The sequence below is a fragment of the Dipodomys ordii genome, unplaced genomic scaffold (genome assembly GCF_000151885.1).
Source record: "Dipodomys ordii isolate 6190 unplaced genomic scaffold, Dord_2.0 Scaffold50, whole genome shotgun sequence".
NCBI lineage: Eukaryota > Metazoa > Chordata > Mammalia > Rodentia > Heteromyidae > Dipodomys > Dipodomys ordii.
The window spans coordinates 8,463,482-8,535,570 of NW_012267266.1; the positions used below are offsets into that span (position 1 = coordinate 8,463,482).

General features: G+C 36.0%; 1 protein-coding gene across 2 annotated transcripts; it reads left to right on the forward strand.

The window, feature by feature from the left end:
- The first annotated feature begins 10,931 nt into the window (after positions 1-10,931).
- On the forward strand, positions 10,932-51,837 carry Pja2 (praja ring finger 2, E3 ubiquitin protein ligase). 2 transcript variants are annotated; one of them, XM_013020367.1, is made up of 9 exons: positions 10,932-11,047; positions 12,517-12,717; positions 14,025-15,075; positions 23,954-24,139; positions 31,368-31,553; positions 37,271-37,382; positions 47,324-47,438; positions 47,639-47,760; positions 49,196-51,837. In XM_013020367.1, exons 1-9 carry the CDS (start codon positions 11,017-11,019, stop codon positions 49,319-49,321), a joined length of 2,130 nt encoding a protein of 709 aa, XP_012875821.1. In that variant the 5' UTR covers positions 10,932-11,016; the 3' UTR covers positions 49,322-51,837. The 2 variants fall into 2 exon arrangements, with proteins under 2 accessions (XP_012875821.1, XP_012875822.1); XM_013020368.1 differs by lacking the exon at positions 23,954-24,139.
- The last annotated feature ends 20,252 nt before the right edge of the window (positions 51,838-72,089 follow it).

The following is a 72,089-nucleotide window of genomic DNA, read 5'->3' on the forward strand; positions in this document are numbered from 1 at the left end:
ACATTTGGTTATTTTACTCTTTTAAATTTTTGCTCTTTCAGTGGGCCCACAGTAGTAGCTCCCTGATTTTAAGTAGCATCTACCTGTTGACTATTGATGCTGTGAATTTGCTTATGTCTTCATGAAGTTTCTTTTTGGATTTTTCACTCAGTAAAAAAAAAAAAAAGGTCTTAAGGTTTTAAGCATTTTGCATTTATATTCTATCTATCAATCTATCTATCTATCTGTTAGTACTGGGGATTGGACTCAGGACATACCCTTGTTATGTAGGTAATCTATTCCAAAGAGCCATTCTACAAGTTTTTTGTATTGTGTGTGTGTGTGTGTGTGATAGTGTCTAGCTTTTTTGTGTAGGCCAGCCTGGATTATGGTCCTGCTGTTGTGTACTTGTGACCTGCCCATTGCAGAGTTACACAGATCTCCTAATTTCTACAAATTTTGTAGTTTGGCTTTCATCTTAGCCATTTTGAGTTTGTTTTGTATATGGTATATAGTAAAAATCCAGGGTGTTTTGTTCTAGCTCCATTTGTTGGGAATACTTTCCTTTACCCATTGAATTAGCTTTGTTGAAAATTAGTTGACCATATGTGTGCATCTATTTCTGGTCTATCCTTTCATTTTTACACCTGTCATTTTGCCAGTTCTATATTGTCATTATTTCTTTCTTTATAGTAAATCTTGAGATCAAGAGATGAATGCTTGAACTACCTTCTTTTGAAAAATTATTTTGGGTGTTTATTTTTCTTTAATTTTTAGAGGTATCTTAATTTTTGTCTACTAAATATCACTTTTTTATTTGCTTTATAATGTAGTTTCAGTGTACAGGTACAATTCATAACTGAATATTTTTATAATTTTGATGCTATAATTTATTTCAGTTTTCACTTGTTCACCGCTAGTCTGTACACACACACACACATATTCTTTTTGATATTGGTCTTTTGTAATCTTACTAAATTCAATTATTAATGCTAGTTCCTTTTTTTGACAGGTTCTTTGCAATTTTCCTAGTCACATCTGTGAATTGTTTTATTTTTTTCTTTTCAAATTTGCATATTATCCTTTAATTTCCTACTGCATTGGAAAGACCTCCAATCTGAGATGCTATAGGATTTGTTAAAGTCAATATCCTTGTCTTAAATCTTGATTTTAAGAAGAAAACTGGGTTTTTCATTATTAAAAGTTATTCAAAAATTGAACTTGAAATCTATTCCCCAGTGATAGTGCATTTGGTATGAGTTGGGTCTTTAGAGGACTCTACCTTCCTTCAGTGGGTTAGTGTCCTTTATATTTACTTTTTGCCTGTACTAGGGCTTGAACTCAAAGTCCTCCTGTTTTCATTTAGTCTTTTTTCTCATGCTTGACCCTCTTACCAGTTGAGATAAGCTTCCAGCTTTTTGCTGGTTATTTGAAGATAACAGTCTTTCAGACTCGTCTGCTGAGGCTAATGCAGAACCCTGATCCTCAGATTTCAGCCTTCTGAGTAGCTAGGATAATAGATGTGAGCCAACTGAAGATGGCTAGGATTGATGCCCCTTAAAAACAAAGAAACAGTCCCCAGAAAACTCCCTTTCTTTGTGTGAAAACACAGTGAAAAGATTACTGTTTAAACAAGAAAACAACCTCTTAGCCTATAACTGTGAGAAATAAATACCTGCTATATAAATCACTCTGTCCAATAGACTTCATTACAACATTCTTAATGAGAAAAGGGAAGTGGCCATTTATCTTTTAAGGAGATTACATTTAGGATTGTTGTATACTCTTGATAATAAATGCATTAGATGACTAGGAAGTTTTAGTCCTGGGTAGATGTTGAATTTGGTCACTGTTCTAGCTTATTTAGTTAGATGACCATTTAATTTATTTTCAGCCGGCTGTTAATACGAGAAATTGCATTAATTTTCAAATGTGAGTCACCTTGCATTCTTGTTAAAGCTTATTTGGTAATAGTTCCCATTTTCCTAAGTTGGTAAATTACATTTACTAATGTTTTTGTGAGGAAAGCAGGCGGGCTTGACTGGTATGCATATATATATATATATATATATATATATATGCATGTGTCTTCTCATGTGTCTTTATTGGGTTGAAGTTTATTATTTATCAACTTGCACTTTCTATTTTTTTTTATAATATAGACTCTGCATATGAAAGAAAATGTGACTTTGTCTTTCTGAGCCTGTATTTCACTTAACATTAGATCTGACTGTAGTGTCTTAAGCCATTTATAATTAATATAATTATCAGTGTGACCGGAATTAAAATCCACCTTAGTAATTGTTTTATCTGCTGTGTGTGTGTGGGGGGGGTTGGTTTTGTTTAAGATGGAGTTTCCTTATCTCTCCCAGTTGGCCTTAATATTCTGAGCTCAGGTGATCCTCTTGCTTCAGTTTCTGAGTAACTGGGATTGTAGGCTTGTTTCCACATCTGGGTTAAAACCTTTTGTTTTGGCATCAAACCTAGAACTTGAGATGGTAGGTAATTGCCACTGAACTATATCTCACCCTTCTGTTCTCAGCCCTTTACTTGGTTTATCTTTAGTAGTTGATAATAATTTCTACTTATATTATCTATCTTTTCTTTAAAAAGTTTAATTGATGTTTCTGACTCATACATAGAATCTTAATCACAGACTATATTCAACTAATACCATTCCACTTTTTTATATAGAGTCAGTTCTCCAACAGTGTATTTTCAATTTCTCCTCACTACTCTTTGTGTTACTACTGCTCCACATTTTATTTTTTATATATGGTATAAATCCATAATACCTTGGAGTAGTTGCCTATTGGTATCCATGGAGATTTCTCCCAAGACTGCTTGTGAATATGAACATATATTGGAAGTTCATATATCTGAAAAGGTAGAATATTCACCTACAATCTATCCACATCTTCCTTTATGCTTTAAATGGTTTCTAAGTTAATTAAAGTATAAATTCCATATAAATAATTATCTTGTATTATTTATTTTGATAATATTTTCAATCCAAGGTTGAGTACATGGATAAAGACCCAGTGATGAAGGAATATGGATTTTTAGACCTACACTCTCCAATGTGGTAGTTACGAGTCGGTGTAGCTGTTTGAATTTTAATATATTTACTTAAAATTTATTTTTTCTGTTGCATTATCCACTTTGCAATTGTTTGTCCTTTGACTTGAAGCGCCCCCTTTCACATTTCCTGCAGCTCAGATCTGCTGATGAGAAAATTTCTCAGATTGCCCATGAAATACTTTGAGTCATTGCCCATGAAATACTTTGAGTTGTTCTTTTGAAAGATATTTGCTGCATGTAGCATTTTTCATAATTTTTTTCCCTCATATAAAAGATAATGCCAGTTTTTAGTGTCTGTCTTGTTTTGCTCCAAACCTTGAACACAATGTAGCACAATGATTGCTTCCCCTTTTCATGTAATGTTAGCTTTTTTTTTTTTTCTTCTGCAGGGGAGAAGGATTTAGTTAGAATTTCACTCCTTTCCTTCATTGATAGTTACTCTATTGACATCATTGAAAGATGGCCTTTTGCCTCTCAGCCTTTTTTCTCAGTCTGTGTGAGCTTTTAATAGAGAACTAAGGAAAAGACGTGTGAATAAGCCCCAACTTTCTACATTTCTGCAACTCTCAGATTTCTGTTCTTGTTTCTAGTTTATACTTTAGCAATTCCTGGGGCTTGAACTCAGGGCCCTATGTGCTGTCTGAGAGTTATGAGCTCAAGGCTATCATTCTTGCAGTTGAGCCACAGTTCCACTTCTTTTTTTGGTGGTATATTAGAGAGAAGCGCCGTCTCACTGACATTCCTGCTTGGGTTGGCTTCAATTTGCCATCCTCAGATCACAGCCTCCTGAGTAGTAGAATTACAGGAATGTACTACCAGCACCTGGCCAGCTGATATTTCTTAGCCATTTGTGTGCTTTGATAACTTTTACTCTTATTTTTCACAAGTGAACCAGTCTTTCTGTTGTTGAAGAGACAGGCCAGTTTTTCTTGTTTCAGACTAGATAGTTTGATGGCTTTAAGAAATGGGATTTTAATCATCCAGAATTTCTTATTGGGAATACTTTTCTACATTCTATACACTAGTTGAACTCTTACTGAGTTTTTTTTTTCTGTATGTGTGTTTGAACGCGCGTGTGTAGATATACATATATATACATATATATATATATATACATACATACATATACTTTTTAGTAGTACTAAGGTTTGAACTCAAGACTAGACCTTGTGCTTGCAAGGTATTCTGCTACTAAACACACACACACACACACACACCTTTTTTGCTTTAGTTACTTTTCACATTTGTGGTCCAGAGCTGGCTTCAGACTGTGACACTCCTAACTATAGCTGGAATTTCAAGCATGCACCACCATACCTAACTTGCTTGTTGAAGCAGGGAAGGGTCTCTCACTCTTTTTGTCTAGACTAGCTTCAAACTGCCATCATCCCAGTTTCTGCTAAAAAGTTGCTGATATCCCATCTCAACAAATAAAAGGTAGTCATGGTGATTCACAGATATGTGGGAAGCATAAATAGAATATCAGCACAGGCATCATGGCATAAATGTTAGACCCTTTTTAAAAAAATGACTAAAGCAAAAATTGCCAAAGTTTCAAGTTCTGAATTTAAACCCCATTACCACACACAGGAAGGAGGGAAGGGAAGAGAAGGGAAGGAAGGAAGGAAGAGAAGGGAAGGAAGGAAGAGAAGGGAAGGAAGGAAGGAAAAGAAAGGCAAGGAAATAGAGAAAGGGAGGGAGAGGGAAAGGAAGGAAGAAAGATCATAGCATCCAAAGTTAACATAACTGAGAGGAAAGGTCTGCATTCATAGTTAGGGATTTTAAAAGTAAACATCTAAAGGACTGAAACAAAGAAAGATATTTGCAAAGGAATAGAAAGTTTGAATGACAGAGTTTAAGCAACTTCAATTATATGACTTTTACATGACATCCTATCTAACAACTGAAAACCACATTTGAAAGTGTACTGGCAAATATTCTGATCTGGAAGTGGAACTGTAGCTCAAGTGGTAGAGTGATAGCCTTGAACAAAAAAGCTCAGGGATAGCACCCAGGCCCTGAGTTCAAGCCCCAGGACCAACAAACACCCAAAACACTAAAGCAATAAAACAAAAATTCAAAGCCATAAAAATATCTCATTTTATGAGGGTTCACAGGATTTGAATTATATAGCTTACATTTTATAACCATTATGAAGTTAAACTCTAGCTTAGTGAGAAAAATAATTAGAAAGGCTCCAAAAAACTTGTAGATTGGATAAAAAGACTTACTATGGAAATTAGAAGACATTTTCTGAAAAATGAAAATATTAAATGGTAGAATTTATGGAGTGCAATTAAAATGATGCAGAGAAGTGATTTTAAAGTGTTTTGAATAAATTAGTAATAGTTGGGGAGGAGCAGAGGAAAGGCTCAAGTGGTAGAGCATTTGACCAGCAAATATAAGATCTTACCCTATTATTAAAAAAAAAAAAAAGATCTGGAAGTTAGTAGTGTCAAGTTCTTGAATGAACAACAAATTAACTCCCCCAAAATGGAGAAAGAACTAAACAGTGGTAGTATAAAAAATAGAAGGTAGTGGAATAAGATTTTTCATAGTTTATTGAGATTTCTATAAAATGAAGGTTAAGGAAAAATGAAGTAAACAAATGACTAAAAATAAAAATAAATGAGCAATCATTACAGATCCTACTGGTACTAATAAGAAAATTCAATAATTTTACTCTGACAACTTAAATGAAAACCTTTCTAAAATGAAAACCCCCAAGCTCAAAATAGTGTCACTGAAAAATCTTATGCTAATTTAAGATTTAATGGCAAATTCACACACAGATTCTCTCAGAGAATTAAAAAAAAATCGTCAGTATTTCTCAAGAAACCTGGCCAGGCTCCAGTGGCTCACGCCTATAATCCTAGCTACTCAGGAGACTTTGATTTGAGTATTGCTGTTCCAAGCCATTCAGAGCAGGAAACTCCTTGAGTCTCAAGTTAAGCACAAAAAGCTGGAAATAGAGCTGTGGTTCAAAGTGGAAGAGCATTAGCCTTGAGCAAAAAGAGCTCAGAGATACTGCCCAGGCTCTGAGATCAAGCCCCATGACAGTTACATGGCATACATGTAAGAACCTATTGGAAAAATAGCAAAAACAATAATGGCAGAGGGCTCAAAACAGAGCAAACTGCCTGTCAAGATTGAAGCCTTAAGTTGAAACCTCAGTGCCTTTAAAAGGAAAATATATGAGAGTACCTCCTTTATGATCTTGGGATAGACAAGACACAAAATATGTATACTACATAAAGTTCAGAATTTGTCTTTGAAAACATTAAAAGGACAAGGCTCTCCATGGTTGAATGTTCACAAAAAAATCTTATTGATGATTTGCATTGAAAAAAATACAAGTAACTTTTATAAGTCACAGTGAAAAGATAACCCCATTTTTATTTTATTTTATTTTTTTGTACTGGTCCTGGGGCTTAAACTCTGGGCCTGGGCACTGTCCCTGATTTTGTTGCTCAAGGCTAGTATTCTACTGCTTGAACCATAGCTCTGCTTCCAGATTTTTGGTAGTTAATTGGAGATAAGAGTCTCATAGAGGGGTGGGGGAGTGGGGAGTGGTAAGCAGGAGAAAATGAAAGTCCCACTGACTTTCTGCCTAGGTTGGCTTCAAACCAGAAGCCTCAGATCTCAGCCTTGTGAATAGCTAGGATTACAAGTGTGAGCCACCAGTATTTAGCTTCTTTTTGTTTGTTTGTTTGTTTGTTTGAATGTACAGAAAGATGTGAGTTCTTCATGAATGAAGTCATCTAGGAAATGTAATAATAAGCTGTGCTTATTATTTCAGAATGTCTGAGATTAGAAAGTGACAGTATCATGTTTACTATAGATATAAGAAAACCAACCTATTTCTGTTATGTTGATGGTGGGAAAAACTAATATCTGTTAAATGTTCAAAAGTTGGCACTTCAAATGAGTAGTTCAGCTTTGTATATACCTATGAAAGGTGAAAATAAACTTACGTTTATAGCAACATGAATTAATCCCAGAAATGTATTAAGTGATAGTAGACAGACCCAAATGAGTTTATACTGAATGATTCCACTTATAGGAAGTTTAGGACAGAAGGAATTAATCTGAACTGATGGAAGGCAGAAAGTGACTTCAGTAGCTAGGAGTTAATGACCTAGAAGGTGCTTGAGAGAGCCTTCTACAATGATGTACCACCCAGATAAACATATAACACATAAAATCATTATGTAAGTCTTCAGATTATTGGAGGGAAGAAAAGTAAAGGGTTTTCTTACAAAACTTTTCAAATATCAAGTACAAGGAAGTGCAGATAGAGTTATCTTCTTGCTTCAGCATTTTGCCTCATTCTATGTTTCCATTCACATCTCACACATGCTTTCTTTTGTAATTTGCACACATTATAGGGTTTAAGTTTATTTTATGCATCATTTTTATGACATTATAAAATGAAATTTTATGTTTTGGTAACTGAAATGTCTTATTTCCTATAGATCCCTGGTTTTTCTTTTCACTGACATAAAAATAAATCTCTTGGTACTTTATTCTGAACTGATTTGATCTGGGCATCTCCATAGAGGGTAGAATGAGGATGGCCCAAGCCTTTTTACTTGCATCACATTTGAGTCAGAGGTTTTCCTAATGAGGAGTAAGTTTGAGGAATACTTTTTATTTTTTTTTAATGGATTGGTAGGTTTCTTTCATTGTAATTTGTCTTTTGTTCCCTTTTATTTCTAGGAAATGAAAATCTTTACTGTTCTAATGTGTTGGGTATGTGCCATTCACCTCATTTATCGTGTTTCTCTATATATAATATCTGAATTTTTTGACAGCTTGATGATTTACACACATTTAGCAAGTTAGTTTCTTTATTGTAACACGTTAGAAGTGACAGTTTTCAACTGTTGAAATGTAACATTTTTTATTTTCGATATTTCTAATGACATAGTATATGTTTGAGTTAGGATTTAACATAATTTTCCCTCATCAATTTAGAGTTTACTGTTCTTCTTTTACAGTGGTGTGCAAAAGAGTAATATTTAAACATACTTAGCTGTCTTCTATAATACCTTTTATCAGATTATCTTTATGTATACCAAGAATATCAAACTCATTTCAGAGAGAGAGAGAGAGAGAGAGAGTGTGTGTGTGTGTGTGTGTGTGTGTGGTGTGTGGTGGTTCTGGGCCTTAAACAATGTACTCTTGGCTGGTACCCTATCATTAGAGTTACATCTACCTATTTGTACTCCCATCTCCTGTTTCATCCTGGGGCTTGACCTCGGGGCCTTGACATTGTCTCTAAGCATTTTTTGCTCATGGCTTGTACAGCTCAACCACTTGATCCACAGCTCTACTTCTAGCCTTTTGTTGTATTAATTTGAGATAAGAGTCTCTTAGACTTTCCTACTGGATCTGTCTTTTAATTGATCCTCAGATCCTCAGCTTTCTGAGTAGTTAGGATTACAGGAATGAGCCCCTGGGTGTCCAGCCTATTTGTACATTTTAATTTAATTACTGCCATTTGAACATGTCTCATTACCATTTTTACAGTTGTTCATTTGTGGGGTTTGGTAGGTATGTATCTTAAATTTTTTCTAGTAACCTGTAGCTTCCAACTAATAGGAATTGATAGTAGTGTATCACTTGCTTTTTGAAATTAGGTTTTTGTTTTTAAGAAAATACTTGATAGTTTTAGTTTACAAAGAATAGGTCATCTTTTGGAAATGTCAAGAGATTGGGGCGATGTCTTGTTTGAAATTGCACATCATATCTCATCCCCTCCTGCTCTTGACTTAAAATGTTGATACTAAGTTTACATTAATTTATTCTTCTCAATTTCATTAAATTCTATGCTCATGAATTTTAATAAATATTAACTATCACATGAAATTAAGATAATGCAGTATTAAATTTGCATTGCTCATTGAGATTGGAACTATTATTAAGTAGTTGTACAAAAGGATTGCAGTTGGTTTTAGTGATGGGTTGAATTGTTTATAGTAGTAACTATATCACCTTAGCACTTATTTATTGTGTAGCCATTAGTTAGAAAACAAGATCTCTTGGACAGTTTTTCAGTTGTGTGTATGTATAAGTAACCATGTATGCTTGAGAGTACAAGATATAAGAACTCTGCAGATAGAATATGGAACATGTAAGGAATAATTACAAGAACTGTACCAAAAGATTGAAAACAATTTGCAAGAGTGAGAACGTGGTTGATTCCAACATATATGAAACAGCCATCTGGCAATATTTTTCTTTATTATAAGCCTTGTGTGCTGATAAGTATATATTATCAAAAATTCTGTGTACATAATTGATTTCTTTTTGTATTAAAAATTAATGCAAGCAGACAAGTTGATCTTAAGAAAAACTTTAGGAAACATTTTTAGAGAATATGTCTTAGGGAAAGCCTAAGACATATTCTAATGGAATTGAAAGAACAGAAAAGACAAAGACAAATTCTATTTGTTTCTTTTTAAAGACAGAGTAAGATATTTTTGGTTCTTAATGGGTAGTTTCACTGCTACAGATCCAATTGCTAGGTTAAAATTCTTTTGGGAGTTTGGTTGGTTTGTCTATCTTGTACTACCTAAAATTTTAAGTCATGGCTAAAGTAAGTGTTCTGATCAGGTAGCTATTTAATGAGTATTAAGTGATAGGAAATGTAGGTTATGAGCAGCAGTTCTGATATTAACAACAAATAATAACCTTTATATTTGGATATTGTTATCTACTAGTTTATTGTCCATGTTGGTAATAAAAATAGATCTTCTAAAGGGAAAAAAAGATTACTATGATAGTATTAAAAATGAAACTATTGTTCTGTCAGTTGGTAGAAAATCCAATAGAAAACACGTTTTTACATTGTATATGTATGTACCCCCAGAGTAACTAGATAACTTGTTATTCTGCAGTAAACTTAGTAGTTCTGTTTTATTATTTCAGATTCTGTGGGCCTGAAATTCATAAGCAGCCTGGCTGAGTGGTTTTTCTTTTTTCTTTTTTGTCAGTTGTGGGGCTTGAACTGTGGAGCTGGGGTGCTGTCCCTGAGCTCTTCAGCTCAAGGCTAGCACTCTACCACTTGAGCTATAGCGCCACTTCAGGCTGAGTGGTTTTTAACTCAAGGTTTCTCATGAAGTTACAGTGAAATTGTAGGCAGGGAACATAGTTATGGGAAAGATTGACTGAACTGACAGTAGAACTCAGTGACTTTTGGCACTTGATCACCACTTTGCATTGGACTATGAAGGTATGATCACATGATAAAGCATTTGGCTTCTTCCAGAGGCAATGAGCTGAGAGATAGCAAAGAGGAAAGTATAATGTTTTTTTATTCTAATCTTACATATCACACATTGTTAGAGTTATCACATAATCTCTAGGGCCAAATAACAAGAGAAGATTATACTGCTGAGCTTGCTTAAATATCAACTGGAGTTGTACTTAAGATGGCTACCTCCCTGCCCCCATTATATTGCCAAGCTTCAAAAAAGGAAAATTGTCTTATTTATTACTGACAGTTCCTGCCAAGAGCCAGCCACTTAAGAAACAATGCTTCATTTTTTTTTTCAGCTGCTGTTTTAATACATACTGTGTTAGCCAATATAATAGGCACAGTACATTGAGGTAAAAATAAAACAAGGCTTTTGTAAGTTTACTCAGAGATATACATCCCACATCTATGCTTTTCTTTTTTGTTCCTTTAAAAATAGTCTGTGTCAAACATTCTAGTTAAAGTGATAAAGTGATTCCTGCTAGGTTAGTATTTGGATCTAGAATTAATACTTTCCTGATCCTCTGTTTTAGATAGTATTGCATCATCTTTGCCATTTATGTTTTGTGCTTTTATTACTAATCCTGTTCAATATGTTGTATCTTTGTAGGAATCTTTTGCAGCTCATCCATTGTGTGAGTAAACCTCAAACCACAGCCACAATTCTACTGAAATAGGCACACAGAAATTACCATATGTCTCAGTACACTGAAAAAGAGCCATCAGGTAAGGAACATGTCATTTCTTCCAAATTAAGGATTACTTGTTTTTCTGTCTAGATAACTTGAGTACCATATATGGTACTCTAGCTTTTAGTATACAAGTAGGGAAATTTCTGATACTTTTTGATAGCCTTGGCTTCTGTTGCTGATTCCAATTTGGATATTATTTCTTTGGATTGGTTAATTTGGATATTATTTCTTTGGAATTATTTCTTTGGATTGCTTCTTAGATTATTGGACAAGTAACCTGGACATTTAATTTAATTTAGTTTAATTTTGTCAGTTATTAGAATACAGTCTCTACCTGAAGATTGCTGAGCAGATAAAATAATTTCACACTTGATATTGTATTATAAATACATTTCTTTCTTATTTGTGCTTGGAACTTATTATATTTCTTATTTTAATGTTAGGAAACAAATATGAAACTGTTCCACTTATTGACTATATATTATATATTGTGAGAAAAATGTTTGATTCCGGCATAGCATATGTAATACATATTTGACTGGACAAACTTAGATGCTACTGTTTATTCAACATTCAGTCATCAAAACTGAATATTTAAATTGTTAAAATGTTGGTAGCTTTTTTGAGGTAATATATAACATTCAATCATAGTTTTCAAAGATGGAATTGAATGTGTGTTACATTACCCTTAATCCTTTTCAGATAAATAGATTGATAGATAGATAGATCCCTCCTGGGACTTCCTCAGGGCCTGGGTACTGTCCTTGAGATTTTTTGCTCAAGGCTAGTGATCTTCCACTTTGAACCACAGAGCCACTTCCAGTTTGCTTGTGGTTAATTTACGATAAGAATGTCTTGGACTTTATTGCTGGGACTGGCTTCAAACTGCAATCCTCAGATCTTAGCCTCATAAGTAGCTGGGATTGTAGACATAGGTCTGTATTGCCTCACTATTAGATAATTTTATCTAACTTTAAGCATTGGACTGTATTTGTATTTGTGTATAAATACAGTTTGAAGTGATTACCTGTAGCCTTTGACAAGAATGTGTTCATCACATCATGTGCTAATAATAAACTCTTCTAATGTGGATTGAATAATTATATGGAAGATACTTGGTAATTTGGATGATCATTGTCTAGCTCATAAACAATTTTGACTCAATTTGTCATATGCAAAATCTTTTCTGGTAGATTTCAGTATAAAAATCTAAAATACCTCAAAGGAATCAAATTTGAAAGATATTTTGACACACTGAAGACCACCTACTCTTATTATATTTCTTATTTCATGTTTATCTAGTGTGAAGAATTCATTTCATTATGTTCAATTACAATCAAATGTCTTCTTATGAAATGTCTACTAAGAAAAATGTTTTACAGTAGTAGTAAAATGTACTTGATGTTGATATAATTTAGAACATAAGAGCTATTTGATTTGTTTAATAATAGTATATATGCTTTCCCCCCAGTAGTTGTTCACTCATTGATTCATTCATTTTAGTGATGGATCAAGAATCCAACAAGGGTGGTTGGCCCAAACCAGCAGGAGGATATCAGACAATTACAGGCAGGCGATATGGAAGAAGACATGCATATGTCAGTTTTAAACCATGTATGACCAGGCATGAAAGAAACTTAGGTCGGGCTTTTGATGACTACGAAGTATTGGAACTGGATGATGTTCCAAAGGAAAATTCCTCAGGTATATAACATGTAATTGTATTAATAAATAAGGGTTTTTTTGTGTCTGAATGTAAATACAGTTCATTTTATGTCAATAAATGCTATTTTAAATTTTTTTATGGAACTTAATAATGATAGTACTTATAATACTTATATTTACACAAAGAACACTTATATTTACACAAAAAATAAACTAGAATATAGCCAATCACAAAAATGTAACTATAGTTATGTGACATATGTTAGCTAGAAATCATTTTTCAGCCTCTACTCTCTAAAAACATTTTCAATCTACAGATTATATTTAAATAACTTTTTTCAATGTTTTAAGTAATTCAGCCTAGCTAGTTCATTTTTATAATCATTTTGTAAAATACCATGCCAAATAATAGTCATTTAAAATTTCTAAATTATTCAATGGTTTGAAATGTGTGTTTTGCAGTTATCCATATTCTATTGCTATACTTTTTGGACTAGACTCAGTTTCTCCTTTTGGTTCTAAGCAAACTTGATATATCTAGAAAATTTTTTCTAGCCAGTAATTCCAATAAAGCATTTTTGCAATTAAAGTTTAGTTATTTTATAACTTACAAATTCTTATGGAGCAAATCTGTGTCTTTTTAATTTTTAAGTTAATAGTAATGAAAGAAATTATGTATAATCTATAGATAGATTTGATTTTGTTCATGTCTCAAAATCTTTACTATGGCAAAAAGAGTATATTGACTTGTTCATTATTTTTCAATTATAGCAATATAACATTAAAAGTTAATTCATTTTAGATGTATAATAACAGTATGTTTTGAGGGTAGAAATCAAATACATATCTAGACTCTAAGATGTAATACTCTGAATTAACATTAAAACACAATTAGAGCCTCATTTCTCTTGGATCTGTGATGTGTTATTACATCAGCCATAAATACATTTGAAGTTTTTCCTTTTTTTTTTAGTCTATATTACTAAATGGAGGTTAATTTGGAGACTAACGGGGTACTGTGCAGAGTGTTTACCTATGACTCCACTTAAGCTTTTCATTCTGTATCATATTCACTTCTCTTTTATGTCTTGTGGAAGATTTTAAGAATTAGGATTTAGATGAAAAATTGTCTCCAAAAGAAAGAAGGGAGAGGAAACTGGGAGACAGATGAATTCATAGGGTAACCATTCTGTGGTACCAGTTCAATTAAAGATCATAGAAGCAGTTGCCAAATAAATTTACTTATATTTTCAAGTAGGTAATAATTGGTGTGATTTCTACTAAGTTCAGTAATTATATAATATTTGATCTAAATCCCTACAAAATGTTTTCCTTTGTCTCTGAAGGTTCCAGTTCATTGGATCAAGTTCATTCTTCCTTATCTGATGAACCTATATTTGAAAATAGTGAAACAGGAACTCCCACTTGTGGTACAGCGTTGAACCAAATTGTTGAGAGCAATTCATCCTTTGCTACAGAGCATCATAGTCAGGAAGGCAAGGATACCTTAGGAAGCAGTATAAATCTTCACAGTCACTCTGATACAGCATATATTCCAGGAGCTTGTAATGTCTCAACTGTCCAGAATGGAATTGCATTGGTTTATACTGACTCTTATGATCCAGATGGCAACCATGGAGAGGAAACTGACTGTCTTCAACTTTCTGCAGAAGTTGTGGAAAGTGGTGGATATCAGGAAGCATTAGGTAGTACAGTAATGGGGCTGGAAAATGGCGAGGCAGAAGTATTCACTGGTCTTTCACTGCCAGTTCCGGCTTTTAACTGTGAGATAAGAGAGGAATTTGAAGAGTTAGATTGCACACCTTCAATGAAAAGTTCTACTGATGATGCTGAGTTTATCCATCAGAGCAAGCAGGACTTTCAACAGTCCTCTTCTGAAGATGAATTTGTTAGAAAGACACAAGATAATATTGACCATGAGGAAAAACAGACAGAAAATTTTCCTGAAGATGCAGCCTGTGTTCCAGGGCATATTTGTAGTGAACAAAATGCAGGTGATAGGGACAGCAACTGTAGAAGTTCTCCTGAACAGGTAGTAAGGCCAAAAGTTAGGAAAGTGATAAGTTCAAGCCAAGTGGATCAGGAAGTAGGTTCAAACAGGCATGAGGCTAAACAAAGAAGTGTACAAAGATGGAGGGAAGCTTTGGAAGTTGAGGAATGCATCGGGGATGATTCTTTAATAAAGTGTGAAGAATTTGATGGAGAACATGAATGTATGTTTTTGGATCCACCTTACTCAAGAGTTACATCAAGGGAAACAGAACATAGCAATGTAACACCAGGAAGTGGAGCCACAGTAGGAACGCAAGAACGGGGTAACAACTTTTGGAATGGCTGTGGAGACTATTACCAACTCTATGACAAAGATGAAGATAGGTAAGGTCTCATGCAGTACTTTTTCAGATTATATATTGACTGAAGTTGTTTGTTTCTGTTGCTGAGACACTCAGTGATCTATCTGAAATTAGAAAATTTGATTTATCAAATGTTCTTAATGAGCAAACCCATACATATAAACTACTAGTTACAGTTTTTTACATAAACTTTCTTGGGGCTATTTTTATACTTAACAGGAATTAGAAATTCACGTAATACTTACTAGATATTATAACGGGTACAGATGCTAACTATTTTAATTTATGGATTTCAAGGGAAGTATATGTTTATTTTTTCATATGTACAATTGCTTGATTTATTTATTTTTAAATGTATTATTACCTTTAAGTAGTTGTCCAAAGAAGTTGCCATTCACCATCTTGACCCATGTCACCCCTATCAACATTCATATCTTCCCTCCCAACTCACCCCTTTTTCCCCTTTTATATTTAGGTTATGTATTGAAGTTTTGTGGCATTTTTTTTGCTATTTAGCAAAGCAGTTTCTGTATACAGTGCATCTTGATCTGTGTCATTCCTTCAACATCTTAATTTCCTCCTTCCATTTTATTCTCACTTCTGTGGTATACACAATGAATTCTTACCTTTATTCTCCCCTCTCTCTGCTTTATCCCAACCTCCCTGCTTATTTTGATATGGGCTTTGCCTTAAGTTTTAAAAACCTATGTAAAGTCTCAGTCTGGGTTAGAAAGGAAGTTCACAGAAACTATTGATTAGTAGCTGTAAATATCACCCATTTTTTTTATTGGATCTTCCTATGACTAAGTTTACTTTTAATTTTTGTTAGCATTTAAAAATTCTCCAACAGCTATATGGTAAGGACTTGTCATTTCCCTTGTTCATAGATGAGGAAATTGAGACAAGAGAGTTAACTAGCTTTTTTAAAGTGACTAAAGGTTGGAGCTGGAATGAGTATGTCAGCTCCAGAGGCTATGTTCTTCACCACAAGACTGCTGCTTTCAAGAAAATATATAATTTTTCTTAACATAAGCATTCTTTCTCAATCCATCAGTTGGACAACAAATCAATTGCCGGATTCTATTAATAATAAAGGGTCTTGAACTCAGGGACTGGGTAGTGTCCCTTTGTTCAAGACTAATGCTCTGCCAATTGAGCCACAGCTTCATATCTGGCTTTTTTGGTACTTATTTGGAGTTAAGAGTCTCATGGACTTTGCTGCCTGGCTGGATTCAAGCCACAATCTTGAGATCTCAGCCTTCTGAGTAGCTAAGATTATAGTTGTGAACCATAGGTATCTGGTTAAGTAATGTTTTGTTGTTGTTGTTGTTGTTTTGTACATTTTCGATTTTGAATACAAAGCATTTGTGGGTTTTATTTCATGTCATGACATAATAGACATTTCATTTTTTAAAAAATGAGTTAAACTTCCATAATACAGTGTGTGTAACTTATTGTTAAAAACAATTTACAATTTCTGCTGTTAACCTTGAAGCTTTTAAAAGGTAAGATAATTTTTGCCTAATCTTCTATGTTTTAAGCTGGGTCAAACATTTCTTTTTCCTGATTTTTTTTCAGTTTGGAGTTTACAGTCTTTCATCCTAAGTCTACAAGGTTCTAAAAATAAAAATTGGATGCAAAATCTGACCTGATATTAACCTTGATAGTGTATCTGGATCTGAACTAAATTGAGGCTTGTTCTTTGGATATTTATACATTTTTCTGAAGAACCATGAATATGATTAATAACTATTTACTGGCCTGAGTTATGCTGAAGGTTTTTAAGCACTATTTTAATCTTAGAGGAAAATATTTAAAATCTGAAACATTCAGAGGGAAGACTTTTAGACTGTATTATGAGCCTCTTCTATATCTAAGTTACTATAAAAACCAAAAAATTGTTAATAATTTATCTTTTTGAAGGTATAGTATTGCTGAACAGAAATTAAGTTGACTTACTTTCACCTTTGAGGACACACAAATCAATATAAAAAGCCTCTTTAGTTTTGCTTGCTTTTTGTAGTCAGGTCTGATAACTTATATTGAAGTTGATGAAATGTTTATATAATTCTTAGCCCTAAAAGAAAGGGTAGTAGTTTCCTTGACTCTTGGTTTTTAAATTAATAACATCTTTTATCCATCGTAGCAGTGTTACTTTTAATGGCCAGAGGGCATTTTCATAATTTTTTTTCTTTTTTCCTTAAGCGATACGAGTATTTTACATCCAGAATATACAGGCTGAAAAACATAGTAGAAACTTTTTTCAATAATATATTGATTATAGAGCTGTCAGTTGAGGTATTCCAAAATTATGGAACTAATTTTGAGGATTCATTGAAATGTTGGAAACAATGCTTTTTTTGTTCTTCTAAGAATTATAGAATAAAGCCTGAAGGATAATGACTGTACCTTGGACTCTACTTGTATTTACATGCTTAAAACTTCAGATACATTTCAGTACTCTAAGTATTTTAAGGAGTACTTCTATTTCTGTTTCTTTTCCTGTTCCTCAACTCTTAAGTCCCTGCACAGTACTTCCATATGCCAGGGTTCCAGCTAAAAGTGAAAATTTTATTGAATATTACTTTTAATTATTAAATTACTTTTCCCTTTGCTCATCTACTTGATGTTTTACTTTCATGATGTGCAGCTCCGATATTGAAGACAGAGTAAAAGGGCAGCAATGAATCTCCTTTTCTAATTTTCTTGAGAAAGAAATTAAGAACATGAGAAATTAAGTTCTTCATTTCTTAATTTGAAAAGTTAAGAAATTGAAGTTGAATTTTTTTTTGAATTTTGCTTTGTAAAACAGGTGATAAATTAAAGCTTTTTGGTCATGTTTATAGCAGTGACAAATAGCTCACTTAGTCAAGATTATAACTGAAATTCACTGTGACGTTTTTAAATGTAGGTAATTTGGCCACTTAAAAATATGAATCACCTATTATTTAAAAGTGGAAAAGGATTTTAATGAATGCAAAAATCACCTTCTTCCCTGAACAGTTCTAAATGATCATTTAATCACATCTGAAATGTTACACTCTGGGATAAGCATTGCAGCTGGTAGCATTGCTCTGAGCTGTTTGACAGGAACTGAGCACCACCTTACTAAATTAGAACTGCAAGGGGAATTTTAATAGGCAGCATATGATTACCAGACTTGGGATTAGACGAAAGAACTAAGGTTAGCACCTTGCTCTTTTGAAATATACCCGAGAAAATTGCTATTTGAGGACAAGATACTGAATTTTATAAAAACTTTTCAGAAATGCTAGCACATTTTAACCTTGGTCCTAAGTCTTCTGAAGAGAGACATGCCATCAACTGATCATTTCTTAAAGCACTTGAAATTTCTCTCAGAGAGTGTTCCTGTCACTGGGACTTAACTTTGCTTAAACATCAAAAGCTTTAATAAGGGAGTCAGGACAACTGCTTTTGTTGATATTGGAAAGTAAAGTGAATATTAGCCATTTAGTTAATTTCATTACATGTATTAAACAGGTGTTTATTGACACTTTCTTAAGTGCCAGACTTTTGTACCAGGGGCATTGTAAATATATATAAATGATCCTTGTTCCCATAGAATTCACCAGAATTACAAAGAAGGCAGTATATAGCTTGCATGTTGTGAGGCTGAATTCTCTTCATTTCTATTTTTAGCTAGCTAAGAGTCATAAAAAAGCCCTTTTCTGAAATGCAAATAAAACATCTATTAGCAGCCAAAACAAAGATTTTAAAAACATACTTAAATGTTTTCTCAAACATTTTAATCTTGGGTTCACATTTATAGCAGTTTAGGGGTAAAGTTTTTTTTTAAAAGTATTTGTTTGCTCTTTATATTGTCTCTAGTTACCATTGAGTTATATTCATAAACAGATAAGGATAACTTACTCAGATGTAATTTATTATGTAACTTTGTACATTCAGTTAGAGCAAAGAAACTTTTTTTCATATATAGACTTTAACCATGTAACTTATAGACCAAAACAAAAGGCAAACACAAAAACTTGTCAGTATAAATCTCAAGTAGAAATAAAATGGAAGTACAATCAACCAAAGCAGTTTCTCATTCTCATACCTCAAGGAAATGTTAGCTTTTTTTAATTACACACACACACATACACACACACACACACACACATACACACGCACGCACATGCGCGCGCCAGCAGAAATTATAGTCAAAATAGTAATGTTTCTTCTTCTTTGGAACCCAAAGATTTATAAACTTTCTTATATGGTGTCCATGTAGTATTTCAGGCATTGTGAACCAAAAGGCAAAATAAGGGTATTATCTTACATACTCATCAAAAGTGAAAAATAAAATCTTACTTTCTAAGTAATGAAAAGGCAGAAGATCTAATTTGGGTGACTGGCTATGGTGTAATTTGTTTGCTTTTGGTGTATAGAAACACTAAAGTTGATTGGATGACCCCAGAGGATGTAGAGTTGGTTTCCTTTGGCAAAGACACAATGCTTGATAATAAATGTACTCATTACCTTGCTCATGTAATTGTAACCCCTCTGTATGGTATTTTCACAGTTAAAAAAAAAACAAAAAAGACAAAAATAATGTCATGCAGGTAGAATATAAAGATGCAGAGTAGTGGATTCCAATCCAGGCAAACTAACTTGTTGTACCTTAGAATAAGGTGCATATGTGTAACTGCAACATTTTTTTGTTGTTGTTGGTCGTGGGGCTTGAACTCTGGGCCTGGGTGCTGTCCCTGAGCTCTTTAATTCAAGGCAAGCACTCTTGAGTCACAGTGCCACTTCCTGCAACAACATTTGTGAGGGTGAAAATCACAGGGCTGAGGCTAGAGGGGAAGAAAGGAGCTAGTAAACATTTAGTGGGAAAGAGAAGAGCTAGTAAACATTTTGGTATTACTGTAAATGTACCATTTAATATAAGTGGAAATGCTGGAGATATCCAGAATGCATTTTGCAAATAAGTTAAGGGAGTAAGATTAAATTTAGGAAGACCAATTAGTAATTGAGTATATAGGTTTTGGTTTGGGGAAAAGCACTTGAGCTAGGGATTTTTTTTTTCAGTAGAAATGGAGAAAAACATATTAGGATAAAGTCATTGTGCAAAGAATAGAAAGAAAGGATTTGAATATGGAGAAATAAGGAAGAGTCAAAGATACATAGTTTACAAAATTAGGATATGAAAATGCCTTTAGCATAGAAAATAAAAATGCATATACAGATAGATTTTATTTAATGAGAATGTATCTCTGGAAAGAAAAAGGGAAACTGAAAAATATTTAATGAATAATGACTTTCAAAGTATGGTGTTCAGTGCTGGGTGAGGAAATATACATTCAAAAGTTATCTCTTGAAAAGTAAGAGTTATGTATATAATGAACAATAGTAATATGAGTCCAAGATCTGCAAACTCTTATTTTTAAAGGTTTCTAAAGAGTTTATTTTAGATAACAAGATTAAAGTAGGTAGAAAAAGAGAGAGCTATTGTGATCCTCTGCTAGGATTATTCTAGACATATACTAATTATTACAAATGAGGGAAACCACGGAGCCTGGAGCCTGTGTTTCTTTTGGGTCTGGTTTACTTCACTTAATAAGATTTTTTTCCAAATCTTTCTATCTCCTTATGAATGGAGCAGTGTCATTCTTTCAGATGGAAGCTTAGAATGCCATTGTTTATATATACCACATTTTCTTGATCTCTTCATCTACCCAGAGGCATACCTTAGCTATGGTAAATAATGCTGTGGTGAGCATAGTTGTGCTAATAGCTTTAGTGTGGCCTTGTTTGTGATCATTTGGGTAAATGCCCAATAGTGGGATTGCTGGGTCATAGGGTAATTCTATGTTTAGTCTTTTGAGGAACCTCCATACTGCTTTCTAGAGTGGTTGAACCAGCAGTGTAGTAGCATTCCCTTTTAGTCACATCCCTTTCAGCATCTACTGTTGTTTGTTTCTTGATAATGGCCATTCATATGACCATATAGTCAAAATGAACACCAAGATATGGAAACAAGAGGGTTTTTGTTGTTGTTGTTTTTAATATACTGTATGACATTTTTTTTTCTTGTTTTTCCCTCCCTTTGGTTTGTCCCCTGTAGTCACTGTTTTTGATTCTGGTACCTTGTGTCTTGTATATACACTTACCTGATTTGGGGAAGGTAAAGGGAATAACAGAATGGTGAAACAAAGAACAAAGGGTGAACCAGTGCAACAGTGACACAAGATACTATGTTGTAAATGAACTTTACAACTTGGTAAGGGGGAGTGGGAGAAAAATGGCAAGGGTTTTTTTTGTTTGTTTGTTTTTTGTGTATTGATCAATCTTGAGGCTTGAACTCTGTGTCTGGTACTGTTCCTGAGCTCTTCAGCTCAAGGCTAGTGCTTTACCACTTAGGTCACAGTGCCATTTCCTGGTTTTCTGGTGGCTAACTGGAGATAAGAGTCTCAGGGATCTTCTTGCCCAGGCTGGCTTTGAACCATGGTCCTCAGATCTCAGCCTCCTGAGTAGCTAGGATTACAGTTGTTAGCCTACAGCATCTAGCAAAATGGCAGTTTTTATCTGTAGCTTTTATACCTCTTGTGCTGGGCAAATAAAGGTGGTCTTGTCATTTTAGTGATCCTATTCCTTACATAATAGAAACGCAGTAACCTTCAGGACTTCCTTTTTGCAAAGTTTATTTAAAAATCTGATTGTAAATACTTTGCTGACCAAGAGACAGAATGAAACATGTAAAAATCATTTTTATTTCACAATTAAGGAACAAGCATCATGGAGAGATTTGGCCCAAAGGCTGAATGTAGTTTGCTAGTTTTTTATGTAGGCTTTTATAAGCTTATAGGCATTCATTTTGCATTGGCAATAGAGATATTATATCAGTCATTTCAGTAAACTTCCGAAGTACATACTTTTCATGTTATTTTTTCTGGACAGGATCATACCCTGAGTTTAATGTTTTAAAAACAGATCCTGCCGGGCACCTGTGCTCAAGCCTTAATTCTAGATCTCAGGAGTCTGAGAATCACAGTTTGAAGCCAGCCCAGGCAGGGAAGGCTGTGAGACTCTTATCTCCAATAAACTACTCAGAAAAAACCAGAAGTGGTACTGTGGCTCAAGTGGTAGAGCGCTAGCCTTATGCAAAAGAAGCTCAGGGACAGAGCCCTGGCCCAGAGTTCAAGCCATAGGACTGCAAATCAATCAGTAATAAAAACAGATCTTTAATCTAAGCCTCTTAAAATTGCCAACATTCATATAGAAATACTACTCTTAATTATTAAAGAGATAAAAATCAGACTTATTAGTATAGATTTGAATTTGAGGAGCTTTGTCATCAGGTAAGTTAGTGTAATAAGTTTTTTAAACCTATTTTAAAACCTTTTAAAACTTTTTATGCTTTGGATCACAAATTTTTACAGAATGCAAGTGACTTTTCCTTAAACTCAATTGAAAGAGACTTTTTTGTTTGCTATACCTAGGTGTATTGCATTCCTTTTCTCGGCTATTTATACTCTATGGTCCTTTTTTTTTACTGAAACGTAAAAGCTAATTTTGTTTTTATCTTTCATTAAATATCTCAGAGCTCAGATTAGTGCTTCTGTTTATTAATAACATCTTGATTTTTCAATTATTTCTAGAATAAGGGAACCCACTAGCTAGATATATACAACTTAACACTTCCTACAGAAAATAAACTTTTTATTTTTCAAAAGTCAAGTGAACAAAGGGAAATCTTTAAGGTTCTTGACCAGAATGTTGGAGGAAAAATTCAAGACTTACTTTTTCTTTTTTGGCAATATTAGAGTTTAACCCAGGGCGTTGGGCTTGCTACAGTGGCATTCTACCACTTCAACAACACCTCTAATCCTGCTTGTTGGTGGTTATTAGAGATGGAAAACAGGTGAACTTTTCTGATCAGGCTGTCTTTGAGCCAAAGTCCTGCTGAGTAGGTAGGATTATAGGTGTGAGACACCATTACCTGGGTTAAAACTTCCAACACTGATCACTAATACTTAAACCTTTGGTAGTGTAAGCTAATCTTTAAAAATAAAATATAACCAAATTAGTCAAAGTTATGTAATTAGGTGCAATTTTCAGATGTTCTTTATTAAACCGTTTATTATACCTTTGTGGCTTTATCTAAACATTGTCAAACTAAAGTTTAGTTTGTGTTCAGTAAAGATTTATTAGCATTTCTTTTCATTAATTTGAATATCTTTTAAAAGTGTGGTTCTTGCCAGGTGCTGGTGGCTCACGCCTGTAATCCTAGCTACTCAGGAGGCTGAGATCTGAGGATCACGGTTCAAAGCCAGCCTGGGCAGGAAACTCCATGAGACTCTTATCTCCAATAAACCACTAGAAAACTGGAAGTGGTGCTGTGGCTTAAGCGGTAGAGTGCTCGCCTTGAGCTGAAGAGCACAGGGCCAGCGCCCAAGCCCAGAGTTCAAGCCCCAGGACGGTGTGGTTCTTTTGTATATGAGTATGTAAAAGTAAGAGGGAAACAAGTTTTTACTACATGGCAATAGTAGAAAACTATACATAATAAGTAATAAGTGTCATTATGTAAATAAATAAAGTTTCAGGTCAATAAATATTGAGTAATAAGTCTATAATTTATTCTAGATAGTATTACCAAATTATGTATAAAAATTTACTTAGAAATCTGTCTAAACTATGACAAGCATTTATATAGCATTATATACCTCAGTGAAAAAAACTAGTGATGTGTTTCATAACTTGCCATACAGCATAATCATTTAGAAGAATTATATTCAAAGTACTTTAAAACTTGAATTAGTCTTAGCTGGATTAAGTATTAGTAGTGCCCTTTATCTCATGATACCTGGTAACACTCCAAAGGATAATGAAGAAAACAATCGAACATGTATTGATATTATTTTTGCTCTGATTTACAGTTCAGAATGCAGTGATGGGGAGTGGTCTGCTTCTTTGCCTCATCGGTTTTCTGGCACAGAGAAAGATCAGTCCTCAAGTGATGAGAGCTGGGAGACACTGCCAGGAAAAGATGAGAATGAACCTGAGTTACAGAGTGAGAGCAGTGGTCCTGAAGAAGAAAACCAGGAATTATCTCTTCAGGAAGGGTAATTTAGCAGTGAGATTGAGCATTTTTTGTGCATATGCAAGAATGGCATATACATCACATTCAAATATTGGGTATACTATTAATTATAAGCTCTGTGTTGTACCAGTAGGTACAACATTATCTTTTACAGAGATATAATGCTTGGTTTCACTTCACATTTTAAAGAAAATTTAGGCATTTTCAAAGTCATTTTTGTTGAGTTAGGAAGAAGTATATGAAAGTTGTCATTACTATACAGGGAGGTAATAGCCAAGGAGACAGATCTGTGATTCACTCACAGCAGTGGGGACAGTTGCAAAAGTTGAAGTTTTCCTATTCTTCTCTAACTGCATTCTGGAAATGGCATCTCCAGAACTTGATTGATGATTTCTTTAACTTTAATAGGAATACTACTTGTCTAGGAATGGCCAGACTTTCACTGTGAAAAGCTAGATAATAATTTTTTTTTTACATTGTGTGGATAGTTTCTTTTGTAGCTTCTCAGCTGTTAGTAGCCATAGGCAATATGTAAATGAATTGGTTTAACTGTAGTCCAACAAGATCTTATTTGTAGAAATGGTGGCAGATTGGAAATAACCTGTGGCTCACTGTTCATTGACTCTTGTTCTGGTATTTTCCCTGTAAGAAAGTTTCTGGCTTCTAAGTTAATTTCACATGTGTGCACATGTAAACTCATACTCAACCATGGTAGAGCTCTAGCCTTGAGCTGAAGAGCCTTAGGGACAGCGCCCAGGCCTAGAGTTCAAGCCCATGACGGACAAAACAAAACAACAACAACAAAAAAAGAATTGATAAGCTAGGTATCAGGGGCTCATGCATATAATCCTAGCTACTCAGGAGGCTGAGATCAAAGTTTGAAGCCAGCTCAGGCAAGAAAGTTCATGAGACTCATATCTCCAGATAACCATCAAAAAGCTGCAAGTGGAACTATGGCTCAAGTAGTAGAGTGTTCTCAAGTAGTAGAGTGTTCGCCTTGAGTGAAAAAGCTCCAGTACTGTCACAAAATTTAAAAAAATAAACAAACTTGTTGGCTATGTAAGAGAAGAGCTTTATATGTAAAGGAATGGTAAGAACAGACACTGAAAAGGATAGGAAGTAGTGGAAAAAGGCATGAGAGTGGGGCTTGAAACAGTGAGTAGGCAAGAACCACATGTAGGCCCCAGTGTTAAACCAAAATTTACTCAGAAGTGAAGGTTTTTTCCATTATGCATTTTGTTTGTTTGCTCTTAACACTGAAATTTATTGTATTACAATATCCCTTAAAATCTAAACTATAATTTAAGTTTGCCAAGACTTTGATCTTGACCTTTTATATTGTAAAAGGCATGTGCATTCTTAAAGTCCCTTCTGTCTAATTTTTTGGAACTTGATATTTGTTAATTAACTCAGATTTTCAGATTTGGTCTTGTGTATTAATATGCCAGATGGTAGTTTCATTCATATTTTTCCTTTTTAAACTTGCTCCTAGAAAAAGCTCCTAGAACTACTTGATTTTGGTGAATCTGTGATATTATTTGTTTAGCCTCAGTTTTATTTTCTAACAATGATTCCAGCTAAATAATAAACTAACTTTAATGAAACTAACCTTGATGAAACATGCTTAGAATTATACAAGGGTTCAAAATGTATTTTTACCTAAGTTTGTAGGAAAAGAGGAAATACCAAAGTTCCTGATTATGTTCTTTTATGTAAAAGATAAAATTCCCATCTGTCAGAGGATGAATTTTCTAAGAAATTATAATTTTCCATTTTTTCTTAAAATATATTCTTATTGACCTAATAAAAAGTAGACTTAGTATGAAGAGACCACTTAAAGAATATTGTAATCAATTTCCTTTGTAACTTTCTAAAGATAACCTATGTATATAAAAGCATGCATGCATACACATTCACATCCACATTTTCATCCTTTTTTCCTTCCTTTTCCCCCTCCTTCATAATGCTGGGGAGAGAACCCAGAGCCTTGTACATGCAAAGCAAGAGCTCTTAACACTGAACTGTATCCCTAACCATTTCTGCTTCTCTTTTTAAATATGGCTAGTAGCACAGTGAATAGCTATGCTATGAGTATCTTCTGGTTAGGTTTTTGTTTTGCTTTTTATTAACAAATTATTTGTATAAGAATGTTTCATTGTATCATTCCCATGCATGTATATAATTTATTCTGATTACCTTCACCCTCACTCATCTCTATCTACTTCCCCTTTTTAAGACAATTTCAACCAATTTTGCTGTTCAGTTTTCATAAATCCAAGTATGCTACTTCATATTAATCCTCATTCACCCTCTTCTTCATAACCTACTCCTGCTCATACATACCCCACCATCAGAGCCTGTTTTACTTTCCTTTCATTCTTTTTTGTTGTTGTTAGTGTTAACAGTAGTAAGGCGTTTTACATTATATTTTAATCAGTGTAACACTCTGTATTGCTTTCTCTTTCCCTTGCCCCTATTCCCCTGTTACTAGGATGTCTTATGTTTGCATACATAGTTGCACAGTATTTTGAAATTGTTCATTCTCCACCTTTCTTTTTTCCTCTCCTTTTCCCTTCATTTTCCCGTATAGTCCCATAATTAGAATTATATTCTGTGTCTGTGTATGTGTATATGTATATATAAGTACAAGTCCATATGTCTTTTTGTTGTTGTTGGTCATGTGGCTTGAACTCTGGGCCTGGGTGCTGTCTCTGAGCTCTTCAGCTCAAAGCGAGCACTCTACTACTTGAACCACCAACACCAGTTCCAGTTTTCTGGTGGTTAATTGGAGATAAGAGTCTCATGGATTTTCCTACCCAGACTGGCTTTGAACCAAGATCCTCAGATCTCAGCCTCCTGAGTAGCTAGGGATTATAGGCATGGGCCACTGACGCCAAGCTCAATATGTCTTTTAAGTCTAGGTACTACACATGAGCAAAATATATGATATTTGGCTTTTTGAGCTTAGCCTATCATGATATTCTCTACTTCCATCCTTTTCCTAGAAATCACATGATTTCATTTTTATTTATTGTTTTGTAGCATTCTATATGTTACCCATTTATCTGTTTTGGGGAACTTCGACTGATTCCATCATTTGGCTCTTCTGAATAAAGCAGCAGTAAATATAGATGTGAAAGTGTGTTTTCTTGTGTGTTGATTTATACACCTTCACATATATGTTCACTAGTGCTATGGCAGGGTCATAGGGAAGGTCTATTTTTAGTGTTTTGGAGAGCCACCATACTGATTTCCACAGTGAGTGTACTAGTTCACATTCACAACAGCATTATATGAATGTTTCTTTTTTTATGCATCTTCATCAGCCTTTGTTGTTTTCTTTTTTTTGGGGGGGGGGTCTGGTCATGGGGCCTGAACTCTGGGCCTGGGCGCTGTCCCTCAGCTCTTCAGCTCAAGGCTAGCGCTCTACCACTTGAGCCACAGCGCCACTTCCGGCTTTTTTCTTTTTGCTTATGTGGTGCTGAGGAAGCGTCCCTCAGCTCTTCAGCTCAAGGCTAGCGCTCTACCACTTGAGCCACAGCGCCACTTCCGGCTTTTTTCTTTTTGCTTATGTGGTGCTGAGGAAGCGAACCCAGGGCCTTGAGCATGCAAGGCAAGCGCTCTACCACTGAGCCACCTTCCCAGCCCCCCTTTGTTGTTTTCTTGATTGTCATTTTAACTGGCTAAGTTCAAATCTAAGTGCATTTTTGACTTGCATTTCCTTTCTGGCTAAGTATGATGTGTCAGTCATTTATATTTCTTCTTCTGAGACCTGCCTGTTCATTTCATTTGCTCATTTGATTACTATATTATTATTATTATTATTTTTTGGTCAGTCGTGGGACTTGAACTCTGGGCCTCAGTGCTGAACCTCAGCTCTTCAGCTCAAGGCAGGCAATCTGCTGCTTGAGCCACAGTGCCACTTCCCGTTTTCTGAGTGGTTTATTGGAGATAAGAGTCTCACGGAGTTTCCTGCCCAGGCTGCCTTTGAACCTTGATCCTCAGAGCTCAGCCTCCTGAGTAGCTAGGATTACAAGTATGCTGTTTAGTCTTATACATATTCTAGATAGTAGTCCTTTATTTGTGGAATAGATAAGGAAGATTTTTCTGTCCGTTCTGATAATTGTTTCTTTTGATGTGAAGACACTTTTTTCTTTGTTGTCTCATTTTTCAATTCCTGTTCTTGTTTTCTGTACAGTTTAGAATCCTAATCAGAAAATAAGTTCCACGATCTTCCTTATGTTTTCCTGCATTAGATTTAAACTTTCAAGTTTTACTTTGGGTTTTTTTGATACATTTGGAGTTGATTTTTGTGTAGGGTAAGAGATAGAGTCAAATTTCAATTTCCTGAAAGTGGATAGCCAGCTTTCCTAGCACCATTTTTTGGAGAGGCTATCTTTCTCATGTGTCCTTTTATTTTCTTTGTTAAAAATTACGTGGAATAACTGTGCAGTTTTATTCCCAAATCTTCAATTCTATTGGATTGGTCTTTGAGTCCAACTAATACCAAGCAGTTATTTATTACTATATTATAATTTGAAATGTAGTATTGTGATACCTTCAGTGTTGCTCTTTTTACTCAGAACTACTTTTGTTGACTTTTTTGATTTCCTATAATTGTTCGATTAATTTTTCTATTTTTTTAAATCTTTTTTTTTTATTGTGCAAATACCATACAGGGGGGTTACCAATTACATGGGCAAGGTAATGAGTACAAATCAAGCATTGTTGCCTCCTCCTTTGTTTTCCCTACCCCTTCCCATTCCCCTCCTCCTCATCCCCCCCCCCACACCAAAGTTGTAAAGTTCGTTTTTCAACATAACGACTTATACATCTCATGTTGCAATGGCCCACCTGTATCCCTTAAACGATTTGTTTTTTTCCTTCCCCTCCACAAATTATACCAACATCAAATACAATGAAGGCAAGGGTTATACCGTGGGGGAGGGACATACAAAGCAACAAAGAAATCATCTTATAAATATGTTAGAAACAATCACAAGAAGGGAAAAACATTTGAATACTTATCTTGGGGTATAAAGAATGATTTTGAATTGAATTTGTAGATTGCTTTTGGCAATATGACCATCGTCATAATATCAGTTCTGTTACTGTATGAGCATAGGAGGACTTTCCATCTTCTGTCTTCAATTTCTTTCTTCAAAGTTTTATAGTTTACTTATAGAAGTGTTTCACTTCCTTAGTTAAATTAATACATAAGTATTTTGTTTTTTTTGAGGCAATTATGAATGGAATTGTTTCCCTGATTTTTTTCTCAGACTGTTCTTTGTTGGAATATTGAAAAGCTACTGGGTTTTGTATGTTGATATTATATCCAGCTAAATTTTTGAAGGTTTGTTTATCAGGCCTAAAAAATTTTTGAGTGTACTTTTTATGCTCTGTTAAGAATAGGATCATATAATCTTCCAGTGGGGATAATTTGAGTTTTTCCCTGTTTGAATCCCTTTTATTTCTTCTCCTGTCTTACTGCTCTGTCTATATTGAATATGAGTGGAGGAGAGTAGACATCTTGTCTTGTTCTTGACTTTAGGGGAAATGATTTCAGTTTGGTGGTATAGAAGTTTGAACTCAGCACTTCTACTTTCTTCTAATCCTTCTTGCTCTAGTTTTTTATTATTTATTATCTACATGGTATAATAAAACATGGTACACTGATTTTTCTTTTCACCTAAACTTTCCCATACCTTTTTCTGTTAGAAGTAATGTTATAACAAAAACATTGTGTATGTTTGTTTTAGAATAAACATGTAGAAGCAAAACCACTAGGTCAGTGGGCATGCACATGCTTCTCTGTAACTATTGCTAAGTCCCTACAAAGAAACTTACCAGTACTGTCTTCAGATCTCTATCAGCACCTCTGATAAAGTTATGAAAGGTTTTTTTACTTTTGTCAATTGTTGGAAATATATTTCACTACTCAATTTCCATTTACCTTACTGTGAGAAAGGACATCTTCTTTATCTAAAACTCTTTAAATTTTCTTTTCTGCATGTTAAACATATCTTTTGCTCCTTTTTATTGGTCATGTTGATCATTTATTGGTTTGCATTAATGTCTTTTTGTATGGCATGTATTTTAATGTAAGTTTTTTCATTAAGTTTTGTGATCATATTTTTGGTGTTTTGACTATTTACTGTGTATTGCGAAACTTACCCATTTCTAGTTTCAGTGTTCCATTGTGCTTAGAATTACATAAGATTTATATAAAATTTTCTGTCATGATTATTCTAATATTTTCATTGTTTTAATGATGGTAGCAGTGGAAGCATTAACATACATTTCAGAAAACTATAGCAGATTTGTTTAAGGGCAAATAGAGGCCAAAGGATTTAGCTTCCCTCCAGGCTGATGGCCAGTTGTTTCAGTACAGCTTATTAGAAGAGCTGGCCTCCTGTTTTGAAATACTTATTTTCCTTGATGCATACCATTGATTTGTATGTCTGTTCCCATGAACTTATATTTCTAATGAAAGTAGAATAACAATAAACAAGAAAATATCAAAAATGAATCCTATAACTTAAAAAATGTAGAGTGATATGATAACTAGTTACTGAAGAGCTACTCTAAGGAAGGGACATGAAATCTGATCTGAAAACCAAGAAGGGAACAGTGATGTAAAAAGTCTGATGAAAGAATATTTCAGATAGAAAAAAGTGCCCAAGGTAGAAATATTTTTTGTGTTCCCAAGAATAAACAGAGGAGTTAGGAGTATTAAAGACAGGGGCCAAAATGTTGAGCAACAACATCTGACTAGACTGAAGGTAAAGCATGGATCATGGCGATTAATGTGACAATTGGAGGAATTTGAATTTTACTTTGTGAGGGGAAACTACTCAAAATCAATCACCAGGTATGGTGATGTACATCTGTAATCTGAACACACTGGAGGATGGAGAAGTCAAGGCCAGTTCAGGCTACATATTGAGACCCTGTCTTAAAGCAAACAAAACATAAAATAAAATGCAAATAGTCTCAGATGAATTTCTCTTGTTTTTTTTTTCCTTACAGTAAAGAAAATGCAGGAACATAGATAATGCCTAAATTGACTAAATATGTTCCTGTGCAATTAGAAATTATTCCTTGTACATTTTGGCATTTAAATAAAAATGTGTTTTAGTGTCAAAAGTATCATGAGATTAGAACTCAAATACTTACATTGAATAGAATTCTGTAGAAAACAATGTTATAATGTGTTTTAAGATTTCTTTTTCTTGTCTTATTTATATTAGAGAACATACATCTTTGGAAGAGGGAGAAATCCCTTGGTTACAGTACAATGAAGTGAATGAAAGCAGCAGTGATGAAGGAAATGAGCCTGCCAATGAATTTGCACAGCCGGAAGCTTTCATGTTGGATGGTAACAATAACCTTGAGGATGACTCCAGTGTGAGTGAAGACTTGGATGTGGACTGGAGGTATGAGGCACAGTGTCATTACAGTGCTTAATTGGTTGAGTCAAATTCATTCATGATTTTAGTTGATAGGAACTGCATCTCTGATTTTTTTCCTGTTGTTAGTCTTTTCCTTCAAAGCTCATTTCAGCTATCACCCTCTGTGTGGCCTTTTGCCTACATTCTCTAATTGGAGGCCTCTTCCTAGACACTCAAGTCACTTTATATGCTAATTATTTATATGCTTTTTATGGGGAAGATATTTTACTTTTTATTTTGTATATATGTTTTTATAGCACTTAGTATATTCCTTAAAAATAGACTCTTAATTAATACTTGAAGTAGTTTTAAATTTAGGATGAAATCACAAGAATTCAGTTTCCATCTCTTTCCTTTTACTTCTCTATATGTGAAATATAAAAGATACAGTTGTATTTTGTAGAAATGTTTCAGTTAAACTTACTTAATACTGACAAAAATTAGGTAGCTTCAAATAACAGTAGCATGTAAATGAAGTAGACTTGTGAAATCTTGAGATACAATGCTCGAATTTTACCATTTTTGCTTATAAGGGTTGGTCTTAGTTTTATTTTTTTAATTGACATACATTAGCTGTCTAAGGGTCTTTCATGGTAACTTTTTCTTTTTCTTTTTTTTTTTTTTTGTTGGTTGTGGGACTTGAACTCTGGGGCTGAGCGCTGTCCCTCAGCTCTTCAGCTCAAGATGAGCGCTCTTCCTCTTGAGCCACAGCGCCACTTCCCATGGTAACATTTTCATGCATGTAAACAATGTATCCTGATAAGAGATTGGAAGTTTATCTTTCAAGTGTGCAATATTCCATTAGAAGTAGCTATTATGAAGCTATAGAAAGAATGTTTATTCTAGTCATTTTTTTCTTAGAGGAAAAATGGCTTGCTATGTTTTACCTTGTTTCTTCTACATGGCTATATTTACAGGAATTTCTTTTTTTTTAATTTAAAATTCTACTACAAAAAATGTAAGATAAACTCATTTATTTCTTCTGGACCTCACTTCTTTCTTTGTATGCTTCTTCAAATTGTTCTATCATGAACTCAGTGAGATCTCCTTAAGATTTTTCTTTTTTTCTTTTTTTTTTTTTTTTGGATCCAGTCGTGGGGCTTGAACTCTGGGCCTGGGCGCTGTCCCTCAGCTCTTCAGCTCAAGGCTAATGCTCTACCACTTGAGCCACAGCGCCACTTCTGGCTTTTTTCTTTCTGCTTATGTGGTGCTGAGGAATAGAACTCAGCGCCTCATGCATGCAAGGCAAGTGCTCTACCACTGAGCCACCTTCCCAGCCCCTCCTTAAGATTTTTCTTAAATATGCCTATTCTTACTCCTCAGAGAGGAGGAAATTACTCACATAGAACAGACTTTTACAGACATTTTGTGAAAATAAAAATGAGGGTCTTTCTTAATTTTTTACTCCTTGGCAGTACTGAGGTTTGAACTTAGGACCTTGCACTTAGCCGTGCAAGTGTTCCACCACTTGTGCTACACAGGCATCCTTTTGCTTTGGCTATTTTTCAGATAGATTTCATAGGATTGCCATTGGTCAAGCTTGTATCATCATCTGTAAATTGATCTGACATGATCTTATACTAGCTTGTATTATGTACTGTTAGAGTATCTGGGTTACAGACATACACTACCTTGTCTGGTTTGCTCCTCGAGATAAAGTTTCATTAACTTTTTGCCTACCTGGCCTTGAATTGTGATTCTGCCATCTACCAATAAGGTGGCTGTGATTATGGGCATGAGCTCTGCTCATAATGCCTGGCTACTATACTGGGCTAGAAAAAAAGGTTTATAGAAGCCATGCAAGATGTATTTCTACTTTAAACATACCCATTCTCTAAAACCTATTTTCTGACTTCACAAACATTATAAAGAGTCATTAGTTTCACCTAGTCTCAGCCTTTTATATCTAGCTTTTATATCTTCCCATTTAATCTTTTATGTCTTCACTTTTATTATGGCTTTCTACTTCCTACGGCATTCCTTAATTCTGCTGTCTTCATATACAGATTAATTCCTCCAAGTGTTCCAGCAGTGGATAATTAGTCCGTTTAGTTATCTGTACTTACTTAAAGGCATTGTTTCATATAAGGGATTTTTTTTCAGTTACATGTTTTTAACATTGTAAAAGTAATTATTCATAGCTCTTTTCTGTAGGTATATACTAATATTTAAAGGATTGTTCACCCATTGAACTAGTTTAATGAACTGCTTAACTCCCTCCCCACTAAACTTTAGTACCTATTACTTGAAGACATTGTGAGATACAGGATGCTTTTAAGAATTGATACATTTTCCAGATAACTTTAAAAATGGTTGTGTCACATTAAAAGTTTAATGGAATAATATCTTTTTGGAGTATACTTTTAACTTTTTGGAATATACTTTTAATTTGAAAATTTGAACTAATTCATTGATGGTCTTTCTAATGCCTCTTGGGGCATTAAGGCTTAATTAATGGCTTCAAAATTTCTTAGAGCTAAAAATATATAGTTTTTTTAATTAGGGAAAACATTTTAGCATTGATTTTTGTTTCCAAATTATTGGAAGTTACTCTTTTAAATCTAAATATGCCACCTTCTCATTTGCATAAATAACGCTCTTAAGAATTTACATCTTGTGGCTAAAAGTTCATAAGGTAAATATACATTTCATTTTTTATATTGAAATGACATCTGAACAGCTAAATGGAAATCCCATGGGAAGTAGTAGCAATTCTTGGCAGTGAAGGCAAACTTTGACACAATTTGAAAAAAAAACATAGCCTTTTGTTTCCTTATTTTTGTTTAAAGTAAAAATGGAAAATAGCCTCAGTTCATTTGTTTTGATTGGCATTTCAGAAGTATTTTTAAATAGAGTATGTCATACCTCATTGTGATAGAAAATTGTACGGAGAAAACATCCTACCATTTATTTATTGATAACCTTTTAACTTCTCTGTCTTCCTGTGAAAAGTCAGATTTATAATTATTAACCTGCTAAGATTGTAAGAAGTTAAACCTGCATGAATGTAATAATGGCTTAATAATAGGATTCTCAAAATAAATTCAGACTTATTGAAAAGTGACAAAAATAATAGAAAATTCTCATACATCTTTTGCTAAGATGCCCTAAATGCTAACATTTTTTTATTATTTTATTTTAATGTGATACTAGTGATTGATTTCAGGACTTCAGGCATAATCTCTTAAGCTACATGTACCCCCCAACCCTTCATTTTTGTTGATGGTAGTGGTGATGGTGTTGAGATATGGTCTTACTATCTTTATTGCCTACACTGGTGATCCTCCCCTCTGCCTCCCTAATAGAAGGGATTAAGGCACCACTACCACACCTGGCTTAAATGTTAACATTTCAAAACATTTTTAAGTTATCATTTTCTTTTTTCTATATTTATGGTAAAGTTTTTTTATTGACTTTCTTATGATTGTTACAGATATGATTTATTTACCTATAAAATTTAGAATGGATTTCTTAAGCAAAAAGAACATTTCTTTATATATTATTGAAATCACATAATTAGGCATGCTACATTACTAGTTTAATCTATACTTCTTGCCAATAGTTGTCTTTAGAGAAAGCTTTTTCTGCTGTAATCCAGGACTACTCTTTGCATTTAAGAGATTTTTAGTAGAATAAGTGCTGTCTTCTTTATTCTTTTTTTTTTTGTCAGTGATAAGGCCTTAAACTCTGGGCCTGGGCCCTGTCCCTAAGCTCTTTAGCTCAAGGCAAGCACTCTACCACTTGAACCACAGTGCCACTTTCAGTTTTCCAGTGGTTAATTGGATATAAGAGTTTCACAGACTTTCCTACCTGGACTGCCTTTGACTCCTGATCCTCAGATCTCAGCCTCCTGAGTAGCTAGGATTACAGGCATGTGCCATCAGCACCCAGCTCCTTCTTTATTCTTAACAGAAGGTACTTGGTGGCAGAGTATTCTCTTACTAGTAGTATGAATTCTGATTATTTGATTATGGAGCCATGTTTTAGACTGTTGTTACGATGCTCCTTCTGTTAATGTTAAAATTTTCACCACTAATGAATTATTCTGCAAAGGCCAAATTACAACTTAATGTCAGGCTTGATTATGTAAATTTGTTTAGCCTGAAGAAGAAAATAATAATTGAGAGATAATTTACTTCAGTCATTTGAAGGGATTTTTATAGAAAGTGGCGTAATTTATTTTGCTTCAAGAAGTACATATAAAGCAAAAGGGTTAGGGTTATCAGTAGGAATATTATTTCCCATAAGTTTTATTCTTCTAGCAGAGTTGTTCCACACTTAAGAGTACCACCTTGGAAAGCAATGTGTTCTGAGTGTAGAGAATGTACTACCTACATTGTTGTCAGATCTGTGCCTGGAATTTTTATGTATCTACTCAGCTTATTTTAAAGATGAAGAAACAATCACAATTAATCTTTTCATGTTAAATATGACTCAGTTAAATCCCCATCTTACTGATTTCAAGGCAACTACTTCTTCATATTAAATCTCACTGTTAAATGAGAGGGTTCTACTATCACAGGGTAGAATAGATTTAGTAATTCTTAGTATTAGTTATAATTCTAAAATCTATGACTACATGAGAATTTTCCTTTCTATTGTGTGAGGTTCAATGATTTCCAAGTGCTACTGAGCTAAAGTATATTCTTCATATCAAACACTTTTCTGTCTGTTTCCACAATTTATTTATATTTTTAATGATGGCACACAGGTTGACATTAGCACTATTTTAAGCTAAGTTGTGTACATGTTCTTGATTATGCTATTCAAATTTTGATAGGGTATGGAAGTCAACAGAATTTTTCCTTTAGACAAAATTAAGTGTTTTAGTGGTAGATTTATGAGGTAATGGAAGTAGCTATACAAAGTGTCCCATAGATAACTAGAGATAGGTCAGCAGCTCCAGGAAAAGTTTGGAATTATAGCGTTTTAGCCGTTACATTCAGAGAGAATAATTAAAAGAATTGAGATTGAATGAAATATCCAGTGTAACAAGACTAGAGAAGAGGGACATGCTTTAGGTTTCCAAAAATTTTAATACTAATTTCAAAACCAGAGAAGAGAAGAACCTTGTATGTCTAGAGGTAAATAAAAGGATTAGCATCAGAGTGAAATATATTTTTCTTCAGGGTCATAAAGAAATAACAAGAATTAACAAGAGATGAGTAATTTTCTAGCTTTAAAATAAAAGGCACCCAGTTCTTAACAGAGTTGGGGTAAAGAGATTAATGAGAGAAGTTTGAAAAATTAAAATACTTTTAAACCCAAATAATACAAAGTAAGAGAAGAAAAAGAGACCTTGATTAATGGTGGATTAAAACTGTACTAAATTTCTTACACTTTCACCAATACATAGATTGGAAACCAACATAAATGGAATAAATGGAAACTATCAGAAGAATTGAACAAGAGAAATAAGTTCTTTTAAGTAGTCTTCTCAGATAGAAATAGGAGAATATCCCTATAAACTTCATACAGTGAGTTTGGCAGACTATTGGGGAATAGAATTGTATTTTAACTTACATTTAGTACATAGCTTTGCTTTTGGATTTTTTCTTCTACTTCTCAGCCCAGAAGGTTTACATGAACATATTTTAAGGTTTTCTGTTCGTAGAATATGTATCAATTTATCAACATGCTAATATAATTACATACTTAGAATAATATTTCCCAAATCATGATTGTGGATTTTGCTTTTTCAGTCTATTTGATGGCTTTGCGGATGGACTGGGAGTTGCCGAAGCTATTTCTTATGTGGATCCTCAGTTCCTCACCTACATGGCACTAGAAGAACGCTTAGCCCAGGCTATGGAGGTATTTTAGTAACCCTCATGCCTATAGATAAATTGATTGGATACGACATGATATGTTTGTGCTCTTATAAATACACTGAAGAAAAACTGTATAGTTTTATCATCTACTTAATAACAATTACTACAGATTAATAATTACCATATGTATATATAAATTAAACGTGATATCCTGCCATTTAATCTCAAGTTCCAGTATTTCTGTTTTTACTGCAAAATGGAAATCATGTTTTGTTTGCATTTGTAAAATAAAATTTTCCTATATTGAATTATATCATATAAGCTATATAATATATATTTTATACATATGCATACAGGCACAAATTTATTTGTGAAGTGAAATTGAAGATCATGTTCAAATGTTTCTTTTGTTCTTATGGCTTTTTATTTGCTACCTAATATAATTAGGAAATTTGTTCCTCTTTGTCCCAGTTCACCTACTTTCATAAATGTGGCACATTAGCTGCTTTCTCTTGCCTTTTTATTATTATTCCACAAAAACAGGAAATAGCTTCTTATTCTTAAATGTATTTGCCCAAGATCAGAAGCCACTGTACTAATGAATTTCATCACAAGAAGTCTTTCTTTAAATCACTGCTCCTTAAGTGATTTCCAGAGTATGAACAGTAATTTGGTGAATGAGCCAGAAGTGAGACAACAAAAATTAATGAAAGACCTTTGAATGCCATAATGACAACATTTTATTTTGACATTTTTGAGATAAGAAAATCCAGTTTAGAGTGATTAATTAGATCCAAGGTAGGGAATTTCTGGCCCATGAGCTATATGAGCCCCTTAGCATCACTTGGTACACGACACAATAGTTGCATATGCTTCTTGCATTCTATCTGCCTGTATTGATGATTTTGTATAGTCCTTAAGTGTTATTCTAAATATCCAAATGGTCCTTGACAGAAAAGATTCCCCACCCCCAACTTAGATGGATGATACACACATGCTTCACATGCACTGATACTAGCTCTGCTTTGGCAGTTATAGACATACATACATACATACATATATATGTATATATATATATATATATGTATATATACACACACACATACATATATATGTATATAATCTTCATGGAGGTGGTTGTACTTATTATGCTCTATATTTTCTCAAAATTACCACAGTGGATATTATGAAGTTCAAAAAAGTCAGGCTTAGGACATTTGCCAGATTATTTAACCTCCTTTGCCAGTAACTTGTGTGAACTATTGGGACAATATGACAGCTTACATTAGACACATAATAAGATTAAGGATTGCTTACTATGTTGAGCTACAATAACATATTGATTACAGATTGTAGAATATGGATTCTCAGTACTTAAAACATTGTTCATGCTAGTGGATTATGATTTCTTACAGTATAGAGATACCTTTGAAATAACTTTAAAAGAAGTGTTGAAAATAAAAAATGTAACATTTATTACTAATGAGAAATGTTACATTTGATTGGAATCTTGAAAGGAGCTGGAGAGGTGGGTTGTGGAGGTCATCTAGGCATTGGCAGATGAATAAAGACAAGCGAGAAAGAACAGCATGTCTAGGAACTTACAGCTTCATCTTTTCTGGGTTTTTGCTAATGAGCAACCCAGTGACACTGCCAATTTCATAGTCACTTTTTAACACTGTGTCCTGCTTCTGATTAATGGCTTTAAGCCTCTCCTTTCTACACAGCAGCTCCCTCATATTTCAGTGCTCTGCTTTATTGAATTTGATTGAAGTGTTTCACACTACAGAATCAGTGCATTCTCTTTTCCTATTATTGTACAGAATTTTTAATTTTTCCTATTTACTGTGCATTTATTCATCCATTTTGAAAATGAAACTAAAAAAACTTACAAAGTTTCTTTTTAGATCTAACTCTAATGTTCTTTAAATAAAGCAAAATAAGAAAAAAAAAGAAACTATGCTTTTACTATTTCAGCAACCCTATGTCCCTTTTTATAAGTTAGTGTTTGCATTTCTGGTATTTTTCCAGTACTAGACTTACCTTTCTGTTTCAATAGTAGCTTTTGGTAAAAATCTTGTCAATATGCATTAGTTTCATATCTATGTCTCATACTTGCATGAAAGGAGGATAAAATAAGGAACAGTTTTAACCTTTTAAAACAATATTAAGGCTTGCTACATACTCCCAGGTCTGAAAAAAAAAACACATTTCTTTGCACATTTATGTTGGTATCTAAAACTTTTGGCATAAATTTAAGTAGTAATTTTCCCTTCATATTCCTTTTTAAGAAAATATTAAAAATTTCTAATGTAAAACAAGTGGCTTGAGTTCCAGTTAATAGTATTCAATTAATCATAGATAAGTTGGAAATCATGGTTAACAACTATTTAAACATAAAATTTTTCTGGAAATAGCATTCCTTAGTGCAGTGGAACTTTCTCTTTCCCATTATTTTGTGAGTTTATTCCTAGAATGAGACATAATTCAACATAAATTTTATCTTTATGAATGTAAAGATTGAGGTGTCATTTACATAAATGTCTTAATAAGGAAGGAGTGTTATCATAACCTTGTTACTCACTGCTTTTGAAATATTCTAAAAGTTACATCAACTTAACCAGCCTCAATTGTTTTCAAAGCAAAGCTTTGATTTTTTTTTAAAGCCACTTGGAAAGATTTATTGTTTAGTTGCCAAAATTTAGATTTACCCCAGTATTTTAGACTGTTCCTCCGAATGGTAAAACAGTGTGTTCTGATTTATAAAGTTGAAGAAAAGTTGATATAAATAGAATATTTGAACAGAGATCCAATGTGATACTTCAGATACAGTTACAATTTTAAGTATATTGGTTTAAGAAAGCATGACTTATTGCTTCCTTTCAGACCTACCACACTCATGGATTCTTTGAAGAGTCTTTATTTATAGGGAGAATACACACACACACACACACACACACACACACACGGAATAATAAAGTCTGCCTACTGGATTGTGCTAAAGCATATAGCAAAATACTTAGTGGAATGCTAAGTTGTCAGGAATTGGTAGATTCATAGGTACAGTCAAGTCAGCAGTCAAACTAGCAAATCTTGATAGAGGATTAGTCATTCAAATTAGCATTAAATGACCATTATGTCATTTGTTGTAAGTCTTACTCTTCAAAAACTAAATTCTCCTTTCTTCAGAAAATTAGTTTTGTACTGACAAAGTATTATGCTATCTTAAACTGATTTGTGCTATTCAAACTATTTAGTTGTAACTCATAGTAACTTGAAAATACACTGTCCTTCCTAAAGATGTAGGCTTTTTTTTTAGGTATTTCATAGTCATGCATAGAAAATGATGTCTTTTGCTCTTGTTGCTTATAAATGACTCCAGATTATTTTAAGCATATGTATAAAGGTAAATTGCTAAATATATTAAATTCTTGGTGTTAATTATTATCACCACAAATGTGCAGATCATTAGAGAAAGGGACTATAAAACATCGAAACAACATATATCAAAACACAACCTGGAATAATCTCCCCACACAGAAGTTATTATTAACCAGTCTTTATATTTGGATCATAGATGAGCTCTTTTAAGCAGGATCTGGAGATAGCTATATAAGAAAGAAAAGAACAGATAGGGTATTACTGTTTCTTAGTGATCATTAACTACAAGAGTTTAGAGTAACAAATAGCTAAAATAAAAAGATAATTAAAAAGAATATGTGAAAAGTATATATGGGGAAAAGCGACCAGCCATCTGGCTAACTTAGAAGAGTCTCTTTCTATCCCAGGGTTGAAATCCAAACCTTGATATAAATTGCACAGTTGTGGCTCACTGGATGGCCAAGAAGTGGCTTTTGTACCATGTTGGCAGAACTTACTGGAAAGCTGTACACTGGAACACAGTGCTCCTAAGTGCCAGGAAAGCTATAGGAATAACTGTGAATACAGTTAAGATAAAGTTAGGAATAACTAAAAGCATGGTGCTACAGAGCTGTCCAAAGTGGGTGCTGGGGATGCTGCTGGCTCCTTCACTACAAGAGCTGCCATCAGTGTGCAGCAAGCACACTAGCATCAAAAGCAAAGCCTGTTCCTCCCACAGTGTCTCTTCTTTTGCAAACAGAGCCTAACTTTGTGAGAGTTGTTAGAAGGAAATATTAAAATGGCCCAGATCCATTTTCACAAAGCTGACAAAAATAGAGAATTTGGATTTGAGGAACAATAATTTGATGACTATTGTTTGGTTTGGCTGCTGAGTTTCCATATGCATTTTTTTAAATGCTTTCTTGTGTTTGCTTCGGCAACACATATACTTAAAAAATTGGAACGATACAAAAATAAAATGCTTTCTTAATTGCTATTAAGTTTTTTAGTTTCTCATTCTTTTTAATGGGCTTACTTATGACATCTTCATTCTTGCATGTAATATATTCAGTCATATTTGCTACCCATCGCCCTTTCTTATCTCCCTCTCCCCTTCAGCTGGATCTACTCTCTTCTCCAACAGTCCCACTTGCATATTCAGGGTTTTTTTTTTTTTAATGTAGATTCTGCATATGAGAGAAGTCCTTGCCTTTAGGTATCTGGCTTATTTTGCTTAACATGATCTCTAGTTCCACCTGTTTTTTTGCGGTATAGCATAATTTCATTATTTGTGGCTGAGTAATACTTCACTGTGTGTACACCACATTTTCTTATCCATTCATTAGCTGATAGGCAAAGCCTAGTCTTATTCCCTAAGTTGGCTATTGTGAATGGTGCTGATGTAAACATAAGTGTTCAGGTATCTGTGGTATATGCAGATTTACATTCTTTTGGGTATATACCCAGGAGAGGTGTATTGCTAGGCCATATATAGTTCTATTTTTACTTTTTTGAGAAATCTCTATAATGATTTCCATACTTGTACTAATTTACATTCCCACAACAATGGAAGGGGTTTCTTCCTCTCCCACTCTTCACCTTATCCTTGTCAGCATTAATTGTTTTCTTGATGTTAGTCATTCTGTCTGTGGTGAGATGGAATTTCAATGTAATTTCTGTTGTTATTGTTGTTGTTTGTTTTTTGAGGACAGGGTCAGTGTAGACCAGACTGGCCTCAAACATGCCATCCTCTTACCTCAGATTTCATTGCCAAGATTAATAGTCCATGCCACCACACCTGGCCTTTACAGTATAATTTTGATTTGCATTTCTGAATACACTTTCCAATGTACATTTGAACTCCTATCCAACAGTAAACTGTATTTTACTAACAAGGTACTCTAAATCAAGTTTTTATTTACTTTTTCCCCAGAATTCGTAGGTGTATAGTCTTAAGATCCTTATATCTTTGACTAGCTATTCCAGTTGCTCCACAAATCCAGCCATCCTGGATATGCTCTTATTTTAATTCAAAATTATACATACAATTTCCAATAACTGGCATATGAAAAAGAAAAATGGAGAAAAAAGAAAATAAGCATATATAATTAAGTATACACCGAAAACAAGCAAATAAACATGCAAAGCTGCTAGTCCTTGAGTCTGTATGTGGGTAATGCCAACCTACATTTCTTGAAGGTTTGTGGTGCCCTACTGTTGGTATTAAAGAGCTAAGAGATGGACTCTGCAGACAAATTATTACAGAGTTTTCAAACAAAGGATGCTTGGTGGAGAGCAGACATCATCCAGCAGTAAAAGATAGCTCAGAGTGACTGGAAGATTCAAGTTTGTACTTTCACTACATTCCAAGATTCAGAATCACATTCCTGACCCAATGATACAATTATTTTAGGAATTTGGTAACACAGATTTTTACTCACTTTTTTTTTTTTTTTTTTGCTGGTCTTGAGGCCTAATCTCTGGGCTTAGGCGCTGTCCCTCAGCTCTTCAGCTCAAGATGAGTGCTCTACCATTTGAGCCCCAGCGCCACTTCCAGCTTTTTCTGCTTATGTGGTGCTAAGGTAGCAAACCCAGGACCTCATGCATGTAAGGCAAGCACTCTACCACTGAGCTACCTTTACTCTCACTTTAATTTAGCAGTCTACACATAATATTTCATTTTCAGAAAGAATAGATTTCTTATAGGCCTGTCACAAAAGCTCTGGCTCCCATACCGTGTCTTCAGCTAATAGTTAACAGCTTTGTATTTGTGGCTTTTCTATTTAAGTGCTCAAAGACACTAAGGACAATCCATCTTCCACCATAGTGCTATTGCAAAGCATTACTGCCATCAAATCAAATGCAGGTGTTACCTGTACTTGCACCATAGGTGCCTTCTTGTTAGCAGTTCATCACAGTTACAGCCATAGTGAGAGCTTCACAAAGTCCATGGGCCCCTAGCATCTCATTCCTGTGAGCTTAAGCCCAAAGGTCCAAGCAAATCAACCTCCAAATCTGATTCTTGCAGGTCTGTGTCCTGGGACCGCTCCCAGTACCAATCTGTACCAGTCAAAAAAGAGATAAACTATTGTCAAAAACTTTACTATATTATTATTATCATCTGCACTAGGAGATTAGAATAATAAATGATCAGTTTGTTTTTAAGGATAAATGAGTAAAGAATTTATGAATTGCAGAATTAAGGACAGTTGTCAGGTTGAGATGGAACGCTGTATTTTCCAGTCCCCATAGCTGAAATCCAGACTTTGTTGGGAGGGCATAGCCATGACTTACAGGAACTTGGCAAAAGTCTGGTCTCTGGTCATTAGAGAAGCTGTTCACAAGAAAGTGACTAACTGTACTTACTACTATAAAAACCAAAGTAAGTGCCAGGAGAAGTTCTTGTCACTGTATACTACAGTTGCTAGACAGTACAGACACTAAGTGTGCTTTAGAAGTGAGGAGAAGCCACAAGGAACCATGTGCACTGAGGAGCCTGAGCGTGGTGCTAGAGATATGCCTGTCTAAGGATGCCTCCTGTGCTGCTGGAACTAAGGAGCAAAGTCTCTTCCTGTGGATGTCTCCTCAGCACCCTCTGTTTGATCATGTTAGTTTCAGACTATGTTAGCTGACCAAGGGCTTTACAACAAACAGCATAAATGAAAGTTGAATTTGGATCTGTGAAGCAACAATTAGCACATTCATTTTCCTTTTTTTTTTTTTTTGGTACTTTTGCTTTGGACTTAACCCTGTGCTCTATTATAAGTCTGTGCGTAGGAAAAATTATGCTAGACTCTTAAGCATATAAAAGATTGTGTTTGCCAGCCAAAGAAATACAATAGTAGCTATCAGACAAATCTAGCTCCTGTGTAGGAAGACAAACTTTTTTGTTTTTTATTGTGCTGAAATAAACATAAAATTTATTGCTTTGACTAAAGCATGAAGTTAAGTGTCATTAGTACATTCATATTGTTAGAAACTAATTCCTTATATTCCCCTCTCCTTTTCCCCTGGCAAACCTCCATTTTACCATTTGTCTTTATAGAATTTACTACTTTAGGAACGTCATATACATGGAATAAAATAATCTTTATCCTTCTGGCTTATTTCACTTGGCACAATGTCTTTAGACTTCATCCATGCTGCACCATGTATCAGAATCTTATTCCTTTTTCTTTTTCTTTTTTTCCCAGAGCTCTGAGGACCGAACTCAGTACCTTGCACTCGCCAGGCAGGCACTCTTCTGCTGAGCTAAACCCCTAGCCCCTCATTCTTTTTTCATAGTTGGATATTATTGGTCTCTCTCCTATCTGCCTTCTCTCCTCTCCTCATTTCTTCTTCTCTCCCTACTTTTATTCCTCTCCTTCTTTTCTCTTCCCTTTTCCCCTCTCATCCTCTTCCTCTTCTACTCTCCCTTTCCCTTCTCTTATTTTGTACGTGCACATGCCATATTATGCCCTTTCATCCACTAACCTCTTTTATTGCTCCTATCATATGGCTGTTATTTATAATGCTGCAATGACCAATAATCACAATATTCATTCTAGTCTTTGCTTTCAATTTTAGATTTAGATTTTAGGTATATGGCCAGAAATAGAATTGCTGAATTACATGGTAATTTTATTTGTATTCTTATTGAAGACTCGCTGTTTTCTGTAGTAGCTATACCATTTTGCTATATTCCTGATTACAAAGTTTTGAGGACCATTTAATAGCCATCTGAACAGCAAAGTATTACACTAGATGTTAAGGGCTTTCATAGCTATTACATTAGTATAATTAGGAGATACTACTAACAAGTAGGTTTTTAACTTGTATAATATTATTTTGTTGAGTAGTAGCAGTTCAGAGAAAAGATAGCAGTGTGATATGGAACCACGAACAGACTTTCTAGACAAGATAGGACTTTGCCATCACTGATGATAAACGCCAGTCAGAAGAAGCAGCACATTCACTGAGAATGTGTAATTTTACAGGGCCAGGGATGGTGATAGACACCTATAATCCTGGCTACTTTGGAGGATTACTGTTTGAGGCCAATTTGAGGGAAAGTTAGCAAGACACCAGCAAACAATGTGAACATGGTGGTATATATCTGTAATCCCAGGTACTGAAGAGGTTAAGGTAGAAGAATTATGGTATAAGGCAAAGACAATAGACTCTATCTGAAAAATAGTTTTTTTGGGGTGGGGGGGTCCGGTCATTTGGCCTGAACTCTGGGCCTGGGCACTGTCCCTCAGCTCTTCAGCTCAAGGCTAGCTAGCGCTCTACCACTTGAGCCACAGTGCCACTTTTTTTTCTTTTTGCTTATGTGGTGCTGAGGAATCGAACCCAGGGCCTCATGCATGCAAGGCAAGTGCTCTACCACTGAGCACTTTCCCAGCCCAGAAAAATAATTTTTAAAAGTAAAAAGAGCTAGAGGCATAGCTCAGGGATATAGTGAGGCCCTGAGTTCAAAATCCTGTCATTCTCATCTAATTTGTACCAAAAAGAAAGAGAATACCCTTCTAGGTGGCCATACCATCTAATCTTCTTTTCACCATTCTTTGAACTATAATTTTATATAGACACTTTTATCTCTAAATGAAATTCACTACCCAGATAACCTACTAATGCTTGAGAGCTGGCAATGTGGGTATGCTGACTGCCAGTAGTAGATAAGGCAATAGTTGCTATTGTCCCTCGAGCATCCAATAACCTCACCACATTTTATCTCCTGTGAAGTGCACTTTTCAAAACGTTTCACTTTCTAGTTGGGTGCTGCTAGCTCACTCCTAATATCTAAGCTATTTGAGAGGTTTAAGAACTAAAGAATTACAGTTTGAAACCAGCCCGGACATATACACAAGGACCCTTCTTAACCCGTAACTGAGTGCCTGTCATCCTAGCTTTATGAGACCTTGAGACTGGGAAGATCAAGGTTCCAGGCCAGCCATTCAGAAAAATCTGAAAGACTCAGTCTGAGTGGAAGAAGTTGGATATAGTGGTACATACCTTCTGTGTTACAAGGGGAAACAGCAGGAAGCATGACCCCAGCTCACAGGGTGTTAGAGACAAATGGAAAGAGGAATGGCAGGCAAATGCAACCATAAAAAGCAATGTACACACGTGAAAATAGAAATGGATTAACTTGAGATGGGTGGGGATGAGATCGATCAGAGGGCAGGGAAGAATGATGGAAGTGGTAATACTGATCAAGATACATGGTGTACCCAAATAGTCATGTTAAATTGAAGCTTTTTGTGCGACTGTTTAAAGATAACAGTAAAGAGAAAAAATAATCAGTGCAAAAGAAATGTCCACTTTCTACATACTGTTTATCCTACAAAGGTGCTCCTAAAAATTGTAAGACAGCAGCTTCTCTGAAAAAAATAATTGTAACGTACAAGTAAGTTGATGATTACTCAGATAAAATAGATTGTCTGTGTGAAGCAATGGGATGTGTTTCTGAGTATGTGTGTTTATGTTTTGATTTAATGGTTGTGGTTCCTTTTGGAAGAAAGTTAAAAGGACAAAAGACTAATAACAGAGTAGAGTGAATATAACTTTTAAGATACTTTAAAAACAGTTTCCCAGTACTGTTAAAGTACTTTATAACTAAAGACTATAACTTTTGTCTTTCAGACTGCACTGGCACATTTAGAGTCTCTTGCAGTGGATGTGGAAGTGGCCAATCCCCCAGCCAGTAAGGAGAGCATTGATGGGCTTCCAGAGACTCTGGTTCTTGAAGACCACACTGGTAAGGGCAAAGTGGGCTTATATGACACATTGTAGATTTAAGTATGTTTCAGTTTTCTGTAGAAGCCAGAGTCTGACAAATGTTCACCTAGTAGAATATTTTCTAATTTGTAACATGGTAAGCTGATACAAATGTTTTCCATTCAACTTTTGTACAAAAGCAGTATTTATTATATTTACTCTAAATGATTTATGTTTCAGCTATTGGTCAGGAGCAGTGCTGCCCCATCTGTTGCAGTGAGTATATTAAGGATGATATTGCAACCGAGCTGCCCTGTCACCATTTCTTTCACAAACCATGTGTCTCAATTTGGCTACAGAAGGTAAGCTTTAGATTTTCTTTAAATGTTAATACGTAACACTTTCTTCTAAGTTAACAATAATCATATGCCTTTTAAGTCTATTTATTTAACTGCATGTTTGTATTACTTCATGGTTGCCTTTAGTCATAGACAGCACTATTTTTAATCCCAACCATGAAATTTGGTGTTTTCAAACCTATCTTAAGGAAAGAAGTCTTTGATTCTGTTCAATATTGTAACAATAATTATTCGCAAATGTGTGTTGGTAGTACTGAAAACACATGAAAAGCCAGAATCTGACAAATTTTCACCAAGTAGAATATTTTTTAATTTACAAAATGATAGACTGAGACAACTGTTTCCCAGTTAACTTCTCTACAAAAGCAGTATCTATTCCAAATTTCATGTTTCATTTGAAACATACTTGCCAATTAAGTGATCAAAGTCTGAAATACAATGCTTATTTGAGGTTAGATCAGAGTTGTACAGTTGATTATTGCTAGCTTCCTAATATATTGTTTTGAACATTTTTTATGGTATTCGTATGTTTATATGTACAAATCATATGTATGTATGTATACACATATTGTGCTGGGAGAACTAAATAAGATAATCATTTGTACTTGGAAGTAAGTACCCTGTGCATGTTTTAAAAAATCATATCAGATTAAAACTTATTAAAAATGTGATAAATTGTTACTCTATTAATAACAAAAGCACAACATAAATTCATGATGCACATTACAAAGTTTAGCTAATACTTACAACATGCTACACTACAATTACTGTTTTCTTATTGCCATGTGGAGGTTCTGTGTGCTTGCTATCTCATGAGGCTTCTTGGCATTCTAAATGGAGATAAAAATCTTTTATTCTGAAATATTTTTTTAAATATTGCTTTCTTTGATCACTTTCTCCTTCAGAACATAGTTTGGAAAATAGTATTCTGGATGATTTTTCTTATGGATAAGAGATAAATAATAGGTAACTCTATACAAGGCATTGTCAAGTTAAACTGCCTTCCATGAGGACATACCCTGTGATTCTTTCTCAAACTGTTTTCACAGCATCAGTGGCTAAGTGTGAAACTCTTTATTAAAACTCATTAAATGAGGGCTGGGGATGTGGCTTCAAATGGTCAGTAGAATGCTTGCCTAGCCCCACAAGGTTCTGAGTTCAAACTCCAGTACTGCCAAGAAACAAAAACCTTTAAAAAGTCACATTATTATTAAATTCAATTAAATTAAAATTTTTATTAAACTAAATTGAATTTATTGTTAGCCCTGCAAGACATGATTGAAGTACATAGGAATGGTATTAACATTTTGCTGTAAAGTTTACTTTTTTAAGGTATTTTATTTGATATTTGGATAATGATACAATCTCTCTGTATAAAGATACTTGAGTGGCAGTTCAGATGTTTCAGGTGGCTGTTAACTTGTTCTTTTCCCTCCAGTCGGGAACATGCCCTGTGTGCCGCCGTCATTTCCCACCTGCAGTTATTGAAGCATCTGCAGCTGCTTCCTCGGAGCCTGATCCTGATGCCCCACCTTCAAACGACACTACTGCAGAAGCCCCCTAAATCTAAAAGTTGCGATGAAATCAGTCTATCAAAGTAAATCTGCAAATTCCTTCTAAGTCTGATGTGCAAATAATTATATATAAATATATTTAAAGTGCTATATATAGTATATGCCATAGTTTAGAAAGAGAGTAATAGCCTTTCTAAACTGAGTTTAGGTTTGCAGAAAGTACTCAACATTTTCAAGCTGAATGTTCAAACAGTGCATCCATTTTCTTTAGTTGAGTATGTTGGTATTAAGTGTAAAGTCAAGCTTATCAGTCAACGCTCTCCAAAAGAAATAGTCATCTATGTGGCACATGTTACTGGTTTTGTCTAAAGTATGCCACTAAGAGATTATAATTAAGCTCTCCTATTCGCTCAAATGTGAACCGTGAACACAATAGTAAAATTGGTTTCATTTGGAAATAAGATGAATTCTAAAGCATGCTTTTGCACTGATCCCTTTGCTTTTGCTAAATTGAAACCTCTTAGTTTATAAATACTGAGAAGTTTTTTAGGAAATTGTCGATACTTCTGTCTTGGTTTAAAATAAGGACTATTTAAGTGCCTGGCAATGGGCTAAATTTGGCCAAAATAACACAAAAATTTAAATCTTAGATATAACCCCTCCTGAAATGGCTAGACGTTAAAATTCAGTAAACAGTGGATGTGCTTCAAATAAGGTCAATGAGGCAAATGAGGAATTTAATACTCAATGTTTGGTACAGTAAGATGAATTTGATAGTCTTATAAAACTCTCTTCAGTGCTTATCGAACTGTTTCTACTTGGTAAAAGTTAAACTTGAAAGTTCAGAGCACACTTGGCACATTTGTTTAGTAAGCATTGGATAGTTTGTTTCAGGTAACTTTGGTTCTGAAATATTTTGGAAGGTCTGAAAACTTGCATAGAGTCACCTTTATAATTATATAACTCCCAGTGAAAATGAAATGACTTCGTAGGTGATCACATGCAACAGGCAAGTTTGTATACACGCAGGCATAGTAATTAACTTATAGATGTGATTTGCTATGAACACTATAGAACAGTGGCTTTTAGAATATCACAGTTGAGCAAGTAAAATAGTAAAGCACACAATGAGTGTATATCCATTCAAGTGGTTCACTGAAATTTAGTTTGGAAAATATTTATGTGACTTCCCAAATGCAGAATTACATTTATTTGTGTAATTTCTCTGAATATTTATATTCTGTCTCTTTTCTCCAGTCTTAAAATTAAATGAATTTTCACTGTTGGTACATTTGAGGCTCTTAAAAGTATAAGGAACATAACACTTGCATTCTAATTTTTGCAAATATTGTAAATGTGTCTGGTATTTACAGCAAAATACTGTATCCTTTTATGGGTAAAACAAAAGTGAGCAATGCATGCATGAAATGTGGTGAATTTGTAATTTAGGGGTTCTTTGGGGCTTCTGTGACTTTGGAAATGCTTACATTCAAGCCTTAATGTTGCATTAGCTAGCATGTTTTCCTTCTGATGTATATAAACTGTTATATAAACTAATCTCTGCTTGTTTTCTACTATGTGATCTTTCCATGCCATATTCATCGATGATCAGTTAGTGTCAAGGAGTCAAATCAGATTGCAATTAATTCTTATGTGTATATTGTGGAAATTTGTGGCTAGTGTGATTTTGTTGTTGTTGTTGTTTCATTTTCTTTTCAAGTAGTGTTAATCTGTTGTAACACTTACTGGTTAAACTTAAAATTGCTTCAGATTTCTCTGTAATAAGCCACACACTATATTTAGATAGTATTAAGGGACCTTGGTTTTCTTCTCCTAGATAGCAGCTGTCCCAAAGAAAATATTTCTTCTTTGTCTGTTACAATTTTGCTGTTATCTGCCAGTTGTTAAGAGATTTTTTTTTATTTCTAAATTCAACCAGCAGTGTTGAGCTAAACATCAGAGCTGTTGTTCTTTTTGCTCCATCTGTTACTGTCCTTTACTGTTGGCTCCTTACCTTCAAATGGCTGCTATAAAGGAGAAAAGTTGAATGAGAGTTGGGTTAAATTTTTTAAAAAGAATATGGAAATTTTAGGACTTTATGGAAATAAGCCAGTAGAAGCTGAGGCTGATAAGTTCAGACCCCAAAATATTGATCTTATCTTGGATCCTTTTGAAAAAGTTATGAATATATGAAGGTATATTAGAAGTAGATATGAATATTAATAAAATATTGTTTATCTTATTTCTCCATGTTGTAATGATCTAATAATTTTATTTTTTGAACATTTTCTTATTTCTTATAATATGAATGCTGATATTTAAGTTAGATTTATGTGGTTTTCTTTTGTGTTTCATAATCGTTTATCACAAAGCTAACTAACTCTTTAAGATTATTTGTGATCTGGATTTATATATAAGCTGTTAAATATATATGAACTGTTAAAATGGAATGCAAGTTTTTCAAAAGCCCAGGTCTAAATGTAATAATTGGTTTATTGTTCTATAACCCCAGCCCATCATTTTCTGTGTAAATCATAAACAATAAACAGGATATACTCAGTGGTTATTTCTAATATTTAATTGTGTAATCATATCCCTTCTGTAATGTAGTCCTTAAAGGATTGAGAGTTAATAGCGAAGAACACAGCTATTAAGGAAGTCAAGAATGGGTTCATGCTGTTTGACTTTCTTTAAGTTGAACTGTAGAAATTGGTGGACTTCGAACTGTTAGAGAAGCTCTGAAGGAGTAGTTGCCTTTTCTTCTCAGTCTGGTTTCTGCAGATCGGGTTTCCATATTGACTCAAGACTTCAGTAACTCAGTTTGGGGAAGGAGGCTTGCCTCACCTCAGTGACTATCTCTGAATCAATGGGTTTGTTATTAAATCAGCTCAGTTAGAAAGATTGTTCATGGTTTATAAAGGATTCAAATACATCACTCATTTCAGAACTATCAATTGGATGCTGGCAGAGTTTGTTAAGCTTAAATTAACAAGGGGGAAGCATTTTTTTTGTGGGTTTTTTGTCGGTTGTGGAGGGTGAACTCTGGGCCTGGATCCTGTCCCTCAGCTCTTCAGCTCAAGGCTAGCACTCTATGCTTGAGCCACAGTACCACTTCTGGCTTTTTTCTGCTTATGTGGTACTGAGGAATCGAACCCAGGGCCTCATGCATGCGAGGCAAACACTCTACCACTGAGCCACCTTCCCAGCCCGGGGTGGGGGGGGGGCGCATTTTATTTAGAAACTTTAGCAAGTTTTGAATTGTTATTTTCTCCTAGTATAATAAACTTGTGATAGAAAAATACAGTCTAAGATTAGAAAATAGCAGTGGTATATCTCTGCTAAAGTACCAATGTCCTTTTGTAATTGTATCATAATTTTTATTCACTGTTTTTATTCACTGTTGGGTAGAGCTGCCTAGCACCCTTCCAAGTCATGGGTTGCATTGTTAAAAGAGTAAATGAAATTTCTGTATTAGTAGCACACGTGTGAAACTAGGCAAAGAAGTTGTGTCTCTTCTGTGTGGCTCCTTGGTTTCCTTGGGCATCACTTCTATGTAATTTTATGTTATCTCTTCCAGACCATAGTGGGTTGGATTGGAATTGAACATAATTCTGTAATCTAACTAGAGCAGAGCTCAGGGATATTATTGTTAACTTTTAAATGATTCTCTTATGGTTGTTTTTGATACACCTTGTTACTAATGCCACCATCGTTATTAGGCAAACATATCACATTTGTCTCTTGCTACAGAATTTCATAGGCATTCTTAACCTAAATGGAGGATGACATCCTCACAGAATTTAACTAAAAAAGGTCCTTATGTTTTTTGGTTACTTCTCTCTTAGTCTGTGTCAGTTCCAGTTGTAATAAAGTATAGCTTTGTTTAGGTATTAAATAAATATGGACTCGTTCAGGATGGAATACAGACTTTGCTCAGAATGCTACTTATAGTCTGCCCACCCAGGTGGGTAGAGTTCCCAGGAGGCTTGTTGAAGCAACTTCCAATCACCTTATGTGCTCTTCTCTCTTTTTCTAAAAAGGACACCAAAAATTTTTGTCATGTTTAGCAATCAGATACTCTTTTTGAAAGAATCTTAGTTTGCTGATATATTGAACCAAGAAGGACAATGCAAACCACTGAAAAAGCCTCATTCTCTCTGAGACTGTGTTCTGTTCTTTTCTAGCTGCTTTCCAAAATATTTCCCCCTCTCAAAAGCTATATTAGAAATAGTATCACCTAATTATATTTGAAGTAGTAATAATAGAGAAATGACTATAGATCCAGTACTACTGGTTTTCATGGATAAAAGCAAAAATATTTTTTGTTGATATGAAAAGTCCTAGGGAATAGGGAAGTAAGCTTGGTTTCCATCATTGTTTTTAGTATTATCTTTTGAAGTTGGTGTACATTTCAGTTATAATTTTTTCTATTTTTATTAGTATTAATGTACAGGGAGTTTCATTTAGGCCAGTCCATAAATGTATTACAATGTAATTACTCACTTTACGACTATCCCTCATCCTCCTCCCCTTGCCCAAACTTAAGCTTCACCGTTCAGATAAAAAGTATTAACAGCATCTTATTCACCTTATGAGCTGATAAGGAAACTTTATTAAATAAAAAGTTATTAATTTATCTGAAAGGTTCTATACCTGGCCAATTAATAATGATGACTAATGTAGAAGTTTGTTATATCTTATGTTATTTTATAATCAGGGTATTGTTTTTACAGTGAAAAATTGGTGAAGAGGTCTTTTCAGAAAGATTTCCTTCTTAGCCATTCTCATCATCGTCAAGAGGCATTTTGCTAGCATTGAGTTCTTGTCCTTTGATTATAATATCACTTCTTTATAAAATTCTTTTTTAAAATGTGTTTTTACATTTTCCTATTTGTAAAATACTATAAATGTTAGGATTTTTGTTAGGCTCTCTATCTTAGCTAATCTTTATTGTAAATCTGCAGGATTGGTTTATTGTCCCAACTTTATAGGAAAACAGTTACGTCCCAGAAATTACCAAACAGCTTTGGCTAGCATTTGCTTGCATGTGTGCATGCGTACATGCATGCATGTGTGAATGTGTGTGTGTGTGTGTGTATGTGTCAGGGACCTCAGCTCTCTTATTCATTGCTGACATATACTTGAGCCACACCTCCAGTCCTGCATTTTGCTGGTTAAATGGAGATGGATGTTCAAAGACTTGACAGCTTGATCTGACTTAGAACCAAGATCCTTCAGGTTTCAGCTTCCTGAATATCTAGAATTATGAGCATGAGCCACCAGTGCCTGGCTCAGCCCTGATTCTTAAGCAAAAAACTCTGAGGGTTCTTCTACTTCATACAACCTTCCTGAATAGGTATAGCCTTTCTGATCACTATTACTATTTAAGCTAGTGCTTTGAAATACAGCCTGTGTTTTTGACTTTTTTTTTTAATGGGAAAATACTGGCATCTGTTTGAATTCTGGAAATGACTTTATTTTTTTTGCCATATTGTAGATGGCCCTTTATATCCATGTCTCCATTAGCAGATTCAACCAACTGCTGATTAGAGATATTCTTAAAAAAAAAAAAAAGCCAGTCCTGGCTCTATTCAAAGTTATTCCTCCAATTAGCCATGAAAAGCCAAAGTGGAGGTGTTGCTCAAGTGGTAGAGTGCCAGCCTTGAGGAAAAGAAGCTAAAGGAACAGTACCAAGGTCCTAAGTTCAAGCTCTAGTACTAGTACAAAAAAAAAATATCTCCACTGAATATATTCAGGCTTTTTACCTGGCACCATCCATCCCTTAACTATTATAGAAAAACAACTAGTAGGCTTTCACATTGTATGAAGTGTTAAAGTATTGATAAGGAATCTAGAAAGGATTTAAAATACAATGTATGGGAGAGTATGAATAGCTTGTGCGCAAATACCACTTTAAGAGTTCAATCTGCAGACTTTGGTATCCATAGGGCTTTTTTGTGGATAAAGAAGTATGACTGTTTTGCTACTGTTAGAGATGTTTTTCTAATAAAGTATCTTTGTCACTGGTGAGATCTCATCAGGACTTCTGCCTTTTCCTGATAATGTGGGATTGGTGCAGACACTTTGTCTAGCCTGAGCAATGTACAACATCCTATTGTCTGCTCATCCAACAAGACCTAGATAGATGTAACAAATCTATGCTGTATCAGAGCTGTAGTATCAGAAATAGATTGTCTTGACAGAAGCTTTTTTGAAATTAATCCTTAAATGCCACTTGTTTCTTTGTTAATATCTTAGTTCTATTTGTCCAGTCCCTTTTCTTTTTAAAAGAACTCAAGTGTTGTAAACAATACTTAGCAAGCCTTTGCTAAGAGTTTCCAGGGTTTTATGTTAGCTTTAAGGGGCTTCACTGTCACCAGAGACTGGCCTTTGGCCTCAACAAATAATCTCTGTTCTTGACCTAGACCAAGGGTCTCCACACCCCAGTATTGTAGGATTCTAGATTTGGTGCCATTTTAGAAGCGCAGAGGTTCTATTTTAGTTTGAATTCACACTTAAAGCAGATGAATATAGGGATGAATAGCTAAAAAAAAAAAAAGTTTGAAAAGTCAACTTTAACATTTATTTGAAAAGTAAGCTTTAGTCTTCATTGGATGATTTGAAGCTATGCATGAGCAAACACTTATTTATGTCCCACCTGTGAATGAGTAAATGAAAGAACATGTTAAAATTTTTAAGTGAATCAATAAACTTATGAAAATAATGCATTAAAATATGTCAAACCTGCATCCTCCCTGAATCTATTGGAAAACTCCTTCACCTGATTCAACAAATATATATGTGTTATCTATTTAATGTTTGCCAAGTGCCTTTTCTGATAAACCTGTGAGCAAACTAGACTAAATATCTGGCCTTTCCAAATGTCTGTTGTAGTGATGGGACTATTATTACAAGCCTGGTCCCTACTCTCCACACAGCTACATTCACTCTGGAGGATTTCATCTTGGCCTTGGGCGAGTACCTGATTTGGGGACTTCACAGGTTCTTTTCTCAATACTCAAACTAGAAACACCCAAACCAAGGAGCATGAATAGGTGCGGAGCCCTCCAGTGTGACCTTGCTACCAGCAGTTTCTTAAATGGTTATTTGCCCAATGGCCTCCAGCAAGCCATATTTCTCATATCTAGGACATTTGAAAAGAATTTATTTTCCTGCTATGGAGCCAAGCAGAGTGGACAGAAGCTAAATTTAACAATATGTCATTTTATCTCTTGTACTTTATTTTTTTTCCTTTTCCCTTTATTCTCAGACATTTCATACATAATGTATCCACTGTGTATTTAACCCCCCAAATGGAACATAAAGTAGGAAACTTTGAAACACTGCTTTTCTGCTGTCACATGTTCCTCTGGTGCAAAATATTATCTAGATTTTAGTGACCATGCTGCTATAGACTGTGACTAACATAATGGGCCTTGCAAACTTAGCAAAGGCTTGAGTAAGCACCGCTGGAAAATTATCAGGCTTGCTCTGTGGTGACTCACAGCAAGCAGCTGAATGGGCGATGAGAAAGCACACTGTAGGCACCAAGGGGACTCAGTGCTGTGCAGATGCAGTTATGTCAGGACAGCCCTTGCTTGACTGCTAGCAGTGCCACATTAGGAAAAGATGCCAAGTCTTAACACAGGGAGGGCAGAAACTTCGAATCATTCTTTGGATTCTTTTTCTCCATCTCCTGTTGCTGTACAATTTATTTTTCCCCATCCTCAAACCCTGTAAAGTTCATTTAACCCGTTTGTAGTCAAAATCCTAGAAGGACCAGAAGACTAGATTACATTAGATAAGTTCATAATAGTGCCTGCCACTATGGTTCTACTTGAATGAAAACACGTTTTCTCACTGTGAAGGACTGTAAAGGGTCAATTTTACCATTTAAGAGCTAATACGTTTCCTAGATTCTTGCAGAATATATGAGACTCCTGGATCAGAGACAAAGGACGCATTTCTTATGTCCTAGCTGACAGTCTGAGTTCTATAATTGCATTACTCCTTCCTGCCCTCTGTGTCCTTGGGGAAGATGTAGAGGTTGGCACAGATGGAAGCTGCATACATGGTGAGTTTGTGTCGCCACTGAGGAAATCAGAGCTCAGGAAGTCCCGGTCTCATAACGGGGCCACTGCTAAGTCTGCTTCAGAGCATGACATTATCTTCATGGTCATGAGCAAAAAACAAATATGTCCTCTGACCTGGGAAGGAGGAGGAACAAATATGTTTTCCAAGATTGCTTGCTATCCAGCTGTCTTTGAAGAGACAATACCAAACACTGCAACACATGCCTCTTGCTCAGAAGATGTGCAGAACTGAGAAAACCTCAGAGAATTGTCCTCAGTCCCTGTTGGAGGGGCCGCTGAATGTTACAGATTCCGCTCCTCGCAGGCACAGCCCCGTTAGCCTGGTGACACCCAGTTCAGTGCCTCTCAGTTCGCAGGTCCACTAGGATAAGGCAGGCCATCCAAGTTCCTTTAGTAATTTAAAGTTAGGAAATAGTGAATTCCTAACAGGACATGGACAGCTGAAATATGAGGAAGGATATTAAAAGTTTTAAGTGATCATAAAATATTGCTATGATAAAACAGAAACAACAAGAAATGATTGGGACAAAATCTTCAAGAGTGTACTGTAGTGGGAGAAGAGGTAGCTGAGCCTTGGCCCCAGGGACAGTAAAATGAAGTCACGGCTCCTTCCTTTCCCAATGCCTTAAATTGCTATGGACACTGGTGATGGAACAAGAGGTATGTGTACAGAGTCCCTGTCACTGATGGGCCCTTTTTAACCATAATTTCAGTCTGGGTTTTGGGAAGGTTTGTGCGAAGTTGTTTTGGCTCTCCTCACCGGTCAAGATTATCTGGTGCATGGGCTATCCTAAGGAAACTTGTTTCTTAGCGGTGGTTCTGCTACCCATAAATATGTTACTGATCAGTGATAGAGTTCTGCCCTTCCTGGATTCCAAGTTGAGTGTAAAGAGAATGGCTTAATGCAAAGACATACAAAACAGAAGCATAGATGCCTGACTTTTAATTTATAGGCCCAGTCAAAACAGCTTCTAAATGCCTCTTAGAGTTGGACTTACCTTCCAATCTGATCTGCCGGGGCTCAGCTACCGCAGAGTGAGAAAGCAGTGGCTTCAGTGAACAGTTTCAGACTTTTGTTGATGAGTTCCTGTTTTCCTGCTTTCATCAATTTTACATTGATAGGCTTGGGGTGGGAAAACAAAAGTTCTCATAATTTACAACTGGCCCTTTATGAAAACAAAGTTCAGGATAAAAGTTAATAAAACCCTTTAAGGGTAACAGCACTGATGAATAAACTCTAGGAGCTCTGATGACTTCAGGATTCTGAAGTACCTGAGTTAAAAAAAAAAAAAAGTTGGGGGTGGGGGCGGGGAATGAAGGGAATCTTTTGCCTTGTAAACTGAGGAACAGGGTTTCTCCACACGACCTGTTAATGTCAGAGGTGGCCTCTGCGAAAGGGAAAATAAGCTTCCTTGTACCCAATGCTAATAAACATTTTTGTTTTCAAGTGAAAATACACATTGAGGATGGTTCTGTGTAAGCCTTCTTGGGTCTGAGAAGAAGCAATATATATCCTCCAGGACATAAGAGAAAGAGCTAAATTCAAGCCTTACCAGTTATTCCAGAGGTGACAGGCCACTTGTCAATTCTTTTCCCTTCCTCCTTCCTCTCTGTCTTTGACACCTGTCTTTTACCAGGCAGCTCAGGTGCATTTAAGTCCCAGGCCTACCATGTAGGAGCTGGGAAGTTTTAGGGTGCTTATTTATCCTCCAGGTGCCAGTTTCTCCATTGAGAACAGGACAGATGGTATGCATTTTTTTAGGGTTATTATGAAGATGGAGTGAGTTATGACGTGTGAAGTGCTTAGAATCTGGCACTAGTCAGTGTGGGGTAAGAACATTTCTCTATTCATGATGTTTCCTTCCATATGGAGGGAACTCCACTGTTGAGGTACTCCTGGTCTTGCTCCACCTCCACTGTTGGAAGTGGCTTCCAGCAGTGCTTAGTATTGGAGTGAATAAAGTGTCATTCTTGTCTCAGCTCTTTTCCTCTTTTTAGGAGTGAGAAGTTGGCTCTTCTGTACAGCATGGCCAGGGTATCTAATTCCAGAGTTCAAAGCAACACCTCCCATAGACCTCTCCAAGCCCTAGCGGCAGAGAACCTGTGTCTTGAAGTTTCTTCCTCAAAATGCTCTCAGCCTGTACCCATTTGGCCTGGGACCAGCTAGATGAGGCCCAGTGTGTCTCCTTTCTCTGCAGTGGGCTCATGAATATGCCCCCAGACGGCTCCCAGATTTATCCACGAGGTTATTCTGGAGCCCCATGGCCAGGCTCTGGTCCAGGAGGATGGCCTGGCAAATGAACTATTTCCAGCTCACTGCCAGCACAAATTTCTTTTGCAAGGTTAGGCAAAACACAGTATCTTGATGATTTGAATTGACTAAATAGACACAAAGTGATGTCTGGGCTTGTGTTGTGTGTGGACCTCTGTCACCAGAGTGCCAGCCCAAACGTATGGCACTCAAGGTGCGGGATCCAAAGTTTCCTTTACCGGGAGCCACCTGCAGTGCCAGCCCCTAGGGCTATGATCCCACCTCCAACAACAGGGGATCTACAGTGTGTGCACCTGCTTGCTCTCAGATCCCATGATGCCTATACCATTGGACATTGTCCATCTGCGTCTTCTCGTACCTCCAGTCATGAGAACAGCGGCTCCCACAGGTTGAGAATAATGCTGAATAATGTTCAGCATTTTCTTTGCAAAGGGGATGGCTTTTTTCCCTCTATCCCCACCCTCCCTGCTGCTGATAGTGGAGACTAAAGAGCTCAAGAGCCAGCAGTTGGAAGACAGGCTATTCTGTTTATGCTACAAAGTTCAGAACCATGCATTAAGCAAGTCTAGAAAATATATTACTGTTCACATTTTCTTGCATGCTGTGGGTAAAATTTGCATATATGGTCACTATCAACTATGCAGCACAATGTTTCATAGTGTTATGGAAGCCAGTACTCAACAGGCAGCACCAGATGATATAGTATGAGGAGGAATGAAGTAACCAGCACTAAGTAATCAGAATTAGGTAACTGCAAAGTCAAGAAGGCCTGTCTTTTGCCAAATCTGACAAACCAGGACATCATGAGCTATGACAATATTGATGCCTATCTTTTTGTAAGGTACTGTAGGAAATAGGAAACTGATCAGGGACAGTGCATGTAACAATAAAATTATGAATAAGTAGTTTTTGGACCTGGATAGGAAATAATGGTGCCTGGATAATATGAAAAATAAACATCTTACCATTCACTGATTAGATCATAAACATGTAAGGACTTCTTCCCTACTGTTATTTGTCTGTCTTCCCTGATTAAGTTGTAATGCCTCACACTAACCTAACAGTTTGGAAATTGATATAAAGACAAAACCCCACAAAATATTTTGTGCTGACTTCACCCACAGCCTAGGCAAGGGAGCCCTTGAGAAGAGCATGCACACACAAAATAAGCCATGCCATCATCTCAGCCTTGATCAGCAACAGCAGCACTGTTTTGGCCACTGTGTGCTGCTCCTTTGTCCAGTGTCTCAATTCATTTAGTCTGATCAGGGTAGAGAGATACTATTTATTCAGATCCTTCCAAGTCCCCAATAGTCAGCCCTCAATAATTGTCAGATATCATCTTTTCTTTTTCAGTGCTGGGATGGAACTCTGGGCCTCGGCATGCAAGGCATAATCTATCACTGAACTTCATTCTCATTCCAGCTGTCATCATTGTTCAAGCTTTTAGGATGCATTTTTCATTTTTCTTTCCATTCACTAAAAAACTACTTCCTTTTAACTCTTTTCTGAGCCCTGTTTGTCTCTGTTTGCTTGTTCTGTGTTCTTTGTTTTTCACTATGGTCCCAGAGATCTGAACAATCTCTGGCACACACACACACACACACACACACCCTTCCTTCTTCAGTAGTGGAACTGAATGAAAATTCCCCTGCTTCCGCATCACCCTTCAGGCCTATAGACTGGTCCTGGACCCTGACTTGACAGGAAGAGCACAAGAGCAAGCATTTATGCTTTAAAAATCAAGAACCAGGGTGAATGGATCTGATTAAGAAGGTTAATAGGAATGAGTATTATTTGATGTGATAACATTGGGAGCAAGTTAAATGTTCAACTGTCAGGCAGTGATGAAACTAATGAAATCAATCAATAAAAATATTGGTTTATTAAAGTCATGATTTGGGATATCAGAAAGAGAGACATGGAATAGGGCTTCTGTCTATTAGGGAAGAAAGCAAGAGACACAGTTCTACATTTATGTCCTAGGATCCTAACAGTATGACAGTAAACTCTGAACAAAGAATAGGAGTAACATAATAAAAAATAGTTGACATGTTAGAGTGATTATAATATTTGCTGTTGCTTTCTTCAAAACAGATCATATAACCATTACATTACTTTTTTTATTCTTTCCAAAGGAGGTATTCTGTGTCATCCTGCTGTTGCACCCCAGGGCTGGAATCTTGTGGCAGGGGAAGCAATCTTATCCTCTCTCAGACATTTGGAACATCTGGACATTTGAAACATCTCTAAGAATGAGGCTGAGGAATCTGCATTATAAGCAGGTTTTTGGGAGATTCATGTATAGACTACAGTTTAGGGAGAGATTGCTAAGCTTTTCTACCAAAGTCATTAAGCAAACTCCTCAGGGATTATTGTGATCTTCATTATTTCTTGAAGCAAAACAAATCTACTCCAAGTCTGTCTTTCATTTTAAGGACTTAGCCAACACTTTCATTTATTTTCATAGGTCTTATGTGGGAAATTTCACTTGTAGTTTGTTACTAGTTTATAAGCCAGCTATATTAAAAGTATAAGCTTTCCTGCCATAGGATTCGTATTTGTTTCCCTCAGAATAGCAGGTGTGTCCTGCCATAATCAGGGATTATGTAAAACAAGTCTTGCTGCATTGATCACAATGAAACAAACTGCAGCAGGATCCCTGGGCTCTGAGACTAGGCAAAAGGTTTTTGATTTTCTTTAATTCTCTATTATTGCTATGCCCAAAAATACTGAGTTATGTTCTCAAACTCCCATGTCCTTGGCCTCAGGGCTCTGGGGCTTCAGGTATCCCTGGAGTCTCCAAAGCACTGCAGGAAGGCAGCCTCTAAGCACTTAGGAAATGTTCATGGTCCACTTGCAGAGACTAAGAGCTCCAGGTTCCCCCAATCCCAATCGTTTTTTACCTTTTGAAAGAATTCTAAGAGGCACAGAACTCACTAACCTTTTATGTTTTCTAAAACATTTATGTCTTCTAAAACATCAAATTTCCCCCATGCTGAGGATTTTGACATAGCAAAACCCCTTCCTTACTGATGTTTTCTCAGGAAGGATCCTTCGGCTGTGATGAGCTCTGAGGTAAGAATTGTACCCAGAGGACCCACAAGCTCCTGTCACTGTCCTGTGGAACTATACCAACTCCCAGCACACAAACACTGACTTTTCCCATCTTCTCGGCCTGTAAACACACTGAATTACACAAAAAAGAAAGGTTTTCCTTTATTAAGTTTTGAAATTTCTGATAAAACAATCATCCAGGTTTTCATAGAATTCATGAATAATACGTATTTCCACTGTCATAAATGGCAGGAGCTTGATTTAAATAGCACACTATTTAAAATCTGTGCTTTGAAGTATTTTGAGCCAGCACTAGTGGCACATGCCTATAATCATAACTACTCCAAAGACAGAGCTGAAGACTACAAGTAGGAAAGCCCAGGTATGAAAGTCCATGAGACTCATCTCCAGCTAGCCACCAAAAGTCCAGAAGTGGAGCGGTGGCTCCAGGTACAGTGCTAGCTTTGAGCAAACAAGCTCATGCACAACACTGAAGCTCAGAGTTCAAGTCCCAGTACCAGCACCCACACAACACAAAAAATGGATTTTAGAGTGATAAAAGCAAGGAACACTACAGATGAGTCTACAAAAATAACTATTTGCAGTGTTCCTGTGATTTCTCTCTCTAACTACAAATTTTAATGTAAAAAATACACTTTATTTTCAGCCTTTTTGTGAATGAGCAACACTGAAAAGTGAGTAGAAGTGCTACATGTTCATGAGAGCCATCTGCCAACATGTTCTTGTTATTGAATAATATGGAATTAGAGGGACCTCTTAAGCCTGGTGGAAAACATCACAACCACTCTTGTGGATTGCTGCTTTTGCAAGAGTGACTACACTTGTTCTTGATGTTCTTGAAAAGCAAAACCTGATTCAAACAGGAATTCAAGGGATCCGTTTCATCAAGGTGAGAATGTCAAAATAACATGAATTTGATGTTATCAATATAGCATGCATTTTTTTTCAATGTTTGGGCCTCTTCTCACTAGTTTTCTGTGTCTATCCACCTTCACTTTTAGTCAATCCTAAACCTTGGAATTGGCAACTAAATTCAATTGCACAAAGCAATTGAAGCCTACAGCTGCTGGCAGGACCACAAGCCAAGGCAAATGCAGTGCCTTGAAGGAAAAGATAGTACACTTCATGTTCAGATGCAGTTGGATAAGTACTCATAAAGTTGTTCAATATAGTTGCTGCTTCAGCTTCTGTTTTTACACTGTACAAAGTTATTTGAGAACCAGACATACCCTGCCACCTTTGGCCTAGTGGAAACTCTCTCCTTGAGTGGTGGTTTGCCATGTAGTCTGTTTATTTCTCATCTCACCCAAGACCCAGCACATCCCACAGCTGTGAACCATAACCAGCCTAATGAATGGTCAACACCTGAGCTGTATACATAACTTCTTTCCATTGCACATGTTGGCTTTTAAATAATCAAGGCTCAACACCCGACGCATAACGCCTGTGACGCAAGCACAGACGTAGTTCCCAGGATGTGCCGAAGCTTTCACCACTCAGAGGTTGAGCTCCTGCTGGTCTCATCTCTGGACTTCCCAGCTGCCCTTACTGGTACCTCTTATCTCTCTTGTGAACCTGTGAGTAAGAAGATTCTTTTGATATTTCGTATATTCAGAGGGAACTCAGTACTGAGCTCTTTTTCCCTGTTTTGGTAGGGAAGAAAATACTGAACACAGGGCAGACGAGCTGTAAAGAGCTTGTGCCAGCCTGTGCAAGCTTCCTGCTAATGGAGGTAAAACTCAGTGTTAGGATATTAGCTATGCAACGCTTGACACTTAAGACTAAGGGGGAAAAGGTTTCTTGTTGGGACACCTGGCTGATGGTCATTAAGCTGCCCACCAGCATAAAGAAATGTCTCACAGAGAAGACATCGGAAAATATTCCCTTGGAGTCTTCAAGGCTGGACGAAAGCTCCTATGGTGGTGCCAGTTAATAGTCCTGGTGAAGAAAAGGGGAATGAAGAGTTTATTTTGGCACACACCCCTCCCTGTGGGCAGCTTGCTCTGAGGTAATGGGCACTCATCCAGAGTTGTTATATTGTAGTGCAGGGGACACTGGCTTCCAGTCCAAGGCTTGTTTCTGTTTAATTTTTTAGAGGATTTTCCCCAATTACCTACATTTGGCTTATTTACTTTTCTTTGGCTCTGGTAGACCTGGATGGTTATTTTCTGTATCTGTTCACATTCCTTCTTGTTCAAATGGTACCAGATCTAGCCTTCCTACCTCTGATCTTAGTACAGGAACAAAATACCTCCTAGGCCCTTGGTGACTATGAAACCAAGTGCCCTGTCTGGAAGAGTGGGGTAGCTGATGGGCAGGAGTGATTTGGCAGTACCTGCCTAGCAAGAGTAAGGTCTGAGTTCAAACTCTAATGCTATCTTTTGTATTCTGGAATCCAGATTCGTTGAAATGTATGAAAAGCTAGTGTGAAGGTGAGATCTGCTAACAGTGTAGTGCTGTCTCTGAGTGCTAGAAGTTCAATGCCTGTTATTTTACTTCTCTCTGCCACTTTAACCTCCTCCAAAGAGGGACAGGGTGTAGTGGTGTGTGTCCGTAATGCCAGGTTGGAGATCAGGAAGATTACAGTTGAACAGACCAAACAAGCCAGGTATGATGAGGTGTATCTGTAATTCCAACTGCATAGGAGATGTAGGTAAGAGGATTGCCATTCAGGGCCAGACTGGGCAAAATCTACAAGACTGATTTTGAAAAATAATGGAGAGTGTCAGATGGATGTGGCACCTGCCTACTAAAAGCACTTTCAAGGCCCTGAGTTCAAACTCCAGTACTGCCAATATTTGTTTTCAATTTCATGAGTGCAGATAACACTTTAGAGCTAGAGTCTCATAGCATATTTATCATTTCTGATAAATGAGGATTAATTTTTTTTTAATCTATCAAAGGTTAGTCTAAAGAACTTGGAAAGTAGAAGAGCTCACCTGGGGCTGGGAAGGTGACTCCGTGGTAGAGTGCTTGCCTTGCATGCATGAGGCCCTAGGTTTGATTCCTCAGCACCACATAAGCAGAAAAAGCTGGAAATGGCTATGGCTCAAGTGGTAGAGCACTAGTCTTGAGCTGAAGAGCTGAGGGACAGTGCTCAAGCCAAGAGTTCAGGCCCCACAACTGACAAAAAAAAGTAGAGCCCACCCATCAAGACTATTTATCTGTTTTGAATTTGCTGTTCTGAGAATATCGATGCTGCCTCAGGGTTTATTATTTAGGATGTAGTATTCGATGATATAGCTGCTGTGATGTTACAGTTTAGTGCCAAATGAAATAGTTTTGTTTTTGTTCTTTTTCTATAGTCTATGTCTCCCATATTTCACTCTAACTTTTAAGAAGGCAGGCATTTCTTGAAGAGATGTTGATCTTTGAGTCTGTCTTTGAGTCTGAATTACAAGCTTCCTTTGGGATTGTCATTTTGCTAGCTTCTATGATACTTCTGGTCAAATTCATAGAGATATGTCAGTGGTGAGCCTCGGGGAATTGAATTGTTGTGCTACAAATTGAGTAAATTGTGATTAACGGGAAGAACTTTTTTGAAACTCCACAATGGCATAACTCAATATTGTTTTGAAAAAGGAGAATGTCACTGAACCAAAGGCCACCACATGAAATAGCTGAACTCTAGGTTATTTATTGAATGCCTCTTACAGATAGAATTTTCTACCATCTTATCTGGTTTGAATTATTTGTGACTATGCATGCTTCTCTTTCTAGACACTTGAATCATTAATGGTTCTGCAGCACAAAATACCATCCGAGACATTCTTATGCAGTTTGGCAATCTAAGAATAAATTTTTAAATTAACCTTGATAACTACATTGTTAGGGTTTGCCCAACAGGCTCTTCATTTGAACTAAGGTATAATGAGCAATACTCTCTGGGACTTAACAATGACAATCAGATTCAGGAACTGAATGGGATTTCAGCATCTCTCCTGCTAAGTTAGCTTTTTAATAACTCAGTGCTTTTTGTCCCAATGGTTTAATAGCAGGGTACCAGCGGTAACATAACCAAATTGGGACACTTAAGTGTATTCTCCTAATAATCTCCTGTAACAACGGATATAAACAAGGATTATCTCGGAATTCAAGGACACATGGCCATTAGATATCCTGATGATCTGTCATTGTTGTAGTCAGAGATTCTCATTACTGTGATTTACCAAGCCCTGGGTGCACAATTAATTCTGAGGCACGGGTCCTACCCTGTGACTACACACACTGCCCCAGAGGCAACTTCTCTGTACCTTGTACACCCAGGAAAAGGCAAACTAGCTGTCAGAGCTACACAGGACTTCAGTTTTTGAACACTCACCATTACTTGCTTCCTATCCTTGATGGTGAAGTGTCTCTCAGGAGTTCAAGACTATTGGAAATGAACCCCAAGATAGGAACACAAATGGTTTTATCTTTCTTGTTGTTGTTTTTAATGTTCTTACATCATGTACCATGTGATTTTTTTTGTTTCTTTTGTATGTTCTTCCCCCATGGTATAACCCCTGTTTTCACTGTATTTGATTCCAGTGCCCTGCATCTTGTATATACATTTTTCTAATTTGGGGAGGGAAAGGAAAATAACAAAATGCTTAAATAGGGATACAGGTTGACCCATTGTAACAATGAGATGTACAAGACACTATGTTGAAAATGAACTTTACAACTTTGGTGGGGGGGGGGTGAGGGGGAGGTAGTTGAGGAGGTGGGAAGGAAGGGATGGTAGGGGAAAAACAAAGCGGGAGGCAACAATGCTGGATAAAAAATGAACTCATTACCTTACTCATGTAACTGTAACCCCTCTGTACAGTATTTTTACAATAAAAATGAATTTTAAAAAGACTGTTGGAAATGAGATATCCATGCAAACATGGAACACCAACAGCCATGTGAGCATATATGAGTGACATGGACAGAGAAAATAATGCAAAAACGGGAACTCAGATGCAACCGTGACCTGTTTTCCCTTTCATTAACCATGACAGCCACTTCCCTGAGGTCAGTGCGAGGTTCGTTGAGCCTTAGTTTCTCCTTAACTGAAATGAAGATGGTATTGACCTCAATCTTCTGTGGTAGCTACAAAGCAGATGCGTATTGCCCTTCATCTCGAGTCTCTCTTTCTTCCTTTTGGTAATCACCTTTATCAAATTTTAATTAAAACATGTTTCCTAAACCAGCTTTACCAGATTGTGCTAATTCACTCTGGTTAAAGTGGTGTATAGGAGTTCTGGAACACATCTCCGTAAACCTTCAGCTCCCTTTGTCCTGTCCTTTTCTACTAGTGAGAAATTGCCAACCTTTACTTCTGTCCTCATACAAGACAAAAGCCAGCATTTATCTTATTTAAGCCACTGTTCTTGGGCCCTCCTAATCACAGCCATAAATCATACAAGCAGCAATAGTGGATTTGAAAACCGGCTAGACTGAGAGTCAAAAGGTGCATGTAGTAGTCCTGCTCCATTGGTTGTATGTCCATGGGGAACATTGAACTTCACCTTTCTCACCCTGAAACATAAATATAAGTCCCCACACTGCTAAGAAAAATAAAAAGAAGTAATACTTCAGAGGTAGGTGGCCATTCCATATCATCGTATTGTTCTCATTCTGAACCAAAGTTCATCTCTAAGATTTCATTCCTTTGCAGACATTTAAGGTTCCTGTTAGTATTCAAGGCATGGAATTACCTAGCATTGCATGAGACACTGAAAGCAGTGTTGAGCCCTCATACATAAGCTGAGTAAACAAACCAACAAGAAATGCCTGTAGTGATGAACATACAGGTAGTGCAAAATGACAGGATGCTCTGGAGATGGTTGGAGCCATTGTAGGATGTGGTCAGAAAGGGACATTGCTGTTGAGACTGGGTAGCAAAAATAGTCAAAAAAAACTCTGAGAAGAGAGGTTAGACTCCTAGCACAAAGACCCTGTGACAAGTAACTAGAGTGACACTCCAGAAACAGAAAATATTAGTGTGGTGGCAAAATCTGAACAAGAAAATTATGAAGAAATTCAGGCTCTGGTGGCTCTGTCCTGTAGTCCTAGCTATTCACGATGTTCAGATCTGAGGATCATGGTTCAAAGCCAGCTTGAGAAGGAAAGTCTTGAGAATTATTTCCAATTAACCAGTAAAAAGCCAGAGGTAGAGGTGTAGCTCAAGTAGCCTGCTACTACTGTCTTAAATGAAAAAGCCAAGCAAGATTGTAAGGCCCTAAATTCAAGCCCCAGTGCCACCACATGCAAAAAGAAAACAGAAAAGATAATGGTGAAGAATAACAGCAAATCAGAGGTAGGAGGGGCCAGACAACTCATAGAATTAATTCCAAGTCCAATAAGTCCTTAGAAGACTTTAAAAATGGATGAGAGAGTTCCCAGTATAGACATTCTAAGATGGAAATGCTATCCCTAAGTTCAGGCAGCAGATGTAAAAGTATAACTGATTTTATGAGTCAGCTCCTTAAAACAGGAAAGCTCTAGCTCAGGGTTCTCTGAGAACACGTAAGGATATTGCTAAGTAATCTGATGATATCAAAGCAGACCCTGTTGCTAAAGTTATTCATTGCTCTTACTGTTTAAGAGGTCACTAGCTTGAAATTTGATGTCAGCAACTATGAATTCCAGCTCCTATTTTGCTGGATACATGACCTTGTTGAGACACTTTGCCTCTTGGAATTTTGTTCTCTAAAATATGGAAGATTTCTAAAACGTGGAACATACTTTCCATCTCATTAGTGTAGTAAGGCTTCAGCATGATATATGTAAAATACCCGGCACATTGTAAGTACTTCATTACAATGGTGTATATATTTAAAGCTTGTGTGCAGTTCTGGAATTCATTAGGAAAAAAACCTCTGGGTTAGTCTACATGTAGCTCCACAGCAGTGTTGAAGTTGGAACTGAGGGCTTTAGGACTCCTGCCCCTACCCACCCTTCCTACCCAGGCCTATTAAAATCCTCTCCCTCCTCCCAAGCCCAGAGGTCCACCTTCTCTCACTCCCAACTCCTAGCACACTGGCACTGTGCCACTCTCATCTTCACATTTGTTTTTCCTATTCAGTTAAGAGTTGCTTGAGAGGACAGAGTGAGCTCTGGGTCAAGAAGGCTATGTGTGTCTCCCCTTCGTGGGTTCTTAGATAAGATCACCCTGATTTAAAGCCCTGGAGTGGTGATTCTCTGCCCCTGCCAACCCTGGGAATTTCCTTACTAGTTCCCAGTTGCCTGCCACATTATTCCAAGTAACACAGAGTAGAAACTTGTCCAGCTTGGATGAGCCCTTCTCCTCTCAGAACACTTACATATCCCATGCCTATCAGGTTAGACTCCAATTTGTTTTGCCTGTTGTAGTGTAGGACTTGGGCTTCCGCACCCTTTTCCTGGTAAGGTGTTACTGGTGCTAGCACTTGGACAAACCAATGCAGATGAAGCTGTTCATTGTCTTCAAGAATTAGACCAGTTGATCCCAGGAAGTGCAGAACTTAGAAGACACGAACCTTGCTGATGGTTAATGTTTTAACACAGTAAAATGTCATTCCAAGGGAAAAACTAAAAATACTTTCTAAAGTGTATCTCATGTGTGCATCTTTCTCCTATTTTAGGTTGCCAGGCTGTGGGTGTTAAACTCCTCAGAAGATTTTTGTCTGGCATGTTTAGATGGGTGGCCAAAAAAAAATTCTAGGTGGGGAAAAACATTTCATTGTCTCAAGTATGAACCATGGAATGTTCGATGGCAATTGTCTTTTGGACTGGACTTAGCTGGCGGTTTGGGCAGGAGGACGATTCCCTATGGACTGGGGCTCCAGAGCCACCCCCTGCTGCCACTCAGTCCCCTGCCTGCATCCCTTGCAGCTAGTCTCCATGAAAACAAGATTTGTCCCTGGCAAATCAAAAATCTTGCAAATGGCCAAGGAAATTCAGTAAATTAAGGTTTCTGTAGGAAAAAAAAAACCCACAGAATATTTTCATTTGCATTGATCTGTCCGAAGAAGAGAATGTCAATAGTAAAGATAATGAGAAGGCAAAGAGGGCAGAGAAGATAAGTCAGCCTGGGAAGTTACATTCCCCTGAGAGCAACTTAGTAAACACCTGTTTCAGTTCCCTGATTTATCCACTCGGGTACTATATACGGTGAATACCCTTTCCCCCTTAACACCGGCCAAGCCACTCCCTGTGATATCCAAGCTTCCTGGGGTGTGCTGTTCAGTGCTATGGCTTAGCTTGTTGTGACCTCTCTCCAAGACACGCTCAGCCCACGGACAACAAACTAGAGTACTCATCACACAAGGAGACTGTGCTCAGCTCAGGTAGATCACATTCCCCAAAGTCTACAGAGAAAGTAAGAAATTCCTGAAACTTACAATCTTCCTCTCTTTCTAACTTTAAAGCCAAGTCTTTGATTAGTTCAACAAAACTTCCAGGCATTGGGAATACATTTTTTTTGGTGCCAGTCCTGGACTTGAACTCAAGGCCTTGGCACTTTTGCACAAGGCTAACATTCTACCACTTATACCACAGCTCCACTTCTGACTTTTTGTGGCTAATTGGAGATGAGAGTCTCATGGACTTGAAGCCAGTCCAGGCTAACTTCAACCCACAATCCTCAGATCTCAGACTCCTGAATAGCTAAGCTTAGAGGTGTGGAGCCAGTGCCTGGCTTGGGGGTACATTCTTGAACAAGTATATCAAGTTTAGAAGTCAAAGAATTAACAAATCAATTAAAGTCCAATCACATTCCTATTCCTCGGTTGAAAGAAAATCAATGAAAACAAAAGTCTTAGGTAAAAATTATAGCCTCCTACTAAGTCCATATTGCCATAAAGAGGTACACACCAACCTGAGTAAACAATGGGAATTATAGAGGAAATGTTTCTTATCTGCTGTCAGTAACATGCTTGAACTGAGACAACTTTCAGTGAAAAGGTATTGGTCTTGGCTTCTAGACAATCTCATTTTTTCTTGTGCTGTTGTCAGGAGAAATTGAGATCCCTCCTTGGAGAGATTTTGGCTTAAAGTAAAGCCAAGAGCAGAAGTCAGTCAAGAGAATAAATAGATATCCGATGGCAAAGTGTTGGTACTACCACTATTATAATTGTGGAATCCAGACAAATTCATTTTGGATTTTTGTCATCTTAGAATTCTGTTACAAGTAGTTCATGATGTTGCTGGCTAAATCATCTGAGAGTTCAGAAAATGACCTATTTAGACTCTCTCCACCTCATATACTTTTATTTTCATTAAGTCTGTGGGGTCTGGGAATCATATCATCGAAATTTCTTTTTACAGTGATTGTAAACCTGCAGCCAGATTCAAGAATCACTTTTCTGGGGCCAACCTCATGCTCCAAGACAGGGCATACTCCAGTGGGCAAATCTTAATTGCTAG

What these genes read in the sequence shown, in the direction of transcription:
- Pja2 (XM_013020367.1), top strand. Translation starts at nt 11,017, where the DNA reads ATGTCTCAGTACACTGAAAAAGAGCCATCAG. An exon ending in TATGACAAAGATGAAGATAG is followed by an intron (nt 15,076 to 23,953) that starts GTAAGGTCTCAT and finishes TCTGATTTACAG; the next exon opens with TTCAGAATGCAGTGATGGGG. An exon ending in GAATTATCTCTTCAGGAAGG is followed by an intron (nt 24,140 to 31,367) that starts GTAATTTAGCAG and finishes TATTTATATTAG; the next exon opens with AGAACATACATCTTTGGAAG.